At 60.5% G+C, this 67,846-nt stretch overlaps 3 protein-coding genes across 4 annotated transcripts in view; 1 reads left to right on the plus strand and 2 right to left on the minus strand.

The window, feature by feature from the left end:
* CPNE6 (copine 6) overlaps positions 1-9,956 on the minus strand; it is an 11,677-nt gene extending 1,721 nt beyond the window's left edge. The window contains exons 1-13 of the mRNA XM_065422893.1: positions 9,937-9,956; positions 6,092-6,251; positions 5,554-5,736; positions 4,447-4,521; positions 3,693-3,767; positions 3,305-3,388; positions 3,058-3,147; positions 2,808-2,906; positions 2,474-2,560; positions 1,101-1,160; positions 866-999; positions 252-306; positions 113-164 (exon numbers count right to left, since the gene is read on the minus strand). Coding sequence (XP_065278965.1) covers positions 113-164; positions 252-306; positions 866-999; positions 1,101-1,160; positions 2,474-2,560; positions 2,808-2,906; positions 3,058-3,147; positions 3,305-3,388; positions 3,693-3,767; positions 4,447-4,521; positions 5,554-5,736; positions 6,092-6,251; positions 9,937-9,956 — 1,174 coding nt within the window. The remainder of the gene's footprint in view (positions 1-112; positions 165-251; positions 307-865; positions 1,000-1,100; positions 1,161-2,473; positions 2,561-2,807; positions 2,907-3,057; positions 3,148-3,304; positions 3,389-3,692; positions 3,768-4,446; positions 4,522-5,553; positions 5,737-6,091; positions 6,252-9,936) is intronic.
* A 12,959-nt stretch (positions 9,957-22,915) lies between these two features.
* On the minus strand, positions 22,916-51,963 carry CARMIL3 (capping protein regulator and myosin 1 linker 3). The gene is made up of 42 exons (XM_065422906.1): positions 51,924-51,963; positions 48,119-48,213; positions 47,682-47,732; positions 47,406-47,465; positions 46,427-46,548; positions 46,168-46,247; positions 45,993-46,063; positions 45,297-45,370; positions 44,072-44,147; positions 42,412-42,500; positions 41,444-41,538; positions 40,133-40,219; positions 39,859-39,968; positions 39,147-39,224; positions 38,754-38,830; positions 38,377-38,481; positions 38,165-38,234; positions 37,754-37,835; positions 37,554-37,650; positions 36,585-36,639; positions 36,285-36,457; positions 35,579-35,647; positions 34,265-34,358; positions 33,218-33,316; positions 32,845-32,976; positions 31,612-31,725; positions 31,014-31,189; positions 30,724-30,811; positions 28,589-28,732; positions 28,407-28,470; positions 27,212-27,426; positions 25,860-25,972; positions 25,452-25,785; positions 25,236-25,370; positions 24,886-24,952; positions 24,712-24,801; positions 23,997-24,106; positions 23,851-23,925; positions 23,690-23,810; positions 23,279-23,389; positions 23,036-23,155; positions 22,916-22,941 (listed from the first exon to the last, which is right to left on the minus strand). Exons 1-42 carry the CDS (start codon positions 51,961-51,963, stop codon positions 22,916-22,918), a joined length of 4,284 nt encoding a protein of 1,427 aa, XP_065278978.1.
* Positions 51,964-63,171: 11,208 nt separating this feature from the next.
* The window catches only part of LOC135894803 (dehydrogenase/reductase SDR family member 4-like), a 5,256-nt gene continuing 581 nt past the window's right edge, over positions 63,172-67,846 (plus strand). Inside the window, exons 1-7 of one of the 2 annotated variants that reach the window (XM_065422898.1) lie at positions 63,172-63,242; positions 65,134-65,311; positions 65,871-65,972; positions 66,282-66,352; positions 66,593-66,644; positions 66,900-67,034; positions 67,213-67,268. In XM_065422898.1, the coding sequence (XP_065278970.1) occupies positions 63,172-63,242; positions 65,134-65,311; positions 65,871-65,972; positions 66,282-66,352; positions 66,593-66,644; positions 66,900-67,034; positions 67,213-67,268 (665 nt within the window). The remainder of the gene's footprint in view (positions 63,243-65,133; positions 65,312-65,870; positions 65,973-66,281; positions 66,353-66,592; positions 66,645-66,899; positions 67,035-67,212; positions 67,269-67,846) is intronic. The other variant, XM_065422899.1, reaches the window with a different exon arrangement.

Below are 67,846 nucleotides of genomic sequence, written 5' to 3' on the forward strand. Positions count from 1 at the left end.
CTGGGAGCCAGAACTCCAGGGTTCTCCTGGGCTCATCTCAGTCAGGGGTCTGTTGAGCATTGCCTAGGTTAACGAATGACACTCGCTAACGAAGAGAGAGAGATTCTCCTACATTCACACTCCGGGTTGTCTGGGTCGAAGTTGATGGCGAAATCATGGGAGACCTGGGAAAGGAGGAGATGCTGGCTCAGAGAGAGGGCAAACACTGCCCCCCCAACCTACTCCCCCACCCCCAGCTTCCCGAAATGTACCTCGTAGTTTGGGGGGATCCGTGCCCCAAATCCAAAGGCTGGAAACTTCTTGTCGCTGGAAGAGAGAGAGATGGCGGGGGTGTGTGTGTCAAGCCAATGAACCCTGAATAGCAAATGGGACCCAGGAGTCCAGGATGGCAGTGCAGGGCTCTCAGCCCAGGGCACTGGTACCTCCCAGCCCCTGGGGCATAACTTGAGATAGCCAGACCCTATTGTAAAGGACTGTGGGTAACTTGCTACCACGGGGCTCCAGGGCAAAGGACTGTGGGTAATTTGCTGCTGCAAAGGATGGTGGGTCGCTTGGGAGAGCAGGAATCTGATGCAAAAGATTGTGGGTAGTTTGCAAGAGCGGGACTCTTGCAAAGGACTGTGGGTCATTTGAGAGAGCAGAAATCTGGTGCAAAGGATTGTGGGTAGTTTCTGAGAGCAGAGACTCTTGTGGTAAACACAGGCTAGCTTTCTGTGGGTAGTCTGTAAGAGCGGGATTCTGGGGCAATGCATGGTGGGTAATTTGCTGTTGGGGGCGGGGGTGGGGGGAGAGCCCGGGATGGAACCCAGGATGGGATGGATCCGGGATGGCAGCGCAGGGTCTCTGCCCTAGGGGGCGCTGTTACCTGTCGTAGTCCTGGCAGATCTCGCCCACGGCTGACAGCGCTTTGAGGTATTCGTTGGGTTCCTTGGGGTTGATGAAATGCAGGGAGTGCTCGCTGCGCGGGTCGCCGTTGGAAGCTGTGAAGTCAATCGCCACCTGCAGGGGGACGGGGGCAGCGCCCCCCAGGGGTTAGATGGGGGGGTGCACGCCCCAATCTGAGCCTCTCCCCGCCCCGCCACTGGGTCCAGCCACCTCACCGTGAAGTAGATCTGCAGGCCGCCCATGATGTAATCCAGGAACGTGTGAACCTTCTCCACCTGCCCGGAGAGGATGAAATAATATTAGTGGCAATCAGTGAGGATTCCTAACGAGGCATTAACAATGAGCGATAACGAGCCGTTCATCGCAGAGCCGTGGCAATGTCGGATGGAAGGGACCTGACCGACTCCAGCCCCGCCGGTGCTGGGGCAGGACCATGTAACCTGAACCCAGCCCTGACGGGTCTTTGTCGAACCGGGTCTTCCAAACCGCCAACGTTGGGGCTTCCCCAACCTCCCTTGGATGCTCAACTCCCCCGCGAGTTCGGGAGTTTCTCCTAATGTCCAACCTCGCTCTCCCTTGCTGCGGGATAAGCCCCTGGATGTCTGGTCCCGCCGTCCACGGAGAACAATGGATCCCCGTCCTCCTCAGAATGGCCCTTCAGCCATTGGAAGACTGTCAGCGGGTTCCCACCTCAACCTTCTGTAGACAGACATGCCCAGTTGTTTTTAACCTTCCTTCCTAGGTCAGGTTTTTCTAAACCTTTGATCGCTGTTTGTTGCTCTCCTCTGGACTCTCTCCAATTAGTCTACATCTCCCCTGAAATGTGACGCCCAGAATTGGACACAACACCCTGCTGAGGCCTCATCAGCGCCAAGCAGAATGAGATAATTATCTCCCATGTCTGACGCACCACCCTCCTGTTAATACGCCTCTTTCTCGTAACTGCGACACATGGTTGGCTCATCTTCAATCTGTGAGCTGCTCGAACTGCCAGCGCCTTCCCCACTTTGCCTTCGGAGTTTTCCTTCCCAAGGGAAGTACTTTGCACTTGCCTTCATTGAATTTCATCCTGTTGGTTTCAGACCAATTCTCCACTTAGTCAAGGTCATTTCTGATTGCTAAGCCTGCCCTCCAAAGCGCTGGCATCCACACATTTCATAAGCCTCCTCTCGACTCCATTAGCCAAGTCGTTAACGACAATATTGACTAGGACCGGATCCAGGACTGACCCTTGCGGGACCCCACGAGATACATCCAGCAAGCCACTGATAACTACTCGTTGAGTCCAGGCTGTCGCCTGGTGCTCAGTGATAATTAATAATGCAAATTAATTAAGTAGAAAGGTAAAAACTCGCAACCTGTTAATCATACAGACAAATCATTAATGCAGAACAATAATTAGTTAAAATAATGAGGAGGGCCACAGTTATTAATAAAACAGAGTCAGTTATTTATTGACGAAGGTGTGCAAGTACTTAGTGGCTTGACAAGGTTGCCCAGCGAGTCTGCGGTAAAGCAATGAATTGGACCCTGGAGTCCTGCGCCCCAGGCACTGCCCGCAGAACCACCCTTTCGCCCCCTCACTCACCTTGCACTGGGTCAGAACCACCGTGCCAGAGTTGGTGTAGTGTTTCTTCTTCTCCTGGTACTTCGGGTTGATGCACTCAAACTCCATCTGCCCAGCGATAGGGAAAGTGTGTGTGTGGGGGGTCAGATTTGTATCTTCCAATTCTCACCTGCTCCAGTGCTGGGGAGAGAACCCAGGAGTCCCAGACCCACTCCCCATAACCCACTCAACCCCACTCCCTTACCAGAGCTGGGAGAGAACCCAGGAGTCCTGGCTCCCAGCCCCATCCCACACACCAGGCCCCACTCCCCTCTCAGAATCCAGGAGTCCTGGCTCCCAACCCCACCCTCCATACCTCTTTCCCTGAGGAAACCTCCTGCATTTCACGGAAGGTTGTCGTGAATTCACCAATGTAATCGTGTTTCCCACTGGAGTTATAGTCGTAAACGACACACTGGGAGAAAAGAGAGATGGAGTGATAGTGTGAGAGACCCCCCCCTCCCCGAGCCAGGATAGAACCCAGGAGTCCTGGCTCCCAGCTCTAACCACTGGATCCCGCTCCCCTCCCAGAGCCAGAGAGAGAACCCAGGTGTCCAGGCACTCACCCGTATGGTCTTGTCTGGGTCGCAGCTGCAGAGCGAGTGGAGGGAGACGCGGAAGGGTTCCCAGCTGGGGCTGAGGTTGTTATTTATCACCTGGGGGAGGCAGTGGGGTGAATATGGGTCACTACCGTCCACTCTGCCCTGCTGCCCCATCCCTCACCTGGCACCATCCCTGCCCCCTCCCTTCACCCCCTCTCCCACCCTAACCTCCCTGCCAGCCCCCCACCTTCCCCTCGCCCCAGCCCCTCACCTCCGTCCTCATCACCAGCTGCTCCGTGTTGTTACTGTTCACCTTGTAGATTTCCAGGAAAGGGTCAGACTTGCTGAAGAGATCCTACAGCAAGGGAGAGAGAGAATCCGCCCCAGGACGCCTGGGTTCCAGGCCGGCTCTGGGAGGGCAGTGGGGTCTGGTGGGTTGGAGCGGGGGGGCTGGGAGCCAGGACTCCTGGGTTCTCTCCCCAGCTCTGGGAGGGCAGTGGAGTCTGGTGGGTTGGAGCAGGGGGGGCTGGGAGCCAGGACTCCTGGGTTCTCTCCCCAGCTCTGGGAGAGCAGTGGGGTCTGGTGGGTTGGAGCAGGGGGGGCTGGGAGCCAGGACTCCTGGGTTCTCTGGGCAGGGGAAGGGAAACTCGCTCTCTTACCTTGTTGTCCAACTTCTGAGCCCGGAACTCAAGCTGCACAAAGTCATTGGTACTAGTGACCTTTTCTGCTTCGATCTGGGGGGGAGACACGGATGGACCCACCGAGAGACACAAGAGACCCATGGGCAGAGCCTGGAGAACCTTGTTATCCCGATACACAAGCCCCTGCTGGCCTAGTCCCACCTCTCACTAACCATACACTGACTCTGTTCTCCCTACCCACCAAACCCCACTCCCCTCCCAGAGCCCGGGAGAGAACCCAGGAGTCCTGGCTCCCAGCGCCCCCTGCTCTAGCCCACTAAACCCCACTCCCCTCCCAGAGCTGTGGATAGAATCCAGGAGTCCTGGCTCCCAGCCCCCCTTCTCTAACCACCAGACCCCACTCCCCTCCCAGAGCCTGGGAGAGAACCCAGGAGTCCTGGCTCCGAGCCCCCCCGCTCTAGCCCACTAGACCCCCTCCCCTTCCAGAGCCAGGGAGAGAACCCAGGAGTCCTGGCTCCCAGCCCCCCTGCTCTAGCCACTAAACCCCACTCCCCTCCCAGAGCCTGGGAGAGAACCCAGGAGTCCTGGCTCCCAGCCCCCCTGCTCTAGCCACTAAACCCCACTGCCCTCCCAGAGCCGGGGAGAGAATCCAGGAGTCCTGGCTCCCAACCCCCTCCCCCCCCCCCGCCCCACTCTAACCCACTAGTTCTCTTCTCTCCAGCTCTCTCTGGGGGTAAGTGTCTCTCTCATCTCCGCTCAGTAGCCCTCCTACCGTGATGGTGGATTTTCCCGCAGTTTCCCCAGTCTTGAGTAGCAGTGGTTTGGTGACCTTGGTCTGGGATACGATCTGCCATGGGGGAAAGAGGTCAGGCGGAGCTCAGGGGTACAGAGCAAGAGGAGTGGGGAGCAGGATAGAGGGGAGGCATAGAAGGGGCACTCATGGGCTTTGCATTCGGGCTGCAGCACCAGTTGGTTGGGGTTATTGGGGGGGGTTAGGGTTAGGTGAGATGTTAAGGTTGGGGGCACCATGCATAGGGGTTAGGGGCTAAGGTTCGATGTGTGGCAGACATCACCATGTATCCCAGGGTTCGGGGTTAGTGCTGGGTTATGGTGAGCAGGGGCATATCCCACCTCAACATGAGGCCCAGGGGTAGATCTAGAGGTTATGGTTATCAGGGTATCTCGCATCCCCTCCTGTCCCAGGGTGAGGGTTTTCAGGGGGTATAGCCCATGTCCCCACCTGTCCCAGGGCTAGGGTTAGGGTTACGTTATCTGGGGGTTTACCTCATGTCCCCAGGGTTAGGGTTATCTGGGGGTTTACCCCATGTCCCCAGGGTTAGGTTTAGGGTTATTGGGGGTATACCCCATGTCCCCAGGGTTAGGGTTAGGGTTATCTGGGAGTTTACCCCATGTCCCCAGGGTTAAGTTTAGGGTTAGGGTTATCTGGGGGTTTACCCCATGTCCCCAGGGTTAGGGTTATTGGGGGTATACCCCATGTCCGCAGGGTTAGGTGTAGGGTTAGGGTTATTGGGGGTTTACCCCATGTCCCCAGGGTTAGGTTTAGGGTTAGGGTTATTGCGGGTATACCCCATGTCCCCAGGGTTAGGGTTAGGGTTATCTGGGAGTTTACCCCATGTCCCCAGGGTTAGGTTTAGGGTTACAGTTATCTGGGGGTTTACCCCATGTCCCCAGGGTTAGGGTTAGGGTTATTGGGGGTATACCCCATGTCCCCAGGGTTAGGTGTAGGGTTAGGGTTATTGGGGGTATACTCCATGTCCCCAGGGTTAGGTTTAGGGTTAGGGTTATCTGGGGGTTTACCCCATGTCCCAAGGGTTAGGTGTAGGGTTAGGGTTATTGGGGGTATACCCCATGTCCCCACCTGGCCCAGGGAGCACTCGGCCTCCCCCAGGAAAGCATCATCCTGGAACCCCGCATCCTCAGCACCGTTGGCGTCGTAGACTTCGAAGCCCAGCGTCTGCATCTCCTCGAAGAAGTAGTCCAGCGGGAAGACGTGGGAGAAGACGGGGTTCAGGCTGCAGCACATGATCTCGGAGCGCCCCACCTGGAGGTGGGGGACAGGGTTCAGGAGGAGATTCAGTGTGGAGAGGGGGCTCTGAGGAACAGGGGACACCTCTTTGGGGGGATGATGGGACGGTGGCTTAAGGGGGCCACGTCTCCTATCTGGGGGAGAGAGTTTGGGGGGCCAAGAGGTGGAAGCCCAGAGCAGAGAGAAGTGGGGGAGAGGGACACACCTCAGAAACTGAGGGGCACTGTGGGGGTCCCCCAATTTCCCCTGAGTGAGAACGGGGGACTGTGGGGGCAGCCCAAGGGGGAGGCATGTGGGGAGGGTTCCTGGGACAGGGGATGATTGGGAGACTTGTGAAGGGGATCCCCATCCACCCCTGGCAACCCCATACCTCGCTCCACTGCCCCTCGCTTTGCTGCTTCAGCACCACGCAGGGGTTCGGGTTGGTCAGGGTGTCCCGGTCCAGGAGGTTCCAGCATGAGACCCGGAGCTCGACCCGCGAGGCCCCCAGGGCCACTGGCTGGGACTTGTCCACCTCCGACATGGTGGGTCTGGAAGGGAGAGATGGGACATGTGGCAGGAGAGATGGGTGGGAGATGTACATAGGGCTAGATCGATTGTGGTTGGATGGAAGGATGGACAGCGGCTGTGGATGAGTGTTTGGATGGGTAGATGGATGGACGGGGTTGTGAGTGGATGGATGGATGGAGGGGGGTTTTGAGGGGGATGGATGAAGTTGTGGGTGGCTGGCTGGGGGTTAGAGGTGGGTGGGTGGGTGGATGGGGTTGTGGGTGCAGGGCCACCGGGGGGGGGGGCAAGTGGGGCAATTTGCCCCGGGCCCCGCAGGGGCCCCCACAAGAATGTCGGAGGCTCTCCCCCGCCCCCGCCCCCGCCTCCGCCTTCCCCCAGCGCCTCAGCACTCCATGTCCAGGAGCGGCCCTGGACAGCGCTGCAGCGGCGGGACCTGAGCTCCTCCCGCTCGGAGCTGCGTGGTAAGGGGGCAGGGCCTGAGGTCCTCCCGCTCGGAGCTGCGTGGTAAGGGGGCGGGGCCTGAGGTCCTCCCGCTCGGAGCCGCAAGCTCCGGCGGGCCGAGCGGCAGGAGCTCCTGGACGCGGCTCGCTGAGGCTCTGGGAGAGGGGGGAGGTGGCATTGTAAAACCCTCTGAGCTGGGCATCCCCCGACTCCAGCCCCCCACAGCCCTGACCCCCAGCTCCGAGCCCAACCCCTCTAAGCCAGGCACCCCCCAACTCCAGCCCCCCACAGTCCTGACCCCCAGCTCCAAGCCCAGCCCCTGTGAGCCAGACACCCCCCGACCCCATCTCCCCACATCCCTGAGCCCAGCCCCTGTGAGCCGGGCACCCCCCGACCCAGAGCCCAGCTCCCCACCCAGCCCTGGGCAACAGCAGCGCCACCCCCAGGCAGCGACAGCCCATTGGCACCAACCATCACCATCACCCAGCGACAACCCATTATGTAATTGCAAATGTATACATACCATTAAAGCATTTAATGTTTTTAAATAATGTATTTAGTGTATTTTCAAATTATTACATATTAATTTTTGAATGTATTTCACTGGTTATTTTTTACATTTCCAAATACATGTTACTATAGTATTGCAACTTGTTTGTATGGAAGGGGCCCCCGGAATTGCTTTGCCCCAGGCCCCCTGAATCCTATGGGCCGCGCTGTGTGGGTGAATGGATGGATAAATGAAGGTGGTGGTTTGGGTTGATGGGTGGATGGATGGATGGATGCAGGGGGGTTTTCGGATGGGTGGATGGATGAAGTTGTGGGTGGCTGCTGGGGGTTTTCAGGTGGGTGGATGGATGGATGGATGGAGGGGTTTTTTCCGGTGGGTGGATGGATGGAGGGGGGTTTTCGGGTGGGTGGATGGATGAAGTTCTGGATGGCTGGCTGGGAGTTTTCATGTGGGTGGATGGATGGATGGATGGATGGAGGGAGGGAGGGAGGGAGGGGGGTTTTCGGGTGGGTGGATGGATGGATGGAGGGGGGTTTTCAGGTGGGTGGATGGATGGATGAAGTTGTGGGTGGCTTGCTGGGGATTTTCAGGTGGGTGGATGGATGAAGTTGTGGGTGGCTGGCTGGGGGTTTTCAGGTTGGTGGATGGATGGATGGATGGAGGGGGGGTTTTCGGGTGGGTGGATGGATGGATGGATGGATGGAGGGGGGTTTGCGGGTGGGTGGATGGATGGATGGAGGGTTTTTTTGGGGTGGGTGGATGGATGAAGTTGTGGATGGCTGGCTGGGAGTTTTCAGGTGGGTGAATGGATAGATGGATGGAAGGAGGGAGGGAGGGTTTTTTTCGGGTGGGTGGATGGATGAAGTTGTGGGTGGCTGGCTGGGGGTTTTCAGGTTGGTGGATGGATGGATGCAGGGTTTTTTTCCGGTGGGTGGATGGATGAAGTTGTGGGTGGCTGGCTGGCGGTTTTCAGGTAGGTGGATGGATAGAGGTGGGTTTTCGGGTGGGTGGATGGATGAAGTTGTGGGTGGCTGGCTGGGGGTTAGAGGTGGGTGGGTGGGTGGACGGGGTTGTGGGTGGCTGGGTGAGGAGATGAGTGGAGGGGGCGTTTCGGGTGGATAGCAAGACAGGAAGAGCATCCCCCTCGAGGAGAGAGATTTAAATCACAGCACAGAGTGTGACTGAGAGCGAGGGGGCAGGGATGGGGTGAGTGCGGTGGGGAACCCAGGGCTGGTCTAGCAGGGGCTGTGGGTTGGGAGTGAGGGGCACTGGCAGGGCTGTGGAGGGGGGGGCGGGGAGGGAAGCCCAGGTGATGCCCAGTTCCCGAGACGTTTCTGCCCCATCAGCACCAGTTCGATGATTTATGGCCCTGCGGTTCCTTGGCTCAGGGTTGGGACATGACTCAGGTTGGCTCAGACAATCCATGTGCCAATGGGGCGGGGGGGAGGGGAGCCCAGGGCTGGGCCAGCAGGGACTGCGGGTTGGGAGTGAGGGGCACTAGCTCTGTGTGTGTGTGTGTGTGTGTGTGTGTGTGCAGAGTGTTGGGTTGTGGGTGTGTGCGTACAGTGTTGGTGTGTGTGTGGGTGTGTGTAGAGTGTTGGGTTGTGTGTGTGTGTGTAGAGTGTTGGTGTGTGTGGGGGTGTGTGTAGAGTGTTGGGTTGTGGGTGTGTGCGTAGAGTGTTGGTGTGTGTGTGTGTGTGTGTATGTGTGTGTGTAGAGTGTTGGATTGTGGGTGTGTGCGTAGAGTGTTGGTGTGTGTGTGTGTATGTGTGTGTGTAGAGTGTTGGGTTGTGGGTGTGTGCGTAGAGTGTTGGTGTGTGTGGGGGTGTGTGTAGAGTGTTGGGTTGTGGGTGTGTGCGTAGAGTGTTGGGGTGTGTGTGTGTATGTGTGTGTGTAGATTGTTGGGTTGTGGGTGTGTGCGTAGAGTGTTGGTGTGTCTGTGTATGTGTGTGTAGAGTGTTGTGGTGTGTGTGTGTGAGTGTGTGTGTATCTGAGCAACATTGGTGTTGCGTTGCCTCCTCTCTCCTGTGTGTCAGGCGTGTGCGTTATGCAGCACTCCACAGACTCTTCCCCCACTGTTACTCAATGTTGTGTTGCTGCCCCGTGTGTACGTGTGTGTGTGTGTAAACTCCCCCCCATTGTGCGTCACCCCAACACAACAAACTTCTCAATTCGCCCAGCAGTGATTTGGGGTTCAGATCCACCAGCCTCACTTTTTCTGCCCCCGCAAAACCCAGAGCCTCCCCCAGGGCACACAAGTTGTGTTAAAATAACACAACGGGGGCAGAAAATCTGGGGCTGGGATCACCGTGGAAACGGAGAAGCATAATTCTCACTTTGATTATTTTTAACTTTTCCCTGGGTTGGGGGTGGGGGGTGAACCTGGGGGCAGGGGGGTCCCAGAGTGTTGGGAGGGGGCTTGGGGGAGAGGGTTTGGGGAGATGTAACACAACCGGGGCTAACCACAAAAAAGACAACAAACAGGGCATGCTTAGAGCGTGTAGAGACACAACAGGGACACACAACACCAACACAACACACGCAGACACAACACTGACACACAACCGGGACACACGATGTCGAGACGCAACACATCGGTACATCACTGACACACAACTGGGACACACAACATGAAGACACAACATGCAGACACAAAACTGACATACAACCAGGACACACAACACACCGGCGCAACACTGATACACAACACACAGGTACAGCAGGGCCACACAGCAGGGCCACACAACACGCACCCAGTGACACCCGGGCCCATCTCACCCAGGGCTGTGTCCGCTCCTCCATCCCCCAGCTGTGGGCCTGGAAGCAGGAATTAGACTTGAGTGGTGTCCTGTGGGTGTGTCCTTGTGCCTTGAAATCTACAACACTCAGGGCAGGGACACACACACACACTCACACAAAACACCACAACACCCAGCATAGGAATGGACACGCATACAACAAGGACACACACACAAATCTACGACCCCGTGTATGGATGTTGACAAAAAAGAAACAACACCCAGTGTAGGGACACACATACACACCAGGGACCCACATACACACACACACACACACACACACAACACCCAGTGTAGGATGGACATGCGCAGCATAGACACACGCACACAACACCCTAGGGACACACCCCCCACAAGGACACACGCATACGATCCTGTGTCCGGACACACACACACACACACACACACACACAGGGGGCTGCAGACGCGGGGTGGGGGTTAAGGTTTGGGGGGCGTCGGACCGGGGCGGAAGACGGGAACGCGGCACGTACCTGGGAGGAGGTGCGGACAGCTGCGGCCTCTCCCACCGGCTTCCCCTCTCCTCCTCTGCCTCTGCCACACTCCCTCCTTCCCCGCTCCTCCTCCTGCGTCCCTCGGTCCCCGCGGGTCTCTCTCCTCCTCTGCCTCTGCCACACTCCCTCCTTCCCCGTGTCCTCCTCTCTGGTGCAGCAATGTCTCCGTCCCTGACCCTGGCACACTCCGCCTCTCCGCCTGCCTCTCTGCTTCGCTCCCTCCTTCTCTGCCCTCCTCCTTCCCCTCTTCTACCCTCCCTCCTTCTCTGTCCTCCTCCTTCGCCTCTTCTACCCTCCTTCCTTCTCTGCCCTCCTCCTTCCCCTCTTCTACGCTCCCTCCTCCTTCCCCTCTTCTACCCTCCCTCCTTCTCTGTCCTCCTCCTTCCCCTCTTCTACCCTCCCTCCTTCTCTGTCCTCCTCCTTCGCCTCTTCTACCCTCCTTCCTTCTCTGCCCTCCTCCTTCCCCTCTTCTACGCTCCCTCCTCCTTCCCCTCTTCTACCCTCCCTCCTTCTCTGTCCTCCTCCTTCCCCTCTTCTACCCTCCCTCCTTCTCTGCTCTCCTCCTCTCCCTCTGCTAAGCTCCCTCCTTCTCTGCCCTCCTCCTCTCTCTCTGGTACGCTCCCTCCTTCTCTGACCCTCCTCCTCTCCCTCTTGTACCCTCCCTGCTTCCCTGCTTTCCTCCTTCCCCTCTTCTACTCTCCCTCCTTCTCTGCCCTCCTGTCACGGAGTAAGGGGGGACTCAGGGCCCTGCACCCCCGGCTTCCTGCGATTCACCATGACTCTCAGCCAGCCAGTAAAGCAGAAGGTTTATTTAGACGACGGGAATACAGTCCGAGACAGGTCGTGCAGGCACAGACAACAGGACCCCCCAATTAGGTGCATCTTGGGGTCCTCGGGCATCCCAGCCCCCCTCCAGAGGTCAGAGCCCTCCCTGCCTCCAGCCACCTCACCAGCCAGCTTCCCAGAGTCTCTGCCTTCAGCGACCCCTCCCACAGCCTTTGTTCAGTTTCCCGGGCAAAGGTGTCACCTCGCCCCAGCCCCCTCCTGGGTTCTCATGTTACAGGCTCAGGTATTTCCCTTCAGTCATTCTCCCATCCCCCAACGCAGACCATCCCAGCCACACTCCCCTGTCAGCACTTACAGATCACAGTAAGAACAGTCCCAGTTCGTCACATCTCCCCCCTTCGAGACCGACTGAGCGGGGTCACTTTAGCCAGTGACCCGGGGAAGTTCGAACCTACCCCCGTTCCCATGGATGCCCCAGCATCCCTCCCATTCCTGGGTGAGAATTACACCAGGCCCCTCCAGTTTCACTCCCCCCCTTAGGTCGGGGGTGCTCGAGGGCATTTGCAGCTCGCATGTGGGAAGGGTTATGCGGCCTGTGCCCTTTTCCCACCCCAATACCCCTGGGGTTCCAACTGGGCTGGGGTCTTCTCCCAGCGCTCCCGTCTGGAGGTCTGTGCTTCGGGCTCTCTTGGTTCAGAGCCCCCCTTTTAACCTTGGCCACCCTCTGGAAAGGCTCCTCTATGCTGGGCAAGGGTCCTAAAGCCGTTTTCCCCTTGTCCCGGGCCTTCCTCCCCCTCTGACAGGGGTCACAGGATCGGCAGTACTGCCGGACAGTAACAAAGACCCCAGGCCAGTAAAAGCTCCGTAGCAGCCTCTGCTGGGTACGCCAGGTTCCCTGGTGCCCTGAGAGGGGGGTGTCATGGGCCCGGTACAGCAGCTGGCGGCGATACTTCTGGGGTACCACCAGCTGCCTCCTGAACCCCCCTGACTCCATTTTCCCTGGGGGAGCCCATTCTCGGTACAGGAACCCCTTCTCCCACAGGAACCTTTTCCGGCCACCTCTCCCCATGGCCTGTACCGCACCGAGGTCGGCCAGGTCCCTTATCTTCCGTAAGGAGGGGTCTTTCTGCACCTCGGCCTGGAACTCAGCAGCTGGGACAGGGATGGCCACCTGCTCTCTCTTGCCGGCTGGGTCTGAGGCCGCAGCCTCCCTGAGCCGTGTCCCTGGGCGTTCCCTCCTCACCAGGTTAGGGTCCTGCGCCTCGGGCAAGGCACCCTCCCCAAGGCCAGGGCGCAGTGCCCCTCGCCGGCTCTGACTGCGGGTCACAACCAGTGCACTTGGTGGGTTGCTTGACCAGTCCTCCAGGTCCCCCCCCATCAACACCTCAGTGGGCAAATACGGGTGCACCCCCACATCCTTGGGGCCCTCCTTGGCCCCCCACTTCAGGTGTACCCTCGCCACGGGCACTTTGACTGGTGTCCCGCCCACCCCCGTCAGGGTCAGGTAGGTGTTGGGCACCACCTGATCTGGGGGCACCACCTCGGGCCGGGCCAGCGTCACCTCTGCGCCCGTATCCCAGTATCCCTCGACCTTCCTCCCATCCACCTCCAGGGGAACGAGGTACTCTTTCCGGAGGGACCGCCCCGCGCCCACCGTATAAACCAAAAACCCTGAGTCTGGAGCATCCCGCCCCGCAGAGAAGCAGGCCTGGAGCTCTCCTCCCTCCTTAGCAGGTGGTACTCTGCCAGCCCCCCTTCCCTGGGAGTGCTGCCTCTCGCCCGGCTGGGTCTCTACCCAGTCAACCCTCTGTGGGTTTGGTCTGCTCAGTCTGTCCCTGAGCCTGGGGCACTGGGCCCGTATGTGACCTCTTTGGTCACAGTGATAGCAGACCATGTCCCAGGGGTCCCCTCGAGTGGGTTGGATGGACCTGACGCTGGATCTTCCCCTTTGGTGGGGTTTCTCCGCATTTTCCCGCTGGGATGGCCCATGGTGACTCTCGCTCTGCGTTGAAGTGGGACTGTTCCTTTGGGACTCCTCCCTGCCAGCCCCTGACCGGCTCTTTACAAACTCATCGGCCAGCCGGCCTGCATGTCGCGGGTTCTCTGGCTTTTTGTCCACCAACCACAGCCTCAGGTTGGATGGGCACCGCTCATACAGTTGCTCCAGTACCAGCAGTTTAACCAGGTCCTCCTTTGTCCGGGCCCCAGCAGCCCACTTGCTGGCATATCCTTCCATGCGGACGGCTAGTTGCAGATATGAGATCTCCGGGGTTTTATCCTGACTCCGGAACCTTTCCCGGTACATCTCAGAAGTCAGCCCAAACTCACGTAGCAGGGCCTTTTTGAATAGTTCATAGTCCCCTTTTTCCGCCTCTTCTAGTTGGCGGTACAAGGCCAAGGCTTTGGGGTCCAGTAAGGGGGTGAGAGCCCGGAGTTTGTCTGCAGGATCAACCTGGTGCAGCTCGCAGGCCGTCTCAAAGGCATCCAGGAAGTCATCCATGTCCTCCCCCTCCTTACGTGGGGCCATGATGCACTTATCAAAGCTTCGTGCAGTCCTGGGTCCCCCCTCACTCACCGCAGCCGGGGGCTCGCGGCCCTTCAGCCTCGCCAGTTCCAGTTCATGATGCCTCAGCCTCTCTCTCTCTTCATGCTGCCTTTGTCTCTCATTCTCCTCCCGTTCATGCTGTCTCTGGTGTTCACGATCCTCCAGCTCTCTCAGTTTTAGCTTTATCTCCCATTCCAGCCCATTCCGCTCCACGGATGCTGCGCGTGGCCGGGAGGATCCCCTGCTGGCCGGCGAGCGTTGCCGGGAGGATCCCCTGCTGGCCGGGGGGGTCACTGCGCCCTCGGTATTCGCTGGGCTCCTCCCCACCCTTCCCCTAGGCGTAGGAAGGAGGGGTCTCGGGAAGCCCTCAGCAGCCGGCTGACCACTCCCAGCTGGGACAGACACTGGTGCCTGCGCTGCATCTGCCAGGCTGCTTCCCTCAGAGACAGGGATCGGTTCATTCGAGCGATCTCCCTTCTCCAGCTGGGCAATGAGCTGTTCTTTGGTGAGCTTCCCAGTGCGCACCCCCCCTCTGCTTGCACAGCTCCACCAGGTCGCTCTTAAGCCGCTTGGCATACATCTTCCTGCTGGCCACTCACAGGCCTGTGTGCTCACCGCTCCCCACCGTTTCCAGGGAGACCCCTAGTGTGCCAGCCCTTCTCGAGGTCACCACCTCTCTGCCAGGGTCGAGCTGCAGACTCCTCCGCCCCTGGGACCACTCGCTGCGATCCCCCGGGGGACCCTGTTACTGCAAAAGTCCTTCTCGCTGGTCACACACTCCCAGGGGTGATAACCGTCTCTCTCTCTGACTCCTCAGCACGCCTGGTCCCCGTCAATCCCCCTTCGTTTTACTGCTCCCCAGTCACTTACTGCAGGAAGCGCCGTCCACGGGGTGCAGTAGATCCCACCGCTGCCACCAGTTGTCACGGAGTAAGGGGGGACTCAGGGCCCTGCACCCCCGGCTTCCTGCGATTCACCATGACTCTCAGCCAGCCAGTAAAGCAGAAGGTTTATTTAGACGACGGGAATACAGTCCGAGACAGGTCGTGCAGGCACAGACAACAGGATACCCCTCAGTTAGGTCCATCTTGGGGTCCTCGGGCATCCCAGCCCCCCTCCAGAGGTCAGAGCCCTCCCTGCCTCCAGCCACCTCACCAGCCAGCTTCCCAGAGTCTGCCTTCAGCGACCCCTCCCACAGCCTTTGTTCAGTTTCCCGGGCAAAGGTGTCACCTCGCCCCAGCCCCCTCCTGGGTTCTCATGTTACAGGCTCAGGTATTTCCCTTCAGTCATTCTCCCATCCCCCAACGCAGACCATCCCAGCCACACTCCCCTGTCAGCACTTACAGATCACAGTAAGAACAGTCCCAGTTCGTCACACCTCCTCCTCTCTCTCTGGTACGCTCCCTCCTTCTCTGACCCTCCTCCTCTCCCTCTTGTACCCTCCCTGCTTCCCTGCTTTCCTCCTTCCCCTCTTCTACTCTCCCTCCTTCTCTGCCCTCCTCCTTCCCCTCTTCTACACTCTCTCCTTCTCTGTCCTCCTCCTTCCCCTCTTCTATACTCCCTCCTTCTCACCCTCCTCCTTCGCCTCTTCTACCCTCCCTCCTTCTCTGTCCTCCTCCTTCCCCCTTCTACTCTCCCTCCTTCTCTGCCCTCCTCTTTCCCCTCTTCTACCCTCCCTCCTTCTCTGCCCTCCTCCTTCCCCTCTTCTACCCTCCCTCCTTCTCTGTCCTCCTCCTTCCCCTCTTCTATACTCCCTCCTTCTCACCCTCCTCCTTCGCCTCTTCTACCCTCCCTCCTTCTCTGTCCTCCTCCTTCCCCCTTCTACTCTCCCTCCTTCTCTGCCCTCCTCCTTCCCCTCTTCTACACTCCCTCCTTCTCTGCCCTCCTCCTCACCCTCTTCTACCCTCCCTCCTTCTCTGCCCTCCTCCTTCCCCTCTTCTACCCTCCCTCCTTCTCTGCCCTCCTCCTTCCCCTCTTCTACCCTCCCTCCTTCTCTGTCCTCCTCCTTCCCCTCTTCTATACTCCCTCCTTCTCACCCTCCTCCTTCGCCTCTTCTACCCTCCCTCCTTCTCTGTCCTCCTCCTTCCCCCTTCTACTCTCCCTCCTTCTCTGCCCTCCTCCTTCCCCTCTTCTACACTCCCTCCTTCTCTGCCCTCCTCCTCACCCTCTTCTACCCTCCCTCCTTCTCTGCCCTCCTCCTTCCCCTCTTCTACCCTCCCTCCTTCTCTGCCCTCCTCCTTCCCCTCTTCTACGCTCCCTCCTTCTCTGTTCTCCTCCTCTCCCTCTTCTACGCTCCCTCCTTCTCAACCTCCTCCTTCCCCTCTTCTACACTCCCTCCTTCTCTGCCCTCCTTCTTCCCCTCTTCTACGCTCCCTCCTTCTCTGTTCTCCTCCTCTCCCTCTTCTACGCTCCCTCCTTCTCAACCTCCTCCTTCCCCTCTTCTACACTCCCTCCTTTTCTGCCCTCCTTCTTCCCCTCTTCTATGCTCCCTCCTTCTCTGTTCTCCTCCTCTCCCTCTTCTACGCTCCCTCCTTCTCTGCCCTCCTTCTTCCCCTCTTCTACGCTCCCTCCTTCTCTGTTCTCCTCCTCTCCCTCTTCTACGCTCCCTCCTTCTCAACCTCCTCCTTCCCCTCTTCTACACTCCCTCCTTCTCTGCCCTCCTTCTTCCCCTCTTCTACGCTCCCTCCTTCTCTGTTCTCCTCCTCTCCCTCTTCTACGCTCCCTCCTTCTCTGCCCTCCTCCTTCCCCTCTTCTACTCTCCCTCCTTCTCTGCCCTCCTTTTCCCTCTTCTACGCTCCCTCCTTCTCTGTTCTCCTCCTCTCCCTCTTGTACCCTCCCTGCTTCCCTGCTTTCCTCCTTCCCCTCTTCTATGCTGCTGTGACGTTATGAGTGTGATATAATATCTCACTGAAAGGTGACAGGGCCAGAAAGAGTTAATTACCTCCCAGACTGACCTGCTCCAGGGCCCAACTGTCTAGACTGGTTAGGAAGATCTGTGAGTACACAGAGCTTTGAAATGCAGCCGCATTGTTAGAGCTGGAGGGGAGATGTCTGATCAGGTCCTGATGTCAGCAAACAAGTCTTGTCGATTGCTATAGCTTTGATTCACAAAAGGAGTATTAGTATTTAGGAAGCCACTGGAGGGAAATAGTATTATTGTCTATGTGTCTCTTTGAAGGTTGTGGTGACCTGTATCTGAACTGTTTAATGGATAAATTACCCTGTGCTAATTGCCAGGATGTTAGGAGAAGGGAAGTGAAGCCTATTGTTTTCTCAGGCCAAAAGGCTGCTGGAAATGTATAAAAACCCCAGGACACGATCCTTCTTCATCAGAGATCTGCTTTGGGTTTCAAGAGGGGGAAACCCTGAGCCATAAGGCCTGAGATCCCCAGTCATTGACTGGAGTCACCCTGAATGTGGACATTGGACTATTTCTAAGAGGACATTTGGCAACTACAAGCTCATCTCTGCTATATGTAGCTAACCCTCAAGAACTGAAGGCAAGTCTGTCTGTATATTCATCTTTTAACCAACACTCTCTCTCTTTTCTTTTTTAATAAATTGTAGCTTAGTTAACAAGCATTGACTATAAGTGCGTATTTGGGGTAAGATCTACGTTCTAATTGGACCTGGGTGTGTGGTTGAGCCTTTGGGGTTAGAAGAACCTTTTTTTTATATGATGAGATAAAATTTTCAAATCATCATCATACCTGACATGTGTGTCTGGGTGGAGGCCTGAGGCTGGGCACTTTAAGGGAACTTCTGAGTCACCAGTGAGGTAATACAAAGGCTGTTTTGGGCTGGTTGGTAAATCTAAGGATTGGAAGATCCACCAGCTTTTGGGGTTTGTCTGCCTCGTTCTGTTTGCAGTTCACCCTGATTGAGTGACCTCAGCGGGCTCCCACGGGCAGCATTGTCACAGCTGCCTCCTTCTCTGCCTCCTCCTTCCCCTCTTCTACCCTCCTTCCTTCTCTGCCCTCCTCCTTCCCCTCTTCTACCCTCCCTCCTTCTCACCCTCCTCCTTCCCCTCTTCTACCCTCCTTCCTTCTCTGCCCTCCTCCTTCCCCTCTTCTACCCTCCCTCCTTCTCTGCCCTCCTCCTTCCCCTCTTCTACCCTCCTTCCTTCTCTGCCCTCCTCCTTCCCCTCTTCTACCCTCCCTCCTTCTCTGCCCTCCTTCTTCCCCTTCTACCCTCCTTCCTTCTCTGCCCTCCTCCTTCCCCTCTTCTACCCTCCCTCCTTCTCACCCTCCTCCTTCCCCTCTTCTACCCACCCTCCTTCTCTGCCCTCCTCCTTCCCCTCTTCTACCCTCCTTCCTTCTCTGCCCTCCTCCTTCCCCTCTTCTACCCTCCCTCCTTCTCTGCCCTCCTCCTTCCCCTCTTCTACCCTCCCTCCTTCTCTGCCCTCCTCCTCCTCCTCCTCCTCTTCTACCCTCCCTCCTTCTCTGCCCTCCTCCTTCCCCTCTTCTACCCTCCTTCCTTCTCTGCCCTCCTCCTTCCCCTCTTCTACCCTCCCTCCTTCTCACCCTCCTCCTTCCCCTCTTCTACCCTCCCTCCTTCTCTGCCCTCCTCCTTCCCCTCTTCTACCCTCCTTCCTTCTCTGCCCTCCTCCTTCCCCTCTTCTACCCTCCTTCCTTCTCTGCCCTCCTCCTTCCCCTCTTCTACCCTCCCTCCTTCTCTGCCCTCCTCCTTCCCCTCTTCTACCCTCCCTCCTTCTCTGCCCTCCTCCTTCCCCTCTTCTACCCTCCTTCCTTCTCTGCCCTCCTCCTTCCCCTCTTCTACCCTCCCTCCTTCTCTGCCCTCCTCCTTCCCCTCTTCTACCCTCCCTCCTTCTCTGCCCTCCTCCTCCTCCTCTTCTACCCTCCCTCCTTCTCTGCCCTCCTCATTCCCCTCTTCTACCCTCCTTCCTTCTCACCCTCCTCCTTCCCCTCTTCTACCCTCCCTCCTTCTCACCCTCCTCCTTCCCCTCTTCTACCCTCCCGCCTTCTCTGCCCTCCTCCTTCCCCTCTTCTACCCTCCTTCCTTCTCTGCCCTCCTCCTTCCCCTCTTCTACCCTCCCTCCTTCTCTGCCCTCCTCCTTCCCCTCTTCTACCCTCCCTCCTTCTCTGCCCTCCTCCTTCCCCTCTTCTACCCTCCTTCCTTCTCTGCCCTCCTCCTGCCCCTCTTCTACCCTCCCTCCTTCTCTGCCCACCTCCTGCTCCTCTTCTACCCTCCCTCCTTCTCTGCCCTCCTCCTTCCCCTCTTCTACCCTCCCTCCTTCTCTGCCCTCCTCCTTCCCCTCTTCCACCCTCCCTCCTTCTCTGCCCTCCTCCTCCTCCTCCTCTTCCACCCTCCCTCCTTCTCTGCCCTCCTCCTTCCCTTCTTCTACCCTCCCTCCTTCTCACCCTCCTCCTTCCCCTCTTCTACCCTCCTTCCTTCTCTGCCCTCCTCCTTCTCCTCTTCTACCCTCCCTCCTTCTCTGCCCTCCTCCTTCCCCTCTTCTACCCTCCTTCCTTCTCTGCCCTCCTCCTTCCCCTCTTCTACCCTCCCTCCTTCTCTGCCCTCCTCCTCCTCCTCCTCTTCCACCCTCCCTCCTTCTCTGCCCTCCTCCTTCCCCTCTTCTACCCTCCCTCCTTCTCACCCTCCTCCTTCCCTTCTTCTACCCTCCCTCCTTCTCACCCTCCTCCTTCCCCTCTTCTACCCTCCTTCCTTCTCTGCCCTCCTCCTTCTCCTCTTCTACCCTCCCTCCTTCTCTGCCCTCCTCCTTCCCCTCTTCTACCCTCCTTCCTTCTCTGCCCTCCTCCTTCCCCTCTTCTACCCTCCCTCCTTCTCTGCCCTCCTCCTTCCCTTCTTCTACCCTCCCTCCTTCTCACCCTCCTCCTTCCCCTCTTCTACCCTCCTTCCTTCTCTGCCCTCCTCCTTCTCCTCTTCTACCCTCCCTCCTTCTCTGCCCTCCTCCTTCCCCTCTTCTACCCTCCTTCCTTCTCTGCCCTCCTCCTTCCCCTCTTCTACCCTCCCTCCTTCTCTGCCCTCCTCCTTCCCCTCTTCTACCCTCCCTCCTTCTCTGCCCTCCTCCTTCCCCTCTTCTACCCTCCCTCCTTCTCTGCCCTCGTCCTGCTCCTCTTCTACCCTCCCTCCTTCTCTGCCCTCCTCCTTCCCCTCTTCTACCCTCCTTCCTTCTCTGCCCTCCTCCTTCCCCTCTTCTACCCTCCCTCCTACTCTGCCCTCCTCCTTCCCCTCTTCTACCCTCCCTCCTTCTCTGCCCTCTTCTACCCTCCCTCCTTCTCTGTCCTCCTCCTTCCCCTCTTCTACCCTCCTTCCTTCTCTGCCCTCCTCCTTCCCCTCTTCTACCCTCCCTAATTCTCTGCCCTTCTCCTTCACCTCTTCTACCCTCCCTAATTCTCTGCCCTTCTCCTTCCCCTCTTCTACCCTCCCTCCTTCTCCCCCTCTTCTACCCTCCCTCCTTCTCTGCCCTCCTCCTTCCCCTCTTCTACCCTCCTTCCTTCTCTGCCCTCCTCCTTCCCCTCTTCTACCCTCCCTAATTCTCTGCCCTTCTCCTTCCCCTCTTCTACCCTCCCTCCTTCTCCCCCTCTTCTACCCTCCCTCCTTCTCTGCCCTCCTCCTTCCCCTCTTCTACCCTCCTTCCTTCTCTGCCCTCCTCCTTCCCCTCTTCTACCCTCCTTCCTTCTCTGCCCTCCTCCTTCCCCTCTTCTACCCTCCCTCCTTCTCTGCCCTCTTCTACCCTCCCTCCTTCTCTGTCCTCCTCCTTCCCCTCTTCTACCCTCCTTCCTTCTCTGCCCTCCTCCTTCCCCTCTTCTACCCTCCTTCCTTCTCTGCCCTCCTCCTTCCCCTCTTCTACCCTCCTTCCTTCTCTGCCCTCCTCCTTCCCCTCTTCTACCCTCCTTCCTTCTCTGCCCTTCTCCTTCCCCTCTTCTACCCTCCCTCCTTCTCCCTCTCTTCTACCCTCCTTCCTTCTCTGCCCTCCTCCTTCCCCTCTTCTACCCTCCCTCCTTCTCTGCCCTCCTCCTTCCCCTCTTCTACGCTCCCTCCTTCTCTGCCTCCTCCTTCTCCTCTTCTACCCTCCCTCCTTCTCTGCCCTCCTCCTTCCCCTCTTCTACGCTCCCTCCTCCTTCCCCTCTTCTACCCTCTCTGCCCTCCTCCTTCCCCTCTTCTACCCTCCCTCCTTCTCTGCCCTCCTCCTTCCCCTCTTTTACCCTCCCTCCTTCTCACCCTCCTCCTTCCCCTCTTCTACCCTCCCTCCTTCTCTGCCCTCCTCCTTCCCCTCTTCTACGCTCCCTCCTCCTTCCCCTCTTCTACCCTCCTTCCTTCTCTGCCCTCCTCCTTCCCCTCTTCTACCCTCCCTCCTTCTCTGCTCTCCTCCTTTCCGGCTGTCTCACTCCCTCGCTCCCTGGGCGGATCGATCTCTCCTCCCCTGACCCGCATTTCTGCTCCGGTCCCTCGTTCCGCTCCAGATATCGCTGTGCAGGGGGCGGGGCTTGGCGGCTTGGCCCCGCCCTTCGCTCAGGCAGGCACCCGACGCTGCAGCTGGGCTGTGTGTGTTTGTGTGTGTGTGTGATTGGAACACACTCGGGGACACACGACGCAAGCAGCCATCACAAACAGGCACCTTAGAGACACAACGCATCACACAACAGGGACACACAACACCAGGACCTGATACACACCAAGAAATTGCTGCATGTGCACACACACACACACACACACACCCCGAGACGACATGAGCAAGGAGGCACCACAAATACACACCATGTCCCCAACACACAGACACAACAGGGGCACAACGCTCACAGCAAGGCAGCACCAGAAACACACAACACAATGCACACATGGGCAGAGACAACATATTGCACAACAGGGACACACAACACTGGGACACACAGGAAGGACCCACTATAACCACACAAAACAACAACAGACACACAGAACAGCACAGGGAGCCAACAAGCGCAAGGAGCTGCTGCAAACACCCCCCATAGGCACACAACATGGGGACACAACACAACAGGGACACAACACTTCATGCCAGCAAGGCACCACACCGACCACCACAACCTGCACAAGGAGACACAACACGGCGGGGACACACCACACAGTGACAGGACACTCAGCGCAAGGAGCGCCCTCCCCCCAAACACACACACACAAAATACCACTCGTACGAGCAGAAACAACACACAACTCAACAGGGACACACCCACCACAGGAGCGCCCTGCTCACGGCAAGCCAGCCCCACAACACACACCAAACTCACCCCCTTCCCCCAGCCACCCGCCCTAAGGCCCCACCACAAACGCACAGAGCAACACTCGCACACAAAGGGACAAGGGTGATGTCCCACCCACACCCCCACATAAGATTTGTGAAGGGCTTTGAGGGGGTACACAACAACACAACCTGTGTTGGAGCAGAATGTGTTGGGGGGGTGTCCTTGCTGCCCCCTGGTGGAGGGGCTGAGAACTGCCGCGTGTGTGTGTCCCTGCGCCCCCTGCTGGCCTCGCCTGAGAACTACAACCCAGTCTGTGACCCTCCCCCGACATTGGGACGGGGCCCCCCAGGAGAGGGGCCGCTCCTGCCCCCCGCCCCCCCGGAGGAACAAAGGAAACGCCCCTGTGCTCACTCCGGTCGCCATATAGAATTTATTTCTCTCTTTGTTCTGTACAAGCCGAAAATAGACAGTGACCCTGGAGGGGCGGAAAATGGGGGGTGGGTGGCTGGGGGGTGCAGGGGAGATGAGCCGCATTCAGAGTCCCATCACCTGTTTCCTCCCGGGGGAGCGATGCCTCCTCCCTCCGGGGGGCACCCCATGGAACAGGGGTCCGTCCCTCAAGGTATTGGGGGGGGGGCGGAAGTGAGGGAACAAGACAGGCCCGAACGGAGGAGTGGAAGCGAGGCAGGAGGGCGGGTGGGGGGGGGGCAGGTCAGGTCTGCAGCCCCATGGTCATGTGTGGGGGGTTGATCCTTGTTTTTTGGGGGTGCCCATGGCTGGACCTTGGGGAAGGCCCAGTCCTCCCCTCTCTCTCTCTGTTCTCGGGCTTCCACGTTCCCCATCTCCTCCCAGCTGGTGGCATGGCTGATACTCGGATAGCGGGTCCGTCAGTCTGTCCCGGACTCCTGGGTTCCTGCAGAGAGACAGACAAGGTGCCAGGGTGGAGGGGGGACGGCCGGGTGGGGGGTTGTTAACCCTTTGTGGCCCAGAGGGGCCGTTTTACTCACCCCCAGTCTGGTCCACGGAGAGGAAAGGCCGGGAGATGGGGAGACGGGGTTTCCGAAGGGGCTGATGCTGCTCTGAGGGTGGGGGCGGAGGGGGGTCCGGCAGGGGGGCGTTAGTGGCACCTGTTGGGGGTGGGAGAGGGGACGGGGTTAGATCCTGAGAGAGAGACAGCCCAGGTGGGGGCACTGCAGGGGAAGAAGCTCGCAACCCCGGGCTCCTGTTCCCCCCTCAGTTCAGGGTCTCACCTCTGGCTCCAGGATCTCGACCTCGATCTGACTCCAGCTTGTCACAGGACTGCGCCCGGCGCGTTCGCTGGGGTTTCAGGGGGGTCGCCTTCCGCCCCCCCTCAGAGCCCCCTGGAAAGAGAGAGAGGGTGAAAGGCTCCGTGTCTCATCCCCAACCCCCCAGAGCCAGCCAGTCCCCTGCCCTGGGGCCAGATGGGAGCTGGCGCCCCCTGGAGGGGACAGGCCCCGTGTCCCATTCCGGTCCCCTTGAACCAGTCCCTTCCCAGGGGCCGGATCGGGGCCGGCGCCCCCAGAGGGGACAGGCCCCGTGTCCCATTCCTGTCCCTTGAACCAGTCCCTTCCAAGGGGCCGGATCGGGGCCAGCGCCCCCGGAGGGGACAGGCCCCGCGCCCCAATCCCTGCTCCCGATACCTTCTGGTTCCAAGTGGTCTGGTCGGGGGCGGGCGACGGGGGGGGAGGTCCGAATCTCGGTGGGGCCGGCCCCACCTGCCCCCTCCTCGCTGTTCTGGCTCCTCTCCGGCTGAGTCGGGGGCTTTCGGAATGGGGTTGGGGGGGGGAGAGATAATCAGAGCAGTTAGCCCCCCCGGTAATGCCACAGAGCACACCAAACCCCACCCTGGGCTCCTGGGGGCACTGCTGTGGGGAAGCTCACAGCTTATACCCCCCTCTGCCCCCCAACTTCACCCCCTCAGCCTCCCGCCATTTCAGCCCCCCTCACCTTTCCAGATGCCGGGAAGCTGGGGCTTGGGGGCTTCTCCCCCATCTCCACTCTGGGGGCCCCGCTGGAGACATCCATCCCCTCCCGGTCCAGCTGGGAGCTCTCTTCCGCTGACGGGGAGAAACCGCATGAGCAATGGGAACACTGCTGTGGAGAAGCTTGCAACCCCAGAGCTCCTCCCCCGGCTGGGGACACTGCTCTAGGGAAGCTCATAGCCTTGGGGGCACTGCTGCCGGGAAGCTCTCAGCCCTGAGGGCACTGCTGCTGGGAAGTTCGCAGCTCTGGGGGCACTGCTCTAGGGAAGCTCATAGCCTTGGGGGCACTGCTGCCGGGAAGCTCTCAGCCCTGAGGGCACTGCTGCTGGGAAGCTTGCAGCCCTGGGGGCACTGCTGCTGGGAAGTTCGCAGCTCTGGGGGCACTGCTGTGGGGAAGCTCACAGCCCTGGATTGGCTGGCTGGGAGCATTGCCCTGGGGAAGCTCACAGCCCTGGGGGCACTGCTATGGGGAAGCTCGCAGCCCTGGGGGCACTGCTGTGGGGAAGCTCACAGCCCTGGGGGCACTGCTGTGGGGACATTCACAGCCCTGGGGGCCCTGCTGCAAGGAAGCTCGCAGCCCTGGGGGCCCTGCTGCAAGGAAGCTCACAGCCCTGGGGGCACTGCTGCAGGGAAGTTCGCAGCCCCGAGGGCACTGCTGTGAGGAAGCTCGCAGCCCTTACCAATATCCCAGCTGGCCTCAGCCCTTCGAATGGTGGCAAATGTCGGCTTGGAGCTCTGAGGGGGAGGCTGAGGTCTCCAGCTCCCTTTCTCTGTGGGGGAGAGAGAAAAGGGGGTATCAGGTTGGGGGGAGCTAGGAGAGGGGCAGGGGCAGAATTTGGGGTATGCCCCCCTACCTGAGTCGTCTGAGGACCTCCTCCTCTCTCGATCCCGTAGGCTGCCCGCCCTTTGCAGCTCTGCCCCCTGAAACAAGAGTGAGGGGAAAGGGGAGTCGGGACCACACCATCAGGGGTTAAGTGGGTGTGGCTGCCACCCTCAGGCCACGCCCCTGGAGAGCCCCTCCCTCCCCAACTTCTGTCCAGACCATGAGGGGTTCGGAGGCCGTGGCCTCCATCCTCTGGCCCCATTCCCCGAGAATCCCCCTCCTTCCGCTAATGTAGTTGCAGACCTTGAGGCATTGAGTGGGCGAGGCCTGTCCTCAGGCCCCGCCCCTGCAGGTATGCACCTCCTCTCACACCCCACATACCTCTTTCTTCCCATCCAGGCTCCGCCCCATTCCGGGCAGGGCGATGCCGTGGACTCGGGAGGGCTGCAGTAGCTCCGCCTCCGAAGAATCTGACTCCGCCCTCACAGGGTTGGGGGAATGATCCGCAGTGGGACCCTACAAAAACAGAGGCAGTTGAACACAGCGACCCCTGCTGGCCCCTCCTGCCTCACTCCCTGCAGCCCAGCGCCTCCTTACCTGCTTCCCTCTGGGGGGCAGCCCCTTCACCCCTCTTCCTCCGCTGCCCCCCATCCCGGGGAGGGGAATTCCCATTCCACGGGGTTCCTGCCCCTCCCCCTCATCCAGGCTGGCTGAACTCTGCATTGGTGCCTTGGGCTCATCTGCTGTCCCCTGGGGGGTGCCGGGGGAGCTGTGGGGGGCCCCCCGCACGGTGTCTTCAACCTCCCTCTCCCCCTTGAGGCTCCGATGCCTCCGAAAATGGAAAAGCCCCTTTCGCCTCTTCTTCTGCATGGGGGGCAGCGCGTCTGAGGGGCCTGGTCTCACCCCGTAGCCTCTGGGGGTCCGTGGATAGCTGTGGGGGGCAGAGGAGAATCAGACTGGGGTGATCCCCACCCTTTCCCGCACCCCTGGGGTATATTGTCCCACCTGGTGTTATCCGTGAGGACTCGCCTGCTAAAAAATTCCTCCAGCCCCTCATCCAGTCGCGGCACCGTCCCATTCTCCTGCCGCTGGGGCTCAATGGACCCCGGTGTCCGAGCCTGCCGAGGCGAGGTGGAAGAAGCAAGGAATTAGCTACTGTCACTTTAAGACTTGCTCCCCCCCCTCCCCCTGTCCCCTCAGGTAAAATGGGAAGTCCCGCCTCCAGTGACTTGGACTTCCTGCTTCGGAGTCTTGAGATACAGCTTTTAACTCCTCCCACTTTAAGAATGGCTCTTTCTCCTTTCCATGGGGAAACAGGAAGTAGCGTCTCCAGTGGGCAGGACTTCCTGTTTCGGAGTATTAGAAAGATTAATGCTCAGCTGGCCATTCCTACTTAAGGCTGGCTCATCCCCCTTCCCAGTTGAAGTGGTAAGTCCCGCCTCTTGGCAACCAGGACTTCCTGTTTTGATGGGGGATAATTTCCACCTGCATGTGTCTGCTTCAGCTCATTACCCATCAGGCTCTAGGGCTGGAGCAAGAGTCAGTCCAAAAGGATGCAATTGAGGAAAGACAGAGAGAGAAAGAAGGAAAAGAATGAGTGAACAAAGGAGAGGATGGACGACAGACTGAACAAAGGAACAAATAAGAGAACAGAGGGGAAGATGAAAAAACGAATGAATGAGGAAAGGAACAATGGAATGAAAAAATAAATGAGTGAAAGAATGGAAGAAGGAACAAATGAATGAGAAAAAAAATGAATGAATGAAAGTAGGAACACATGAATAAGGAAACGAATGAGAGAAGGAACAAATGAATGAGAAAACCAATGAATGAAAGAAGGGACACAAAATTGAGAGACTAAATGAATAAACTGTGGTTAGATGTTGATAGATGTTTGGCTGCACGTGTGTGTTCTCTCTGTGTGCCGCCCCAGCTCTGGGCAGACAGCCGGCAGGGCAGCACTCGAGCGAACTGCCCAATGACCATAAGATCTGTTAAGGGACGAAGGCACGCAGCCAAGTTTATTGTCAATGAAGCACAGTACTTGTATCCCACAGACTCTCTTTCTACTACATAAGCAAATAAGCAAATGAAAAACAAAGGACAAAACAAATGAACAAGAAATGAACGAGAAAACAAAGGAATGAGAAAATGAACGAATGAAGGAGAAACTGACTGCGGAAAGGAGAAAACGAAGGACTAGGAAAAGGAACAAAGGTGAACGAATGAAGGAGAAACTGACTGCGGAAAGGAGAAAACGAAGGACTAGGAAAAGGAACAAAGGTGAGAAACCGGCAGAGGAGTGAGGAGAAATCGAAGGCGTGGCTGAGCAAGGTGGCGGAGTTGGTCTGACTCACGTTCTGGCGGGGCCCCAGGGAGACGCAGCGGGGGGGCCGGGGACGGCCGCGGGTGTGGTGTTCCAGTCGGGAGCCCTCGGTGGGGAGCTCGGCCAGTCCCTCGAAGGAGGGGCTGCGGGAATGCGAGTACTGGCTGCTGGTCGACGAGGAGAGCCAGCCTGACGGAGAGTCAGTGCCCCAGGGGTGTGCGCCGTCAGTGTCTGGGTCAGCCCCGCCTGTGGGGGGAGGCAGAGAGAGAGAGAGAGTGGGAGAGAGGAGAGGGCGAGCGACAGAGGAAGGGTTGTTGGATGGATGGAGGGGTGGATGGATAGATGGAGGGTGGATGCATGGGTGGATGAAGCAGTGGATAAAGGGTGGATGGACAGAGGATGGATGGATGGATAGAGAGGTGTATAGGGGATGGGTGTATGAAGCAGTGGGGGGATGGATGGATAGATAAGAGGTAGATGGACAGATGGATGGATGGATAGAGGGGTGTGTATGGGGATGGGTGGATGAAGCAGTGGATAAGGGGTGGGGGGATGGATGGATGAAGCAGTGGATAAGGGATGGATGGACAGGAGGATGGATAGAGGGGTGTTTATGGGGATGGATGGATGGATGGATAGAGGGGTGTTTATGGGATGGATGGATGGATGGATGGATGGATGGATGGATAGAGGGGTGTTTATGGGGATGGATGGAGGGATGGAGGGAGGAGTGTGTATGGGGATGGGTGGATGAAGCGGTGGATAAGGGGGGGATGGGTGGATGGAGGTGTGGATGGATGGATGGATAGAGGGGTGTGTATGGGGATGGATGGATGGATGGATAGAGAGGTGTATAGGGGGATGGGTGGATGAAGCAATGGGTGGATGGATGGATAGATAAGAGGTGGATGGACGGATGGATGGATAGAGGGGTGTGTATGGGGATGGGTGGATGAAGCAGTGGATAAGGGGTGGGGGGATGGATGGATGGATGGATGAAGCAGTGGATAAGGGGTGGATGGACAGGAGGATGGATGGATGGATAAGGGGTGGGGGGATGGATGGATGGATGGAGGTGTGGATGGACAGATGGATGGATGGATAGAGGGGTGTGTATGGGGATGGGTGGATGAAGCGGTGGATAAGGGGTTGGGGGATGGATGGATGGATGGATGGATAAGGGGTGGATTGAGAAAGAGGAGATCTGATGCGCGATCGTCACTCACCGATAAAAGCTGAGACAGGTCGGATTTTCCTGCCATGTTTCTGCCTCTTGATAGCGATGGTATCCTGCAGAGGGGAGAGCAGGGTGACCCCAGAGTCAGGTATGGGGGGTCCCCGCCCTGCCCTGGGGAGTGGGGGGCTGGGAGAGGGGCCAACAGGGCTGTGCCCCATCCCCATTGCTTACAATGCTGGTTCCCAGCTCATCGTCCGTGATTTCCTCCTGATCTCTCAGCTGGTTCCTGGGGGGCTGGTCCAGTGGGGTCCCCCCAGAGCTCCCGGCCCCGCCCTGCCCCTCGGAGAGCTGCTGGAGGTGGGTGATGTGCCGGGTCTGTGTGTGTGGGGGGGAGAGATATTATTGGGATGACCCAGGGGTCAGAGGGGACTGAGGAGGGTTTGGGGGGCTGAGGGAAAAGGTAGGGGTGGGGTACAGCTTCTGCATTTGGGAGGAGAGAGGGGGAAGTGGGGGTCCTGGGGACATGTGGGGTTGGGGAGATGGGGGTCTAGGGGTAATGCAGTGGGAGCAGGGGGGTGGGGCTGTGGGGTGTATGAGGGCTGGTGGGTGGCTGAGAGTGTCAGGGGGCGGGAAGGGTCAGTGCTGGGGGTGACTGTGGGGGCCTGGGGTGACTGTGGGGGGTGGGGATATCTGTGGGAGACTGGGGGTCTCTGTGGGGGGCTGGGGTCACTGTGGGAGGCTGGGTGTGACTGTGAGGGGCTGTGGGGGGCTGGGTGTGACTTTGGGGGGCTGGGGGGTCTCTGTGGGGGGCTGGCAGTCAGTGTGGGGGTCTGGGGGGTGGCTGGGGGGCCTGGGGGGTCATTGGTGGGCTGTGGGAGGCTTGGGGGGGCTGGGGGGTCACTGTGGGGTCTGGAGGGTCTTTGGGGGGCTGGGGTCACTGTGGGGTCTGGAGGGTCTTTGGGGGGCCGGGGTCACTGTGGGGGGTCGGGGTCACTGTGAGGGTCTGGGGGTGACTGGGGAGTCTGGGGGGGTCACTGTGGGGTCTGGAGGGTCTTTGGGGTGCTGGGGTCACTGTAGGGGGCTGGGGGTGACTGGGGGGGCTGGGGGTCAGTGTGGGCGGCTGGGGGCTCTTTGGGGGGCCGGGGTCACTGTGGGGGGCCAGGGTCACTGTGGAGGGCTGGGGGTGACTGGGGGGGCTGGGGGGTCACTGTGGGGTCTGGAGGGTCTTTGGGGGGCTGGGGTCACTGTAGGGGGCTGGGGGTGACTGGGGGGGCCGGGATCACTGTAGGGGGCTGGGGGTGACTGGGGGATCAGTGTGGGGGGCTGGGGGGCCATTGGGGGGCTGGGGTCACTGTACGGGGCTGGGGGTGACTGGGGGGGCTGGGGGGCCATTGGGGGGCTGGGGTCACTGTAGGGGGCTGGGGGTGACTGGGGGGGCTGGGGGATCAGTGTGGGGGGCTGGGGGGCCATTGGGGGGCTGGGGTCACTGTAGGAGGGCTGGGGGGTCATTGGGGGGCCAGGGTCACTGTAGGGGGCTGGGGGTGACTGGGGGGGCCGGGGGATCAGTGTGGGGGGCTGGGGGGCCATTGGGGGGCCAGGGTCACTGTAGGGGGCTGGGGGTGACTGGGGGGGCTGGGGGATCAGTGTGGGGGGCTGGGGGGCCATTGGGGGGCTGGGGTCACTGTAGGGGGCTGGGGGGTCATTGGGGGGCCAGGGTCACTGTAGGGGGCTGGGGGTGACTGGGGGGGCCGGGGGATCAGTGTGGGGGGCTGGGGGGCCATTGGGGGGCCAGGGTCACTGTAGGGGGCTGGGGGTGACTGGGCGGGCCGGGGGATCAGTGTGGGGGGCTGGGGGGCCATTGGGGGGCCAGGGTCACTGTAGGGGGCTGGGGGTGACTGGGGGGGCCGGGGGATCAGTGTGGGGGGCTGGGGGGCCATTGGGGGGCCAGGGTCACTGTGGGGGGCTGGGGGTGACTGGGGGGCTGGGGGATCAGTGTGGGGGGCTGGGGGGTCACTGTGGGGTCTGGAGGGTCTTTGGGGGGCTGGGGTCACTGTAGGGGGCTGGGGGTGACTGGGGGGGCCGGGGGATCAGTGTGGGGGGCTGGGGGGCCATTGGGGGGCCAGGGTCACTGTGGGGGGCTGGGGGTGACTGGGGGGCTGGGGGATCAGTGTGGGGGGCTGGGGGGTCACTGTGGGGTCTGGAGGGTCTTTGGGGGGCCAGGGTCACTGTAGGGGGCTGGGGGTGACTGGGGGATCAGTGGGGGGGGCTGGGGGGCCATTGGGGGGGCAGGGTCACTGTAGGGGGCTGGGGGTGACTGGGGGGGCTGGGGGGCCATTGGGGGGCCAGGGTCACTGTGGGGGGCTCACCAGGATCTTGTGGGTGCTGTACAGCTCCTCCAGCAGCTCCTCCACAATGGAGTTGGTGAGATACGTCACCACAGACAACTTCACCTCGCTGGGGACAAACGGGGGAGGGGGGTCAGAGACTGGGCAGCCCCCCCACAGCCCCCCGGGCACCCCAACCTGCTAGATCCACAGTGCTCCCCATCCCCCTAAAACCCCCCACCCAGCCCTCCTTGGGGACCCCCCCATACACACACTGCCCCCTCCCCCCACAGCTCCCACTCCTGCCCCCCCGTCCCTGCTCCCCGACTCACTTCAGCTTGTTCTGGATGTCCTGCCCGGCCTGCTCCAGCAGCGCCCCCCGGATGAAGTTGCGGGGGACGGTCACCCGCTCTGACACGGCCCCTAGCATCTTGTTGTGGCCCTCGGCGGCCTGCATGGCCCTGGGGCAGAGCTCCTGGGTCAGCGTCACCATGGACTCCAGGATCACCTGGGAGGGACCCCACCGGTCAGAGAGGGGGGCCCCCAAAACACTGAGACACCCCCAAGTGCCCCAGAGCTGGGCCCCCCACACTGAGCTCCCTTAGTAACACAGCAGACCCGGGGTCCCCCCAAACTGAGTCCCCCAACTCCTCAGTGAGACTTGGGGTCCCCCAAAACTGAACCCCCCAATTGCTCTAATGCAACTCAGGGTCCCCCCAAACTGAGTCCCCCAAGACCACAGTGAGACCTGGGGTCCCCCCAAACTGAGCCCCCCAACCCTCCTAATGAGACTCAGGGTCCCCCAAGCCTCCCAGTGAGACCCAGGGTCCCCCCAAACTGAGCCCCTCAATCCCACCAGTGAGACCTGGGGTCCCCCCACACTGAGTCTCCCAACCCCCCCAGGGAGACCCAGGGTCCCCAGCTCATCACCTGCAGCTCCTTGTCGACGGCCTTGGATACCTCATTGGCCACGGACTCCAGTCGCTGGCGGACGGGCCCGTCGCTCGCCAGGATGTGGCCCAGTTCGTAGAGGCTGGGGAACAGCTGGGGGGAGAGCAAGCGTACAGAGAGGGGCGGGGTGAACAGGGACAGATCTGCACGGGGAGAGGGGTGACAGCAGCCGGGGCGGGGCTACGGTGTGCAGCTGTGGCAGTAGCATAGCTAGGGGGGTGCAAGGGAAGCAGCCGCTTCCCCCGCCTTTCCAAAAGCGGCCGGAGGAGCGAGGGGGGGGGGGGGGTGGCACGGCAGGGCCGGAGGGGAGGGGCGGTGCGGCCAGAGGAGGAGCCAAGGGGAGCGTGGTCAGAGGAGGAGCCAAGGGGGGCGTGGCCAGAGGAGGAGCCATGGGGGGCGTGGCCAGAGGAGGAGCCAAGGGGGCGCCTTTTTTATGTTTGCTCCCCCTGCTCTTAGAAGCTGGCTACGCCACTGAGCTGTGGCAACATCTGGGGAGTTTGTTCCTAGGCCAGGGATGGAGGATCCAGCTATGTACAGCTGTGGCAACACTTGGGGTGACTGTGTCCCACGAGGGATAGAGGATACAGCTGTGGCAACATCTGGAGAGCTAGTGTCTGCCTGGGAATAGAGGATCCAGACCTGGCAACATCTGGGGAGTTTATTCCTGGGCCAGGGATAGAGGCTACAGCTGTGGCAACATCTGGGGTGGTAGTGGTCTAGTTTCTGGCTGAGGATAGACGGTCCAGATGTGTCAACATCTGCAGAAACAGTGTTTAGCCAGGGATATGGAATACAGCTGTGGCAACATCTGGTGACTTAGTGACTGGGCCAGAGATGGAGGATCCAGCTGTGCAGACAGTGGCCACCATCTTTGGGGAGGTAGTTTGTATCTGGCAATAGAAGAGCCAGATGTGTGAACATCTGCAGACGCAGTGTCAGGGACACGGGATACAGCTGTGGTAACATCTGGAGAGCTACCGTCTGGGCCAGTAGGACTGAATGTGGCCTCAGCTAGGGGAGCCAGTGTTCAGACAGGGGTGCTGTGTACAGATGTGGGGAACATCTGGGGAGAGGAGAGAGAGAGAGAGAGAAGAAAGGCAGGCGGAAAGTGAGACCAAGGGGAAGGGGATGGGAGGGAGGAACAGGGGCCGGACCGAGAGGGGTGGGGATGGAGGGAATGGGGCAGGGCCCGGACGGAGGGGTCTGTCTCACCGCCCGCGAGTTCTTGGCCTCCTTCATGAGCTCCCGCGCGTAGAGCACCTCCTCCTGGACGGTATCAGCAGGGCAGCTGTGCAGAGCCCTCACCTCTTCCTGGACCCGCAGGCACAGCCGTCTGATCATCTGCTGGGGGACAGGGCTATTAGCAAAAACCCCGGAGCCAGCCGGGACCCCCGCCCTGGGGCTGGATCAGAACCAGCGCCCCCTAGAGGGGAAAGGCCCCCATTCCCGGCCTCCCTGAGCCAGCCAGTCCCACCCTGGAGCTGGCGCCCCCTAGAGGGGAAAGGCCCTGTGTCCCATTCCCACCCCCCAGAGCCAGCCAGCCCCCTGCCCGTGGGGGATGGTATGGGGAGATGGGAACGTTTACTTGCTCGGCGCTGCTGGTGCCGATCCCCTGCTGGAGTCGGAACGCCTGCTCCTGGGAGAACTTCTGGGAATGGCCATTTCGGAGGAGGCACCATTGGATCTGGGGGGGAGGGAAGGGAGAGAAGCAGATGAGAGTCCCCTTGGGATCCTTCCTGTCACGGAGTGTGGGGGAGACAGGGCCCGGCACCCCCCACTTCCTGCAATTCACCGGGACTCTCAGCCAGCCAGTGACACCGAAGGTTTATTAGCCGACAGGAACACAGCGTAGAACAGAGCTCGTAGGTACCGACAACAGGACCCCTCAGTCAGGTCCAGCTTGGTGGGTAGGGAGTCAGACCCCGGTTCTGGGCCTCCCTCCGTTTCCCCAGCCAGCTCCAAACTGAAACTCCCCCCAGCCCCTTCTCTGGCCTTTGTCTCTTTCCCGGGCCAGGTCACCTGATCTCTTTGTTCTCCAACACCTTCAGTTGGCACCTTGCAGGGGAGGGGCCCAGGCCATCAGTTGCCAGGAGACAGGGCGTCGGCCATTCTCTGGGCAGATACCATCACACCTGCCCTCTAGGGGTCTGCAACAATCACACACCCTTATCCCACCACCTAGATACTTAAGAAATGCATAGGGGAAACTGAGGCACCCACACAGTATTCAGAAAAAACATTAAGAACATTCCCACTTTGGGCTGGTCTACACTAACCCCCCCACTTCGGACTAAGGTACGCAAATTCAGCTACGTTAATAACGTAGCTGAATTCGAAGTACCTTAGTCCGAAGTTACCGCGGTCCAGACGCGGCAGGAAGGCTCCCCCGTCGATGCTGCGTACTCCGCTCGCCGAGCTGGAGTACCAGCGTCGAAGGCGAGCACTTCCGGGATCGATCCGGGGCACTTCCGGGATCGATCCGGGATCGATTTATCGCGTCTTAACCAGACGCGATAAATCGAACTCAGAAAATCGATTGCTTACATCCGGACCCGGATGTAAGTGAAGACGTACCCTTTGTCACACCCCCACCCCCTCCAACCGAGCCCCGAGGGCTCCGGGCTCTACTCACCTTCTGCCACACCTCGTCCGTCCTCTCTGGGGCACTGCGGTAAGCAGCTGTGATGTCGCTCATGGGGAAGGACATGTACTTCAGGGTGTAGTTGCTGTAGGGAGGGGTATGAGGTTAAATGGGTGGGGGTGTTGGGAAAGGGCCCCCCAGATACCCAGGGACTTACCCTTCATATCTGTCAGAGTTATGGTCTCACTTCCTCCCAGTTATCTAACCTCCCCCTCCCACTGTTATCACACACCCCATCTCCCCATTATCACCCCCTGTTCCTCCTCCAGTCACCCTCCAACCAACTTCTTGTCTGCCCATTATCCCAGGCATTGTCCACCTCCCTCTTAACATCCAGCCATCCCAACAACCCAACCCAAACAACCCACCACTCCAATGACCCTTCCAATAACCCAAGCCAACTCCACCCAACCAAGGACCCAACCCAATTCCACACAACCAAAAACCCAACCCAACTCTACCCAGCCAAGAACCCAACCAAACTCCACCCAACCAAGGACCCAACCCAACTGCACCCAACCAAGAACCCAACCCAACCAAGGACCCAACCAAGACCCCAACCCATCTCCACGCAACCAAAAACCCAAGCCAACTCCACCCAACCAAGGACCCAACCCAACTCCACCTAACCAAGAACCCAACCCAACTCCACCCAACCAAGGACCCAACCCAACTCCACCCAACCAAGAACCCAACCCAACTCCACCCAACCAAGACCCCAACCCAACTCCACCCAACCAAGAACTCAATCCAACCCAACATACTTAACCACTAATTCAATCCAACTCAACCAACGTAACCCAACCAAGAACCCAAACCAACTCAGCCCAACCTAACCCAACTCTATGCAAGTAATAATCCAATCCAACTCAAGCTAACCCGACTCTATTCAACCAATAACCCAAGCCAACTGAACCAAACCAATAACCCAACCCAACCCAGGCCCATTCAGTAACCCACCCACCCACCCACCCAATAATACCAACCAACCCGACAAATGCACCAGTAATCCACTCCAACAACCCAATCACCTACTCAACAACCTAACTGCCTCAACTCAACACAACCAATCCACCCCCCAACTCAACTCAAAACCATCCAGACAACTCTGCCAGTCCACACACGTCCCCAGTAAAAATGAATTACAAACAATTGAGCAGCAAGCAGGCATTAAACACATGAGAAATGACACCTGTTATCAATGCTAACACTAAGCATGCAGACTGAGGATGAGGTGCAGGTTGGGGGGCACCCCTGGGATGTCAGGGGCTGACTCTCAACCAGGAAGTCCCCCTCCAGACTCACTTCTCCAGGGCTCGGGCGACATCATGGAAGCCAAGTGCCGTCGTGTTGTTCCGGTCCCAGGCGATGCTCCTGCAAAGGGGAGATCCAGGCAGGGTCACCCAACATTGGGGTCCTTCTTGCCCCCCACTGTGATGACACACCAGATGAGACCCTGTTCGCTGCCTTGGCTAATACAATCTGTCCACCCTCCTCCGCTCCAGTGGAACCCCCTTCCCCACATTCTCCAATAGGGACCCCTCTTCTGCTGTCCCCACCAATGGCTCTCTCCTCCCCTCCTCCCTCCAACAGGGCCCCCCTTCCATATCCCCTCCTGTGCTTCCTAGTCCCATGGGATCCTTCCCCTCAGTTCTCCCCTCCCCACCCCAATCCCTGCTCCTCCCCAGTGGCAGCCCCTCTCCCAACCCCCAAATCCCCCCACTTCCCCTGACAGGACCCCACAAGTCCCAACCCCCCTGCAAATCTCCCAATGGGACTCCCTCCCCTGGCCCACCCAGTGAGACCCCCTCACGCCAGCCCCAATCCCCCCCACTCTCCTGCCATTGAGAGCCCCGCTACCCCACCCCCTCAATCTGCACCCACTTCCTCTGCTCGGACCTTACTTCCTCCCCCAACCCCAATCCCCCCCATGAGACCCCCTCCCCCACCCAGCCCCCTGATGGGACCTCCTGCTGCACCCCAGTGTCCCCTTCCTTCCAGGAGCCCCCACCGGAGAGTGCTGTTGATCTGCAAGGCCTTGGACAGCATCTTGGCCCCCAGGTCCTCCATGCCGTTCCCGCTCAGGTCCACCTTGCTCAAGCAGGTATTACTGCCAAGGGCATTGATGAGGATGCTGGTCCGGGACTTCAGCCGTGAGTCGGCCACGGAGAGAGACTGCAGGGACTGGGGGGAGAGAAGGGAGTCAGCCCTGGTATCCCTTGCCCCCCACAACTCTGCTGGTTCCCCTGAATCCCGATCCACAGCCCCCTGCCTTAGAGCAAATTTCACTTTTCATGAGGGACAGACTCACACAATCTTCCTCCTGAATCAGCTGTACGATCTTGTGAAGTATCTCCTCCAGCGTCCTGGAGAGAGAGAACACAGAGGCCGGGCATAAGCACCCAGAGGGGTGAGACGAGGCTGGGAGGTAAATTCACCAGCCCAACCACTGACTTGGCTGTAAGCTAAACAGGAACATGCTAATTTTTCTAGGACACTTATTCTAGAGCCCTTCCCTTCATGTTCTAAGTTGGGTTGGTTCTGGATTGCTGGACTCTACAGCATCCACCTCAGCAGAGTTGCAACATTGCTTGGCTAGTGTTCTAGGTGACCTGTTCTAGACCCTTTCCCCATGTTCTAGACTGGGCATGTTCTGGATAATTGGGTTCTATAGATTCAAACTCAGTAGACTCATAACATTGCTTGGCTAGTCTTCTAGGTCATCCATGCTGTATCACTTCCTTCCATGCTCTAGGCTTGGTGGGTTTCTGTATAACTGGACTTCATAACGTCAACCTAATCAAAGATGCAAAACCTCTTGGCCAGCTTTCTAGGTCACCCAGCTGGGGAGGTTCTAGATAGCTTTTCTACTTCCACTATTCTCCATTTCTTTCAGATGTTTGCAGCATAGTCTAATTGCTCTAGAATGGTTCCCATTGGGCACCGATGCTCATCCAGTGGGTCTAGAAGGTTCTAATGGAGCCCAGCACCCATCCAATGAGTCTAGAATGGGTCCCATGGAGCCCAATGCCCATCTAAAGGGTGTAGAATGGGCCCCATGGGTCCATTGCCCATCCACTGGGTCTAGAAAGGGTCCCATGGAACCCAGCATCCATCCAATGAGTCTAGACTGGGTCCCATGGAGCACAACCTCCTCACAAGAGAAGGTGAGCTCGGAGGAAAATAGGTTTAGAAGAGGCTCCTCAAGGACCTCTCTCTCCCGGGGAGGAGGGGGCAAATGAGACGGGACAGAAGGTGGACGACAGAAGTGTTCACCCACCGGGACTTGACGCTGAAGTTCTTGCCCAGCCAGAGGTGTTTGAGGGATTTGTTCTTGCCCAGAGCAGGGACCAGCGTCAGCAAATCGGAGTCGAAACCTGTAGCGAGCGGTGGGAGAAGAGGAACGTCAGGGGAGCTGAGATACTGTCCCCTCCCCCAGGGCAGGGATACAGGGACTCGAGGGCAGGCGGACAGACTCACCGTTGTCGGAGATGTCTAGGCTCCCCACGGCAGTGACCCCCAGGAGCTGCTGCTGCAGGACCTGAGCCCCCGGCGAGCGCAGCTGGGAGAGAGAGAGTGAGTGAATGAGAGAGTGGAGGAGGGAAAGAAGGAAAGATTGAAAGAACAAGGGAACAACACTGGGAGGGAAAGAACGAGGGAATGAGAGAACGAGACGGGGAGAGGAAGAATGCGAAAACGAGACAGGTGAGAAAGAACGAGAGAATGAGGGACTGAGATGGGGAGGGAAAGAACGAGGGAATGAGAAATAACAACAGAACGAGATGGGGAAGTAAACAAAGAATTAACAGACGGCCCCCTCCCCCACCAACCGTAACAAGGCCCCCAGCAGCCTCCCCCCCCAATGCACAGCCCTCTCCCGGCCCCCCTCACCTCGCAGCCGCTCAAGTCCAGGTGAACGTCACTCAGGTGGGTGTTGGCCGAGAGACCCTGGAACAGAGACCTGGGGAACGTGGGGTTAATGGGGGCAGAGGGGGTGACTCCCACTAGCCCCGTCCACCTCCCCCACTAGCCTCCCCAACACACAGCGAGAAGGGGCGCAGGGAAACACACACGCCCACACACACGCACACACACACACTCACCTCAAGGCGTCCAGGGGCATTCTCGTGCCCGACAGGCTCACGTAGTTCAGCGCGTAGGCGCTAGAGAAGAATTGCTTGAAGGACAGCTGGGAGTCCTTGGCTTTCCTAGAGACAGAGACAGGCTGGGAGCCCCCAGAATTAAGGGGGGGCCTGTCCCAGAGGGACCCTGATCCCTGTGGAAAGGGTGCGCACGGAGGCACAAAGGGGGGGTCAGTCTAATTGGGATCCCCCTCGCTGGGAAATTGGGGTGCAGGGGGCAGAGGAGGGGTCTATATAATGGGGACCCTCCCGCTGGGAAGTTGGGGTGCAGGGGAGGAGTATACCTGATGGGGACTCCACAGCTAGGAAATGGGGGGCGGGGGGACCCCAACACTTACCTGTGCGAGAAGGTGTTCCGGGAGAGGTTGAGGTAGCTAAGCCGAGTGCAGCAGCCATGCAGCAGCGCCCCGAATAACTGGGGGGGCAGAGAGAGAAAGAGATCGAACCCCCAGCTCCCCACCACGCCCCCGGCAGGGCGAGGCCGGGCTATCTGGGAGGCCCCTCCCCCGGCGCCCCCGGCTGGTCGCTCCCCACCACGCCCCCGGCAGGGCGAGGCCGGGCTATCTGGGAGGCCCCTCCCCCGGCGCCCCCGGCTGGTCGCTCCCCACCACGCCCCCGGCAGGGCGAGGCCGGGCTATCTGGGAGGCCCCTCCCCCGGCGCCCCCGGCAGGGCGAGGCCGGGGTATCTGGGAGGCCCCTCCCCCCGGCGCCCCCGGCTGGTCGCCCCTCACCACGTCGACGGCGCAGTCTGTGCCTGACAGCTCGAGGCGGACGAGGGCGTTGGGCTGGGCCAGGAAGGAATAAAAACCCTGCGGGGGGAGAGAGGGAACGAAACGGAGCGATGGATGGAGCTGGGGGGGCTGTCTGTGCCCCACAGAGCCCCCGCTCCCTGCCCCCCGGCGCCCCCTGCCCAGCCCCCCCGGTGCCCCCTGCCTCGCTCCCTGCCCCACGGCGCCCCCTGCCCAGCTCCCATCTCCCTGCCCCACGGCGCCCCCTGCCCAGCCCCCACCTCCCTGCTCCACAGCGCTCCCTGCCCAGCCCCCCAGTGCCCCCTGCCTCGCTCCCTGCCCCACGACGCCCGCTGCCCAGCTCCCACCTCCCTGCCCCACGGCGCCCCCTGCCCAGCCCCCACCTCCCTGCCCCACGGTACCCCCTGCCTCGCTCCCTGCCCCATGGCGCCCCCTGCCCAGCCCCCACCTCCCTGCCCCACGGCGCCCCCTGCTCCGCTCTCTTCCCCACGGCACCCCCTGCCCAACCTTCCACCTCCCTGCCCCATGGCGCCCCCTGTCCCGTTCCCTGCCCCACGGCGCCCCCTGTCCCGCTCCCTGCCCCATGGCGCCCCCTGTCCCGCTCCCTGCCCCACGGCGCCCCCTGTCCCGCTCCCTGCCCCATGGCGCCCCCTGTCCCGCTCCCTGCCCCACGGCGCCCCCTGCTGTCACTCACGTTGGCCTCCTCGCCGCCCAGCAGCCCGGGGTTTTTGCTGAGGTCCAGGTGCTGCAGGGAGCTGCTGAAGGCTGGGTTGGCCCCCAGGGTCTGACAGAGCCCAGCCAGCCCTGGGAGGAGACGGGGGGGGGTAAGTGGGGGGGCTGGGACCCCCTGCCCATCCCCCACCCTGCCCCCCAGGCCGGAGAGCTTCTCCCTCCCCCACTGTGCCCACAGATCTCCCCTACCACCAACCACCTGCCCTTCCCCACCCCTCCCCCCAGCCCCTCGGTACCTTTCGGGGTGACCCCGGCCTTGCAGAGCCCGAGATGCTGCAGCCCCTTGGGGAAGTAGAGGAATTGCTGGCTCAGGGAGATGAGACCTGTGCGGGGGAGGGGGCGGGAAGAGATTAGCGGGGCCTGGGGGGGTGAGAGCAGAGATGGGGGCAGTACAGGGGGAGAACACAGGGGGGTGCTGGGGCCTGGGGGGATATTGGGGGTGCTGAAAGTTGTCAGGAGCTGGGGGGACATTGGGGGGTGCTGGGGGGTGTCTGGGGACAGTGGGGGGCTGGGGGAATGCTGGGGGGTGCTGGGGGGTGTTTGGCGCTGGGTGACACTGGGGGCAGTAGGGGTCTGGGGGAACATTGGTGAGAGCTGGGGGGTGTCAGGTGCTGGGGGACACTGGGGCAGTGGGGGGCTGGGGGATACTGGGGGGACATTGGAGGTGCTGGGGGGACACTGGGGGGGCTGGGGTGCATTGGGGAGAGCTAGGGAGTGTCCAGCGCTGGGTGACACTGGGGGCAGTGGGGGCCTGGGGGACACTGGGGGGACACACTGGGTGGTGTTGGGAGGACATTGGGGGATGCTGGGGGTGTTAGGTGATGGGGACATTGGAGGTGCTGGGGGACACTGGGGCAGTGGGGGGTAGGGGGATACGGGGGACATTGGAGGTGCTGGGGGAACGCTGGGGGGTGCTGGGGGTGTCAGGTGCTGGGGGACACTGGGGCAGTGGGGGGCTGGGGGATACTTGGGGGGACATTGGAGGTGCTGGGGGGTGTCAGGTGCTGGAGGACACTGCGGGGATATTGGATGGTGCTGGGGAAATGCTGGGGGGACATTGGAGGTGCTGGGGGACACTGGGGCAGTGGGGGTAGGGGGATACTGGGGGGACATTGGAGGTGCTGGGGGATACTGGGGGGTGCTGAGGGGTGTGAGGTGCTGGGGGACACGGGGGCAGTGGGGGTCTGGGGGATACTGGGGGGACATTGGAGGTGCTGGGGGAATGCTGGGGGCAGGGCTTAACAAGCAGGTGCTTGGGGCGGCCAAGGGAGAGGGGCGGCACCTGCGGCAATTCGGGGGCGGCAGGTCCCTCACTCCCTCTAGGAGCGAAGGACCTGCCGCCGAACTGCCGCCGCCGATCGCGGCTTTTTTTTTTTTTTTGCTTGGGGAGGCAGAAATGCGGAGCCGGTCCTGGCTGGGGGGTGCGGGGGGTGTCAGGTGCTGGAGGACACTGCAGGGACATTGGATGGTGCTGGGGGAGACTGCAGGCTACTGGGGGACACTGGGTGGTGCTGGGGGCCAGCTGGGGGGCACTGGGGGGTCCCCACCTTTGTCCTCGATCTGGTTGTGTGACAGCACCAGGCTGTGCAGGGCCGAGCTGGGGTTGTCTCCCAGAGCGTAGGTCAGTTTGAGCGCGAAGTCCCTGCGCCAGAGAGAGACGGGGGGTGACGCCCTGAACCCCGAACCCCAGCCCCTCCCCCCAACCCAGCCAGTCGGATCAGAGCCGGCGCCCCCTAGAGGGGACAGGCCCCATGCCCCATTCCCTGCCCTGGGGTCGGATCAGAGCCGGCGCCCCCTAGAGGGGACAGGCCCCGTGCCCCAGTCCCTGCCCTGGGGTCGGATCAGAGCCGGCGCCCCCTAGAGGGGACAGGCCCCGTGCCCCAGTCCCTGCCCTGGAGTCGGATCAGAGCCGGCGCCCCCTAGAGGGGACAGGCCCCGTGCCCCATTCCCTGCCCTGGGGTCGGATCAGAGCCGGCGCCCCCTAGAGGGGACAGGCCCCGTGCCCCAGTCCCTGCCCTGGGGTCGGATCAGAGCCGGCGCCCCCTAGAGGGGACAGGCCCCGTGCCCCAGTCCCTGCCCTGGGGTCGGATCAGAGCCGGCGCCCCCTAGAGGGGACAGGCCCCGTGCCCCAGTCCCTGCCCTGGGGTCGGATCAGAGCCGGCGCCCCCTAGAGGGGACAGGCCCCGTGCCCCAGTCCCTGCCCTGGGGTCGGATCAGAGCCGGCGCCCCCTAGAGGGGACAGGCCCCATGCCCCATTCCCTGCCCTCGGGCCGGGTGGGAGCCGGCGCCCCCTAGAGGGGACAGGCCCCGTGCCCTAGTCCCTGCCCTGGAGTCGGATCAGAGCCGGCGCCCCCTAGAGGGGACAGGCCCCGTGCCCCAGTCCCTGCCCTGGGGTCGGATCAGAGCCGGCGCCCCCTAGAGGGGACCGGCCCCGTGCCCCAGTCCCTGCCCTAGGGCCGGGTGGGAGCCGGTGCCCCCTAGAGGGGAGCGGGGTTTTTGGGGGGGACTCACTCACGTTTTTAACCCCGCGTTGTCCAGCACCAGCTCCTCCAGGTGATGGGACTTGCTGAGCGTGTGCAGAACCTGCTCGGAGACCTCGGAGCCCTGGGGAGAGGGAAGGAGACAGAGAGCGCAGGGGAGAGACGCGCCGACCCCCGGGCCGAGGTAGGGGGGGTGCTGGGGAGGCATATCCCCCTGACGTGCCTAGGGGGGCAATTCTGGGGGTGCAGGGGATGGTTTGGGTGGCAGGGTGATTTGGGGGCACAGAGGGTGGTTTGGGGGTTTCGTGTGGTTTTGGGGCTGCAGGGGATGAATTGGGGGCTGAGGCAGTTTGGGGGTACAGGGCAGTTTGTGGGCATAGAGGAGGAGGGATTTGGGGGTACAGAGAATTTTCACGGGTAGAGAAGAGGTTTGGGATTGACGCTGGGTTGTGAGGTGCAGGGGAATGTTTCAGGGCACAGACAAGCGCTCTGGAGTTCAGGGGACGTTGGGGTACAGAGAGATGACACAGAAAAGTTTCAGGGTATAGAGGAGGGTTTGGGCTACAGAGGGATGGGATTTGGGGTGCAGAAGGGAATTTTGGGGTACAGATGGAGGTTGGGGGTGTAGAGGAGGGTTTCTAGGCACAGGGTGGCTTTTGGGGCACAGACCAGGATTTTGGGATGCAGGCGGTTTGGGGCATGGGATTTTGGGGCAGGGTTTTGGGGTGCCAGGGTGGGATATGGGGCATAGAGGAGGAAGGGGTTGGGGACCAGGAGATGCTTTGGGGTGCAGGGGAATGTTTCAGGGCATAGAGAGGATTATGGGGGCAGAGGGGCAGGATTTGGGGTTCAGAGGAATTTGGGGGTTCAGTGGAGATTGTGTCCAGGGAACTTTGAGTCAAGGGTGGGTTTGGGGGCCATGGGGAAGGTTTTGGGGTACAGGGGCGGGTTTGGGGGCACAGGGATGGGGTTTGGGGGCCCAGGGCAGATTTTTCTGGCACAGGGGTGTGTTTGGGGGCCCAGGCAGATTTTGGGGCACAGGGGTGTGTTTGGGGTCCAGGGGCGGGTTTGGGGGCACAGGGGTGGGTTTTGGGGCCATGGGGCAGGTTTGGGGGCACAGGGTGGGTTTTGGGGGCCCAGGGCAGATTTTGGGGCACAGGGGTGTGTTTGGAGGCACAGGGGCAGGTTTGGGGCACAGGGCAGATTTTGGGGCACAGGGGCGGGTTTTGGGGGCCCAGGATGGGTTTTGGGGTCCAGGGGCAGGTTTGGGGTACAGGGGAGGGTTTGAGGGCACAGGGGTGGGTTTTGGGGACCCAGGGCAGATGTTGGGGTACAGGGGTGTGTTTGGGGGCCCAGGGCAGATTTTGGGGCCCAGGGGTGGGTTTTGGGGGCACAGGGCAGATGTTGGGGCACAGGGGTGTGTTTGGGGGCACAGGGGCAGGTTTGGGGCCCAGGGCAGATTTTGGGGCACAGGGGCGGGTTTTGGGGGCCCAGGGCATATTTTGGGGCACAGGGGTGTGTTTGGGGGCCCAGGGGTGGGTTTTGGGGTCCAGGGGCAGGTTTGGGGTACAGGGGAGGGTTTGAGGGCACAGGGGTGGGTTTTGGGGACCCAGGGCAGATGTTGGGGCACAGGGGTGTGTTTGGGGGCCCAGGGCAGATTTTGGGGCCCAGGGGTGGGTTTTGGGAGGTACCTACCAGCCTCAGGTCCTTGCAGTGCAGTCGTGTGAACCAAGGGTTGTACGCGAGGGCGGCGACGATCAAGGCCAGGTCCCTGTGGGGAGAGTCACAGGGAAGGGGGTGAGCACCCCCACATCTGCCAGCACCCCCACTGCGCTGATGGGGGAAGGGTGCCCCAGGAGGGTCCGATAGGGAGAAGAGGGGCTGGGGTGTCTATGGGGATGCAGGGTATCGGGGTACTGCCAGGTGGGTTTGGGGGTATAGGTGGGTTTCAGAGGTCTATGGAGTATTGGGGTGTTGGGTTGGGGTACAGGGGTATTGGGGTGCTGGCAGTGGGTATTGAGAGCACAGGTGGGTTGGAGCACTGGATTTTTGTGGGTACAGGGGGTATTGGGGTACAGTGCTATCAGGGTGTGGCAAGGGGTATTGGGGTACAGGCAGGTCGGGGTGCCATTTTTGTGGGTCTGGGGGTATCGAGGTACAGGTGGGTTGCAGTACCATTTTTGGGGACCGGGGTAAAGGGGAAGTCAGGGTATCAGAGAAGGGGGTATCGAGGTACAGGCAGGTTGGAATACCAGTTTTTGGGGATGCAGGGTGTCAGAGAGCAGGGATATCAGGGTGCAGCAGTATTGGGGTATGGGGTATCAGGGTATGTGGGCATCTGGTACTGGGTATCGGGGTGAAGATGGGTTGGGGTACTGTTTTTTGGGGTACAGGCTATTGGGGTATCAGGGTACAGGGAATCTGGGTGCAGGGTCCTGGGTCACAGGTATTGGGGTACAGGGTACCAGGGCATGGGGTATCGGGGTAAAGGTGGGTTGGGGTACTGGGTTTTGGGGCCCAGGGGTATCAGGGTACAGGGGGCATTGGGGCACAGCGTATCAGGGAAGGGGCTATTGGGGTACAGGTGGGTTGTGGTACTGGTTTTAGGGGTGCTGGGGTAGGGGTGCAGTGTATTGGGGTGCATGTGGGTTGGGGTACTAGTTTTGGGGGGGTATAAGGTACCAGGGTACAGGTGAGTCGGGGTACAGGTGGGTTGGGGTTCCAGGTTTTGGGGGTGCAGGGGTATCGGGGCATGGGATATTGGGGCACAGGGGGAATTGGGCTATGGGGGAATTGGGGTGAAGGGTTATTGGGGTACAGGTGGGTTGGGGTTCCAGGTATTGAGGGTGAAGGGGTATTGGGGCATGGGGAATTGGGGTGCAGGGTTATCGGGGTACAGGGGACATTGGGGGTCCCTCACCGGCTTTCCAGGTGGCTGAAGTCCAACAGGTTGAATTCCCGATTGTCAGCCGAGTGGTAGATAGTGTCGACATCCTGGAAAGGGGGGAGGGAGGGTGAGAGAAATGGGGGGACCCCATTTCCCCCCCCCCCAAGAGCCCTGGGGAAGAGGACCCACCCCTTCCCCCCACTGCCTCCTCCAGCCCCTCCTCTGCCTTCCCCCTCCCCTCTCCCCATGCCCCCAGCCCCCCATGCCTACCCACTGCACCTCCTCTGCCTTCCCCAGCCCCCCATACCTACCCACTGCACCTCCTCCGCCTTCCCCTGCCCTCCCACACCCCCCAGCCCCCCCATACCTATCCACTGCACCTCCTCCGCCTTCCCCTGCCCTCCCACACCCCCCAGCCCCCCCATACCTACCCACTGCACCTCCTCCGCCTTCCCCTGCCCTCCCACACCCCCCAGCCCCCCCCATACCTACCCACTGCACCTCCTCCGCCTTCTCCACCTCCCCACCCCCCATACCCTCCGGCCCCCCCATAGCTACCCACTGCACCTTCTCCGCCTTCCCCTCCCCCCTGCCCTCCCCAGCCCCCCCATACCTACCCACTGCACCTCCTCTGCCTTCCCCTCCCCCTGCCCCCCCAGCCCCCCATACCTACCCACTGCACCTCCTCCACCTTCCCCTCCCCCTGCCCCCCAGCCCCCCCATACCTACCCACTGCACCTCCTCCCGGCAGCACAGCCCGTTGTAGTCGCACAGGGCGGCGTAGGTCTCGGAGAACCCCCCTGCCAGGGAGACAGACAGAGCCACGGACATCAGTGTGTGGGGGCTCCCTGGCCCCCTCCCTGCCCTCCAGTCCCTTCCCCTCCGTTCTCTCCCCCCCACTCACCGCAGATGCTGTGGCTGGTGGAAGTCGAACTCTCGGAGTTGGGGGACGTGTCCCGGGGGGTCTCGGGGGTCCTCAGACAGCTGGGGGGAGGCACAGTGTCAGGATGCCTGGGTTCTATCCCCTCCTCCGCTCCGTGCAGCCCAGCGCCCCCTGCCCAGCCCCCCGCTCCCTGCAGCCCAGCGCCCCCTAGTGCCCCCCCGCTCCCTGCAGCCCAGCGCTCCCTGCTGCCCCCCACCCAGCCCCCTGGGGCTGCACTCACCCCGCCGTGGGGCTGGGGAAGATCTTGCTGAGAGCTCTGTTGACGTGCTGGGTGACCTGGTCGGCGCTGGCCGGGCTGGGGAATTTGAAGCTGTAGGTGGCTTTCTCCGTGTCTACCAGGATCTGAGAGACAGGGAGGGGGGCGCCGGGGGGGAGATGGGGGTCCGGGGGTCCGGGGGGGAATCGGGGGGGTGGAGGGAAGACAGTGGGAACATTTCTCACCAAACACAAATTATTCCCACTACCAAGACCCTTGACCCAGATTAAGCCAATTAATTAATAGACTCCCCACCACTACCCGAGAGGGTGTGTGAGGGGAGGGGTGGGGGGCCAGCAGGGGGCACTGTCCCTAGGCCGGGGGGGGCAGTAACAGCACGGGGGGGACACAGGGTGGGGGGCCAGCAGGGGGTGCTGTCCCTGGGCCGGGGGGGCAGTAACAGCACGGGCGGGGACACAGGGCGGGGGGCCAGCAGGGGGCGCTGTCCCTGGGCTGGGGGGGCAGTAACAGAACGGGGGGGACACAGGGTGGGGGGCCAGCAGGGGGAGCTGTCCCTGGGCCGGGGGAGGCAGTAACAGCACGGGGGGGACACAGGGCGGGGGGCCAGCAGGGGGCGCTGTCCCTGGGCCGGGGGGGGGGCAGTAACAGCACGGGGGGGACACAGGGCGGGGGGCCAGCAGGGGGCGCTGTCCCTGTGCCAGGGGGGCAGTAACAGAACGGGGGGAGACAGGGCGGGGGGCCAGCAGGGGGTGCTGTCCCTGGGCCGGTGGGGGCAGTAACAGAACGGGAGGGGGACACAGGGCGGGGGGCCAGCAGGGGGCGCTGTCCCTGTGCCAGGGGGGCAGTAACAGAACGGGGGGAGACAGGGCGGGGGGCAGCAGGGGGTGCTGTCCCTGGGCCGGGGGGGGCAGTAACAGAACGGGGGGGACACAGGGCGGGGGGCCAGCAGGGGGCGTTGTCCCTGGGCCGGGGGGGCACTTACCTGGCAGTGGTTTATTGTGTTTAACGTTCGAATTTCCAAGACATTGAAGGAGCTTTCGACCTGGGGAGAGACGGGAGAAATGAGTGTGAGTGTGTCCGTGTGTGAGTGTGTCCTTGTGCGTGTGTGTGGTCCGCGTGTGTGTCCGTGTTTGTCTGAGTGTGTCCGTGTGTGTGTGTGTGTGTGTGTGTGTGTGTGTGTGTGTGTGTGTGTGTGTGTGTGAGTGTGTGTGTCCCTGCGCCCCCTTCTGGCTGGGCCCCAGGTATGTCTCACACTCACCTTGGCCGGCACTTTCAGCCCGAAGAGGTGGAGCCGCCAGGCCGTCAGCACCTGTGGGGAACAAGCAGCTCCCGTGAAACGAGTGCGGGGAGACGCCACAATCCCCCCCCCCCCCCCCGCCACTGGGCTCAGAGCGCAGTCAGCCCTGGGGAGAACGACATCAGAGCTTCTGGGGTGACCCATGGAAAGAGGATCCTGAGGGGCACTGCCAGGGCGGGAGTGAGGGGCACCGGCAGGGCTGGGGAGGGGCACCGGCAGGGCTGGGGGGGGGGGCAGGGCTGGGCTAGCAGGGGCTGCGGTCGGGAGTGAGGGGCACCGGCAGGGCTGGGGGGGGGCAGGGCTGGGCTAGCAGGGGCTTCGGGTTGGGAGTGAGGGGCAGTGGCAGGACTGGGGGAGGAGGAATGGAGGGAGAGACACCCCCGCCCCCAGTAACTCACCAACACACGATCCTCAAACTTCTTGGGCTTGGTTTCAAGCTTCACCTTCAGCAGCAGAGGGTTGGGCGGGCGGCTCAGGACCTTGCGAATGCTGTCTGCAAAGGGAGGAGAAGATCAATGCCGGGTGCCCCCCCAGCCCCATCCCCAGCAGCGTGGGACCCCGGGATTCACCTCCCAGCCCCCACAACAGGGTCTGTGGCAGGGGGCACCAGGCCACAGGGAGTGCAGGCAGCAGGGGGCGCTGGGCTGCAGGGAGCGGGGGCTGAGTAGGGGGCACGGGGCTGTAGGGAGCGGGGGGCAGCAGGGGGCGCTGAGCTGTAGGGAGTGGGGGCAGCAGAGGGCGCTGGGCTGTAGGGAGCGGGGGCAGCGGGGGGCGCTGGGCTGCAGGGAGAAGGGGGCAGTAGGGGGCGCTGGGCTGCAGGGAGCGGGGGGCTGAGTAGGGGGCACTGGGCTGTAGGGAGCGGGGGCAGCAGGGGGCGCTGGGCTGCAGGGAGCGAGGGCTGAGTAGGGGGCACGGGGCTGTAGGGAGCGGGGGCAGCAGGGGGCGCTGGGCTGTAGGGAGCGGGGGCAGCGGGGGGCGCTGGGCTGCAGGGAGCGGGGGGCTGAGTAGGGGGCACTGGGCTGTAGGGAGCGGGGGCAGCAGGGGGCGCTGGGCTGCAGGGAGAAGGGGGCAGCAGGGGGCACCGGGCTGCAGGGAGAAGGGGGTAGCAGGGGGCGCAGGGCTGGAGGGAGCGGGGGGCTGAGTACGGGGCACTGGGCTGTAGGGAGTGGGGTGCAGGGGCAGCAGGGGGCACTGGGCTGCAGGGAGCGGGGGGCTGAGTAGGGGGCACTGGGCTGTAGGGAGAAGGGGGCAGCAGGGGGCGCCGGGCTGCAGGGAGAAGGGGGTAGCAGGGGGCGCTGGGCTGTAGGGAGTGGGGGCAGCAGGGGGCGCTGGGCTGTAGGGAGCGGGGGCAGCAGGGGGCGCTGGGCTGTAGGGAGTGGGGGCAGCAGGGGGCGCTGGGCTGTAGGGAGCGGGGGCAGCAGGGGGCGCTGGGCTGCAGGGAGCGGGGGCAGCAGAGGGCGCTGTGCCATGGGGTGTCTCGCCCAGCAGGGAGAAGCCAGTGGGGGGCAGGGACAGGAAGTGAAACACTTCTGCCGGGTGCCGCTACCCGACGCACTTAAAAAAGGAAACCCACACACACCGGAAAACAGGCTGGGGCCCACGGGGTGGCTGATGGAACTGCCCTGCCCCCCAGGTGCCCCTCACTCCCCACCCGCAGCCCCTGCTAGCCCAGCCCATGTTAGGATTATGGGTACTGTTTTTGGGGTCCCCTTTCGGGGGACACGGTGACCCCAGTGGTATGAGGGATTCCCAGGGTCATTCCAACCCCAATGTGGCTGGAGCCGAGGCGGCGCTGGGGTGGGAGGTGAATTATGTCGGTGTGTCTGGAACAAGGGGACCAGACAGCAAGTGTGAATCATGGCGGGGGAGGGGTAGGTAAGACAAAGCCCCTGATATCGGGGCGCTGGACACCCTAGTTTGTAACAGTGTCTGTGACTGGTGTGTGCACTACAGGGGCTGTGTGGGCATGGAGGGAGAGAGAGGGTGTGTGTGGGAATAGATAGATAGATAGATAGATAGATAGATAGATAGATAGATAGATAGATAGATAGATAGATAGGGGGTGTACAGGGATAGATAGATAGATAGATAGAGGGTGTGTGTGGAGATAGATAGATAGATAGAGGGTGTGTGTGGAGATAGATAGATAGATAGATAGATAGATAGATAGATAGATAGATAGATAGAGGGTGTACAGGGATAGATAGATGGATAGATGGATGGATGGGGATAGATGGATGGATGGATGGATGGATGGGGTTAGATGTATCAGACTCTGGGTGCATCTGGTTTATTTCACTGTCAGGCCCCCAGTGTGGGATTTGTTTGTCAGTTGTTGTGTTGCCGGCTGTGGGTGTCAGCGTGTGGCAGAGCTGGAGCTGGGGTGCGGGTGTATGTTTCACTAGAGCTAGGCTGAATTATCACTACAGAGCCGGCCCAGCTGGGCTCTGGGTGCATGCGTGTGTGTGCGGCTCTGTGTCGTGTGCGTGTCCGTGTGTGTCTAGCTGTGTTTAGATTGCTGGCAGGCAGCCTGACATCCCCCACTCTCTGCCTGTCACAACCTGAGATGTCACAACTCTTCCGCCAAAGCCACAGCGAAGGCCCGAATCCGGCAGGGCAGGTGGGGAGCTGGGGCCGCGTCGGGCAGAGAGGAACCAGCCCTCGCACGGACCCAGGCCGCAGGTTGCTACCGACAGCAGCCACACTGCCAGATCTTCACCCCAGCCATGAGAGAATCCAGGAGTCCTGGCTGCTCCAACCACTAGACCCCACTGCCCTCCCACAGCTGGGGAGAGAACCCAGGAGTCCTGGCTCCCAGCCCCCCCTGCTCCAACCACTAGACCCCACAGACCTCCCACAGCTGGTGAGAGAACCCAGGAGTCCTGGCTCCCAGCCCCCCCCCCCACTCTAACCACTAGACTCCACAGACCTCCCACAGCTGGGGAGAGAACCCAGGAGTCCTGGCTCCCCGCCCCCGTGCTCTAACCACTAGACCGCACAGACCTCCCACAGCTGGTGAGAGAACCCAGGAGTCCTGGCTCCCAACCCCCCTGCTCTGACTCACCAGACCCCACTGCCCAGAGTCCAGGGCACCATTCACCCGGGAAGGGGGGACGCACAGGGGATGGGAGGATTGGTGGTGGTGGGGGGGATGGAGGGATGGATGTGGGGGGGGTGTCTGTGGCGATGGCCAGGAGATGGACGGGGGGGGGGAATGGGAGGGGCGAGGTGGGCTGCTGGGATGGCCAGAGGATGGGGAGAGATGGGGCAGGGAGTGGGGGACTGGGGGGGCGAGGGTGGGGGACGGACAGGGGGCTGGGGAATGGGGGGGCTGGAGAATGGGGGCTGGGGAATGGGGGCTGGGGCAGATGGGGTAGGGGGTGGGGAATGGAGGGGGTGGGGGGCTGGGGCATATGGGGCTGGGGGTGGGGGGCTGGAGAATGGGGGCTGGGGCAGATGGGGGTGGGGGGCTGGGGAATGGGGGCTGGGGCAGATGGGGCAGGGGGCGGGGGAATGGGGGCTGGGGCAGATGGGGGTGGGGGGCTGGGGAATGGGGGCTGGGGCAGATGGGGCAGGAGGCGGGGGAATGGAGGGGGTGGGGGGCTGGGGCATATGGGGCTGGGGGTGGGGGGCTGGAGAATGGGGGCTGGGGCAGATGGGGGTGGGGGCTGGGGAATGGGGGCTGGGGCAGATGGGGTAGGGGTGGGGAATGGAGGGGGTGGGGGGCTGGGGAATATGGGGCTGGGGGTGGGGGGCTGGAGAATGGGGGCTGGGGCAGATGGGGCTGGGGGCTGGGGCAGATGGGGGTGGGGGGCTGGGGAATGGGGGCTGGGGCAGATGGGGCTGGGGCAGATGGGGCAGGGGAATGGGGGCTGGGGCAGATGGGGCAGGGGGCGGGGGAATGGGGGCTGGGGCAGATGGGGCAGGGGGCTGGGGAATGGGGGCTGGGGCAGATGGGGCAGGGGGCGGGGGAATGGGGGCTGGGGCAGATGGGGCAGGGGGCGGGGGAATGGGAGGCTGGGGCAGATGGGGCAGGGGGCGGGGGAATGGGGGCTGGGGCAGATGGGGCAGGGGGCGGGGGAATGGGAGGCTGGGGCAGATGGGGCAGGGGGCGGGGGAATGGGGGCTGGGGCAGATGGGGCAGGGGGCGGGGGAATGGGAGGCTGGAGGGGGCAGGAGAAGGCGCCCCCCCCCCCGCGGTACCTTGCAGGTCCCGGGCGAGGTCCCCCGCCGGCCGGGCCATGGCAGCTGCGGGGCCGGAGCCACATGCCGGGGCCGGGCGCAGGCAGCAGCGGAGTCTGCGCAACCCCCCCCCCCCCCCCGCGGTATCAGCTGGGCAGGCGCTGAGCTCCCCCCCCCCCCCCGCATCTTCCTCCTCCCCCGCGCGTCCCCCCCCGCATCTTCCTGCTGCCCTGAGCCCCCCCCCGCATCTTCCTCCCCCCCCCTTGCCCCGGCATCTTTCGCGTCCCCCCTCCCGCCCCGGGCATCCTCCTCCCCCACCCCAGGTACCAGCTGGGCAGGCGCTGAGCTCCCCCCCCTCCGGCATCTCCCCCCCGCCGCGTGTCCTCCCCCCGCCCTGAACCCCCCCGCATCTTCCCCCCCCCCGCGCGTCCCCCCCGTCCTGAGCATCCTCCCCTTGTGAGCTCCCCCTACACCATGATAGCGTAGACGGGGGTGTCTATAGGAAATTATAGGGGGTGTCTATATGGGTACATAGGGGTGTCTGTAGGGATAGATAGGGGGTGTCTATGGGGGTAGATTGGGAGTATCTATAGGGGTTAATAGGGGTGTCTGTAGGAATAGATGGGGTGTCTGTAGGGGTAGATCAGGGTGTCTGCAGGGGTAGACTGGGAGTGTCTATAGGCATTGATAGGGATGTCTTTAGGGGTAGACAGGGGTATCTATAGGGGTACATGGGGGTGTCTATGGGAGTAGATCGGGGTGTCTATAGGGGTGGATGGGGGAGTACATAGGAGTAAATGAGGTGTCTATAGGGGTAGAGAGGGGGTGTCTATGGGGTAGATGGGGTGTCTATAGGGGTAGACAGGGGGTGTCTACAGGGGTAGATGGGGTGTCTACAGGGGTAGATGGGGATGTCTATAGGGGAAGACAGGGGGTGTCTATGGGGTAGATAGGGGGTATGTGGGAGTAGCTCCTGTTTGCTGTGCTTTGGTGCCCTCTAGTGGCTGTTGGCAGCAAAGCGTCCATGTCTCCCGGAGCTGGGGAGTTTCACCCTCGGAGCCAGGGCGATCGCAATGACGGCAGCTCCACCGCGCCGCTTTCTTCTTCGGCGGCAATTCGGCGGCAGGTCCTTCCCTCCGAGAGGGACCGAGGGACCCGCCGCTGAATTGCCGCCGAAGAGCTGGACGTGCGGCCCCTTCCCCTTGGCCACCCCAAGCACCTGCTTGCTCAGCTGGTGCCTGGAGCCGGCCCCGCTCGGAGCCCGCCCTGCCCCTCCCTGTCCCGGGCTGGGGGGGTGGGGGTCTCCCTCAGAAGCAGGGAGCCCTCCAGCAGGCAGCCCCCGAGGCCTGTCCCAGAGCTGGGGGAACCTGAGCCCCTCTATGGTAGTCTTGGGGTCCCCTCCCCAGTCTGGGGCAGTGGGAGGGGGGGACACACATAGGTTTTGGGCTCCCACCCTTCCCATTTCCTGGGGTGGGATCCCAGGGCTCCTCCCTCCTGCCCGGCGTGGCTGCCTGTCCCCCCCTCCTGGGGTCATTACCCCCTCCAGGGCAGGGGGAGCACGAAGGAGCCGGGATCCAGAGCAAAGCCACTCACAACAGACAGAGCTCCAGAACAACCAACAGCTTCTGTGTAGGCCTGGCTGATCTATCCCCCTATTCCCCTCTCCATCCATCCATCCACCCCTCTCTCCATCCATCCAGCCATCCATCCAGCCATCTACCCCTCTCTCCAGCCGTCCATCCCCATACACACCTCTCCCTCCATCCGTTCCTCCATCCATCCATCACCTCTCCATCCATCCATCCATCCATCCCTCTCTCCAGCCATCACCTCTCCATCCATCCATCCCCATACACGCCTCTCCCCCCATCCATTCCTCCATCCATCCATCACCTCTCCATCCATCCATCCCCATACACGCCTCTCCCTCCATCCATCCATCACCTCTCCATCCATCCATCCATCCCGATACACACCTCTCCCTCCATCCATTCATCACCTCTCCATCCATTCATCCATCCATCCCCATACACACCTCTCCCTCCCTCCATTCCTCCATCCATCCATCACCTCTCCATCCATCCATCCACCCGTCTCTCCAGCCATCCATCCCCATACACACCTCTCCCTCCATCCATTCCTCCATCACCTCTCCCTCCCTCCCTCCATCCATCCCCATACACACCTCTCCCTCCCTCCATCCATCCCCAAACACAGCTATCCATCCATCCATCCATCAACCCCTCTCTCCATCCATTCATCCCCATACACACCTCTCCCTCCATCCATCCATCCCCGACCACCCCATCTCTCTCTCTCTCTCTCTCTCTCTCTCTCTCTCTCTCTCTCTCGCTATCCCGAGAGGCGGTAGCTGCCTACACGGGGGCTCAGGTCGGCTGAACTACGTCACTCAAAGGTGTGGATTGTTCACGCCCCCATGGGACCCAGCTGGGCCACTCTCCTTTTCTAGTGTCGACCAGTCCTACAAGTTCTGCTTGAGGAATCATTGGGGGGAACTTCTCTAGGAGATCAGACTAGATTGGTGGTTTCCACCCTGTGCTCTGCAGGCCCCTGGGGGTCCGCAGACTATGTCTGAGATTTCCAAAGGCGGCTGCACCACCATAGGACATTTGTTAGGGGTCTGCAAATGAAGAAAGGTTGAAACCCCCTGGCCTAGATGATCTCAGTGCTTCTGTCGACCTTTGAGTCTCTGGCTGCTGAAGGAGACGTTTATTGCCTTCTGGCATGTTTACACAGACTGTGATGCAGCTTTCCAACTTCTATGCCCCAGCAACGTTCTGTACTGCTTTCCGTCACGCGGGGCTCTGAGAACTGTCTGGATGGGTCACATTATTGGGATAATCTACCGCTGATGCTTTTCTGTCTCCTCCTGTACCCTTGGGCTGGGCTCTTCAGGCTCTTCAGTGTCGTGTTAATGGATTTGGCTTGTTTATCGTTTGTGTTTTCCTTTTCCCAAGTGGTCTCCACATTGTCACATTATCTGCACATGATGGAGAAGTCGTTTTGGTGGCATCCCAAACACACGTCCATCGTCTTTGGACCCGGCTTCAGGTTGGCTTGTTGTACTTAGACTTTTGGATGTTGCAAGAAACTCTTTCCCCTGGACTCTGAAGGTCTCCCACAGACCTTTACTTTGGAATGAGTTGACCTTCTTATTCATTTGTTGTAGATTTCCATGACTCTACATGGAAAGGAGGACAGACGTGATGCTGGTGTCAAAGAAATCATATTGCAGTGCCAGGGCCAATCATGCTACTTTTCCCCATCTTTTCAAGTGAATGAAAGTTCCTTGCCACTTTAGATCTTCGTTTTTCAACGTCTAGCACGGTTTCACCATCATTAAAAGGACTTTCTTCTGTGAGTGTGTCTCCGTCTACTCTGCTGGTTGTTTGCGGGAGATTGAGGGCCGTATATTTTGTCTTCCACTTCTTGATAAACAAACCAACGTGTTTTGCTGGGTCTGCCAAGAGTTGGCTCTTTCCTTCCTTTAAGCGGTCGGTGTGTTGAACTAAGCAGCACGATGACATCCGCAAAAATGAGGTCAGCCAACTGTGCTTTCTCATTTGTCCATAAAATTCCTCCGTTGCGTCCTGCGGGTCCTTCATTTACGATGGAGTCAGTGACCAATGTGAACAAGGCACACTCGTCTGGCTCCTGTTGTCAAGACAAACCATTGCCTGACGTCGCCACCGTCTCTGGCTGCATATTCAGCATAGTCATACAGATCCCTGACGAGTCCAATTCTTTTTTCTGGTATTCCAGGGAATGCCATAATTTTCCAAATGCACCACAAACCCAATGATTTACCTGAGATACCTCGGTGGTATTTTCATCCTCCGGACAGACGACCTAAACTCCCTCAGTGATTTCCACCACAACTTCAACAACCACCACCCCTCCAGTAAACTCTCTCTAAAACACTCCTGCACTGGCATCCACTTCATGGACACCACAATTAGCTTCAGCAATGGGACCCTACAGACAACAATACACAAGAGACCCACAGCTCACCACACCTACCTTCATAGATCCTGTAACCAGCCCAAACACACCCAGAAATCTGTTATCTACAGGCAGGCACTCAGATACCACAGAATGCGCTCCGAGGAGAACTGGATGCACACTCTAACAGATTCAATTCAAAACCACCTTCACCAAACCAAAGGACACTCCACCAGAGAAGTAGATCACATCATGGGACAGGTCACCCAAATGTCCCAAGAGAATCTGCTTCAATACAGAAATAAAACCTCCCCCCCCCCCCCCCACTGGAACCCATCCAGGGTATCATCAACCAATTACAACCCATATTCAGTGGGAACCCCAATCTGAAATAAATCTTTCCCAGACCCCATCTTCTGGCCTTCAAACAACCCCCAACTGCTCCAAGCCCATCATCAGAAGCTCCCCACAGACCAGGACCCACCAACTCAAAGTGGCACCAGACCCTGCCAGAACAACAGATGCAAAACCTGCAGACACATTTCCACTGCTACAATGATCAACCCTTTCAAGATCCATGGGTCCTACACCTGCGTATCACATGTGGTGTACCTCCGCCAGTGCACTAAATGCCCCAATGTGACGAAGTTGGGGATTATTGTAGTGTTTTACATGAATAGCATGTGCGTGCCTCAGTTTCCCTGTGTGCTGCACATTTAACAAGGTGGTGGGAGAGGGTTTGTTGTTGCAGAGGACCAGGTGTGACCTCACCTGGCAGCCGGGACCCCCAGACAACGGCCTGGAGAGGGGGATCCCTAACAACTGGTGACCTGGTGACTGGGAGGCTCAGCTTGGAAGTCACAGCTGGTTCTGGCCAGTGGGAGGACAAAGGGCTGAGGAGAGAGGACCCCGGTGACCTGACCAACCAATTCCAGCCAGAGGGGAACAAAGGACGGAAGAGAGAGGGCCCCAGCGACCTGTTTACCTGGGCCGGAAGACAAAGGACAGGGGAGGAGCTGTTGGGGCTGGTGATATATGATGCCTCGGCAGGAAGGAGGGGGTCTCTGGGCTGGGGAGAGAGAGCAGCCAGAGCCCCCCTGGATGCAGGGGAGAACTAGATGTGCTGACGGTTTCTAGGCCCGAGGGCCCAGAGAGTTTCCTGTGCTGGGTTCAGACGTTCACTAAACCTCCTGTTTTACGCTGGCTGAGAGTCGCTCTGGTCTAGAGATCAGGGTTGCATTATTCCCTCTGGCCATGGAGGCCCCGGGGGGCCAGAGCGAGTGGACTCCCTGGGGGGGCCCAGGCGAGCGACAGGCGTGCTGAAAGCTCGGAGGGGTGCGGTTCCAGGAGGCGGAGGGGCCAACGGCTTAACCCCCAAGAGAGTGGGCCCCTGAGAAGGGCTGTGGCTCTGAAGGGGGCTCCCCAGGGACCGTACGGAGCCGAGAGAGCACGAGTCCTGTGAGTCCGTCACACCTGACAACAACTATGTGGGTGAAACCTGACAATCACTCCACTCTCAAATGAACTCACACAGGAAAATGATCAAAGACAAAAACACGCCCTCACCTGTGGGTGAACATGTTTCACAAAGTGATCGCTCCATACCTGACCTCTCAGTCCTCAGCCTCACAGGAAACTTGCAGAAAACTTTCAAAAGATGAACCTGGGAGCTTAAATCCATAACTCTGCTGGACACCGAAACCATGGACTGACCAGAGACACTGGATTTATGGCTTATTACAATGATCTGTAAGCCTCTTCTTTCACCCCTCCCCCCTACAACTGGAGGGGTGTTAACTGGCCACTTCCCTTGAACGGTCCCTTGAAAGATGTGTTAACTACTTACCCTAAGCAGTCTGTTCCACCTTGTATTTAGCTGACCCAAAGAGCTCTGTGGAAGCTCGGAAGCTTGTCTCTCTCACCAACAGAAGTTGGCCCACTAAAAGATCTCACCTCCCCCAGCTTGTCTCTATACGTTTCCAGACACTGTCTCTGTGTACGCTGTCAAAAGTCTTCTGGAAAGCTATAAAATGTATCAGGAGGGGTGGGCTTCCCCCTCCCACTTTGTTCTACAGCATCCCTGAGAACAGCAATACAGCCTGAATAGGATCTCAGAGGTCTGAAACCTGCGTGGTCCTCTCTACGTTGCAGGTCTGTCTGTTTGCTGACATGGCCCAGGATGCGGTTGTACGCAATTTCCCCAGGCTCTGATCATAATGTCGTCCCTCTCCAACCACGGCAGCGGGTAAGGTTCTTTGACAATTTTACGAGAAGGCCTCTCTTCTGCTGGGTTGGGTTCTTCGTTCTGGGGTGGGGAAGCCGCCTCTCACAATGGCACATTCTGGCCCGAGAATCTAGGAACCTTCTACCCAAAACCACAAGGAAAATCTGGAGGGCTGTTTCGTTACATGCCTCTCTCCAGAGATGTTACCCTTTCCCGCTGCTCTCCCATTTCCAAGTGTACTGATTGCTTTTCTAATTTCTTCCATTGTAATATCTCCTAAATCAGTATCAACCTCTCACAGTAGGTCTTCCTCGTGTGTTTCTGGTGGTTTGCTTTGTCTTGGTCTATTTCAAACAGCCAAAAAATGTTCCGCCTATCTTCTCCTTTGTTCTTCTTTCCTGCAAAGGGTCAGTTGCAAATCTAAACCACACTGGGTCAAAGAGCAAGCCAATCAATCGCTGGGTCTTATCAAATAATAGGACACATTCCGCACAAATAAGATGGTAAAGATATTCTCTTTATCTCAAGAAGACAGATTTTGCCAGAAGCTGGGAATTGGCGACAGGGGATGGATCACTGGATGATTCCCTGTTCTGTTCATTCCCTCTGAAGCACCTGGCATTGGCCACTGTCCGAAGACAGGACACTGGGCTAGATGGACCTTTGCTCTGACCCAGTCTGGCCGTTCTTATGTTCTAAGACACTGATGTTTGCCAAAGAGTCCTGGTTTTGTAAAAGAATGCAAGGACATTTGAGTCAGAACATTTAAAAAACTAATAATGCTCCGTGTGAGTTCTCAGAGCTATAAACCAAGTAATAAAAGTGGGCATCTTACCCCCACCTCTTTGCAAAGAAAAATCTTCATTCAAACCCATTTCAATTCTAGAAATCTCCCGATTGAAACTGATTTCCTCTGCAACTGCACTCAAGTCTTCATTCTTTAAACGCAGCGAATGTTTATGGTGAGAAAAGCCTCGCAGAACACATTGGTTACTTTCAGCTCACGTTTCGGTCTTCTTTCTCAAATGCTTTAAGGTGGCACCAAATGCCTTTTAAAATGTAGATTTGTTTATATTGTATAGTTGTGTATGTTGTATCCAAATGCAAGCCTTTGTATCATAACTGCCCCTTATTGTTGTTATATGAAAAGGAAAATGTTTTGTATACAAATATAGGAAGTTTTTTTTCAATGCTATCAACAAATTACTAACCACAGAATCATAGAAAATGTGGGGCTAGAAGGAACCCTCAAGAGGTCACCTAGTCAAACCAAGTAAACTGAGACCATCCCAGATGGGTGTTTGTCTGACCTGTTCTTAAAAACCTCCCTCGGAAGCTGATTCTGGAGCTCAACTACCCTGATAGTCAGAAAGTTGTTGCTATTATGTAACCCAAATCTCCCTCGTAAGAAGCCATTTAAGTACAGAATATTTATATTAACAGGGAATGAACTAACTACTGGCAGTGCGCAAGCAAACCCTCAGCCAACCCCAGAAGACGAGCTTGTCTCCAAAACCTGGTACAAGAATCAAGAACTTTTTAGTTGTTTAAGCTCATGGCTTCAGGAGAGGGATTGAATGTGAAAAGACTGTTTTGAGAACTGAAAAGGACAGAGGCACTTGGGCTCTCTGAAAGCAGGATTTCATTTCCCGATGAGATGGAAGGAACCGCTCAGGCAAGGAACCGAACAAAAAGAAGAAGGTGAACTCCAACTTGAAAAGGTTATCTGGGATCTTCCTGCTGCACAAAGGCCAACGAATGTCTGTTAGTGAACAAACTGCATTATTCAGGAGCTGAAGGTGTCAACCTCGCTGGCATGGAGCCTAGGGAAGAGCGACAACCGACAACTCTGAATCTCCACAAGCCTGAAATTCCCAGCTCCCTAGACTCCAAGGCCAGAAGAAAACCCTGCGATTACATAGTCTGACCTCCTGCAGAGGTCAGGCCAGAGACCTGCCCTGCAATAATTCCTACAGCAGATCTCTGAGAAAAACATCCAATTTTGAGTTAAACATTATCAATGTTGGAGAATCCACCGTGACCCTCGCCTGGTGGTTAGTTACCCTCGCCGTTAAAAATTTACACCATATTTCCAATGTGACTTTGTCCAGCCATTGGATGGGGTTACACCTTCCTCTGCTAGACTGAAGAGCCCATTATTAAATCTTTGTTCCCCATGTAGGTACTGACAGACTGGGATCAGGTCACCCCGAACATTCTCTTGGTTAAGCTGAATAGATCGAGCTCCTGGAGTATCGCACGACAAGGCAGGTTTTCTAATCCTTGAATCGTTCTTGAAGCTCTTCTCTGACCCCTCTCCAATTTATCACCATCCTTCCTGCAGTGTGGGCATCAGAACTGGACCCAGGATTCCCACAGTGGTCGCACCAGTGCCCAATATAGAGGTAAAATCACCTCTCTGCCCCGCTCCACATTCCCGTTTATACAGCCCAGGATCGCATTAGGCCTTTTGGCCACAGCGTCCCACTGGGAGCTCAGGTTCAGCTGGTTTTCCACCGTGACCCCCAAATCTCTTTCAGAGTCACTGCCCCCCAGGAGAGAGTCCCCCATCCTGTAAGTGCGGCCGACACGCTTTGTCCCGAGATGGGAACGTACATTTACACGTTTGTGCTCCTAATTTCATGGAAATAGAAAGGAAAAGAGCATTTAAAAACTCGGAAGTGTGTAACCCACGCATGCCCGTCGTCCACGCATCGGCGGGTCCTGTTTACAAGCAAACTACAACCGACAGGAAAGAAGAACACGAAAGAATCAAGAAGAAGCCAACACAAGGAACAACCCTTCCCCACCAAGACTTTAACATTGGAGAGAGGACGATCACCGCCATTGCATCCGATTTTGTGCCATGCTCTGTTAGCCTGGGCTACACATGCCTGTTGTTCTGTGTGTGAGCGTGTGTGTGTACATGTACTGTGTATGCCTTGTGCGTGTACTGCATTATTTCTGTCTGTGTGTTTAGGTATTTTGTGTACTGTGAATGTTTTGTACGTATTGTAGATGTTTGTTTAGTTGTTGTGTGTGCACGTTGTGTGTCTGTGCGTATATTGTGTTATTTTCTGTGTGTTTAGCTTTTTGTGTACAGTGAATTTTTTTTGTGTTATTTTCTGTTTCTGCATATTGGGAGATGAAAACACTGTCGTATCTGAAATAACTAAGCCGTTGTCCTGTTAATCATCAGCTGGTTAGAACCTGGAAAGAAGCATGGGCTAAAAATTGGTTCACAAATAAATAGTGGGTTTAATTGGATTTCTGATTCTTAATATTTGTAATTGGCCTGTCTCAAAACACCTCCTTCCACGGCTTCTCACTCTGCCCAATTATCAACTCTCTAGGTTATTTAGTAATAACCTGCAGGCTCCAGAATTTGGTAAACACAATTCTTTTGCTCAGTCGGAAACAGTTGTTAGGTATCTAAGCAGCAGCCTTGGCGGAACTCAATTCCTGGTGACAGATAATATCGCTGATTAGTTTGAAGCCTTTTATTCGAGTTTTATCACGTTACGTTTTCACAGGTCCACGAAATGACGGGGCTTGAAGCCTTTTTTCCGATGTTTATCAATTTTAACGTTCACAGTTGTGCAAAATAATGGGCCACCAGACGATAATTATTGACGCTGAGATTCAAAAAGTGAAAGCTGTGGAGCCGCTGAAGCACAAACGGTCTCACCATCGCACGGCCAAAGGCGCGTAGCGTGGAATCAGCCGCTGCTCAGTCCTCAAGCAGCTGTTTTGTGCATTGCCCACCTGTAAGTGTCGATTGTCACAGGTGGAGATCTTTGTCCGTGGCGACATGGACCTTTACCAACGTTGGCCGATAAAATCGGATCCTTCCAGGCCGGCAGGCGAGAGGCTCCGAATGGAGTCTCAAGAATTTGGGGAAATAACAGACTTTGGTCTCAGCGTCCCAAGAGAAAAAGGCGTCACCTGCCCAGGCACAATCTGTGCTCGATGTGCCCCACCGAAAGTCAACCAGAAGAGACTGTGACCGAGCTCACCCAACGCCTCCCTTTGGGTCCGGCCACTCGTCTTTGTTTTATTGTTCTTCCTTTAATAATAAAAGAGCTGTGGTTTCTAACTGGGCGGATTTGACAGGGGGGCCCCGAAGAGAAGGAAAAGACGCCCTGGACTTGTCAGGCAGTGAAACAAACAGTCACCGCTGGAAAATCATTTTGACTTCCCCTAAACTAAAGATTGTTCATCATTTAGAAAATACAATTCCTCGACGTCCAACAATTTAAAATGACTCATTTTAACCCCACCTACGTATCTACCTGCCTGTCTGCCCACCTATCCCCATCCACCCGCTCTAGCTATCCATCCCATCTATCCCCATTCACCCCCTGGCTTTATTTATGTGTCGGTCTGACACCCCAGCCCGCCTGGACGCTCAGCCGCCCCCCGCAGTGACCGAGTCCGCCCCCCCCCCCCCTCGTTCAAGGCCGCCCCGTGTCGCCCCGCCCGGGCCCCGGCTCCCCGCCAGGGGGCGCCCCGGACCCGTCCCGGACTCGGCTCGATCCGCTTTCGCTTTCGGTGGCCCGTGGCCGCCTCCCCGCCCCGCCCGACGCCCCGCACCCCCGCCGGGCCGGGGCTGCGCGCAGCCCGCAGGTGCCAGCGGAACTCGGGGGGCAGCGGAAGTGGGGGGCAGGGGCAGCCCCGGGGGGCGAAGGGGGGTGCCGGGGTGTGGGGGGAGGGGCGCGGGGGGGCCGGGAGGAGTGGGGGGCAGCCCCGGGGGGGTGTCCGCGATGTGGGGGGAGGGACGTGGGGAGAGTTGGGGGCAGCCCCGAGGGGGGGGGGGGCTGCAGGAAGCGACCCAGGGGGGCTCAGCCCCGCCTGGCAGCGAAGGGGAAAAGTTTTGTGGGAGCGACATTTTGTGGGGGCGGGGCGAGGCTGGGGGAGGGGCGCGGAGGGGGGAAGCTCCATGGGGCGGGGGAGGGTCAGCACAGGTTGGCCCCCGCCCCGACGCTCTCTCCTTGCCAGGGGGTAGAGTCCGCAGGCGGCATGTGGGGCAGGCTCAGGCCGGGCGCCGGGATCTGCCGCTCCGTGCGCGGGTCGCTGCGGGCGATGGGCACCGCCGGGGCGAGCCGGGGAGGCCTGGCCGACAAGGTGGCTCTTGTGACGGCTTCTACGGAGGGGTGAGTGACCCCCCAGCCCCACTGGTGCCCCCCACTCCCGATCCACAGCCCCTGGGATCCCCCCCCCCCAGCCCCACCGGTGCCCCCCACTCCCGACCCACAACCCCCCGGATCCCCCCCCAGCCCCACCGGTGCCCCCTACTCCCGACCCACAGCCCCCGGGATCCCCCCACAGCCCCACTGGTGTCCCCCACTCCCGACCCACAGCCCCTGGGATCCCCCCACAGCCCCACTGGTGTCCCCCACTCCCGACCCACAACCCCCCGGATCCCCCCCAGCCCCACTGGTGCCCCCCACTCCCGACCCACAGCCCCTGGGATCCCCCCCCAGCCCCACTGGTGTCCCCCACTCCCGACCCACCCCCCGGATTCCCCCCCCCAGCCCCACTGGTGTCCCCCACTCCCGACCCACAACCCCCCGGATCCCCCCCAGCCCCACCGGTGCCCCTCACTCCTGACCCGCAGCACCCTGGGTCCCCCCCGCCCCACCGGTGCCCCCACTCCCGAACCACAACCCCCTGGGCCCCCCCCCCAGTCCCTTCGGTGCCCCCCACTCCCGGCCCACAACCCCCTGGGTCCCTCTCAGCCCCACCGGTGCCCCCACTCCTGACCCACAACCCCCTGGGTCCCTCCCAGCCCCACCGGTGCCCCCACTCCCGACCCACAACCCCCTGGGTCCCTCCCAGCCCCACCGGTGCCCCCACTCCCGTCCCACAACCCCCTGGGTCCCCCCTCAGCCCCACCGGTGCCCCCACTCCCGTCCCACAACCCCCTGGGTCCCCCCTCAGCCCCACCGGTGCCCCCACTCCTGACCCACAACCCCCCGGATCCCCCCCAGCCCCACCGGTGCCCTCACTCCCGACCCACAACCCCCTTGGTCCCCCCCAGCCCCACCGGTGCCCCCACTCCCGAACCACAACCCCCTGGGCCCCCCCCCAGTCCCTTCGGTGCACCCCACTCCCGGCCCACAACCCCCTAGGTCCCTCTCAGCTCCACCGGTGCCCCCACTCCTGACCCACAACCCCCTGGGTCCCTCCCAGCCCCACCGGTGCCCCCACTCCCGTCCCACAACCCCCTGGGTCCCCCCTCAGCCCCACCGGTGCCCCCACTCCTGACCCACAACCCCCCGGATCCCCCCCAGCCCCACCGGTGCCCTCACTCCCGACCCACAACCCCCTTGGTCCCCCCCCAGCCCCACCGGTGCCCCCACTCCTGACCCACAACCCCCTGGATCCCCCCCAGCCCCACCGGTGCCCCCCACTCTCGACCCACAGCCCCCTTGGTCCCCCCCAGCCCCACCGGTGCCCCTCACTCCCGACCCACAACCCCCTGGGCCCCCCCCAGTCCCTTCGGTGCCCCCCACTCCCGGCCCACAACCCCCTGGGTCCCTCTCAGCCCCACCGGTGCCCCCACTCCCGACCCACAACCCCCCGGATCCCCCCCAGCCCCACGGTGCCCCCACTCCTGACCCACAACCCCCCGGATCCCCCCCAGCCCCACCGGTGCCCCCCACTCCCGACCCACAGCCCCCTTGTTCCCCCCCAGCCCCACCGGTGCCCCTCACTCCTGACCTGCAGCACCCTGGGTCCCCCCCAGCCCCACCGGTGCCCCCACTCCCGAACCACAACCCCCTGGGTCCCCCCTCAGCCCCACCGGTGCCCCCACTCCTGACCCACAACCCCCCGGATCCCCCCCAGCCCCACCGGTGCCCTCACTCCCGACCCACAACCCCCTTGGTCCCCCCCAGCCCCACCGGTGCCCCCACTCCTGACCCACAACCCCCCGGATCCCCCCCAGCCCCACCGGTGCCCCCCACTCCCGACCCACAGCCCCCTTGGTCCCCCCCCAGCCCCACCGGTGCCCCTCACTCCTGACCCCGCTCTCCCCGTCAGGATCGGGTTCGCTGTCGCCCAGCGCCTAGCGCAGGATGGGGCCCACGTGGTGCTGAGCAGCAGGAAGCAGAGTAACGTGGACCGAGCCGTGGCCGAGCTCCGCGCCCAGAGCCTCAGTGTGTCCGGCACCGTGTGTCACGTGGGCAGAGCCGCGGATCGGGAGCGCCTGGTCGCCACGGTGAGCCCGGACTCCTAGGTTCTCTCCTGGCTCTGGAAGGGGAGTGGGGTCTAGTGGTTAGAGCAGGGGGGCTGGGAGCCAGGACTCCTGGGTTCTTTCCCCGGCTCTGGGAGGGGAGTGGGCTCCAGTGGTTACAGCAGGGGGGCTCAGCACCAGGACTCCTGGGTTCTCTCTTGGCTCTGGGAGGGGAGTGGGCACTAATGGTTAGGGCAGGAGGGGCTGGGAGCCAGGACTCCTGGGTTCTGTCCCCGGCTCTGGGAGGGGAGTGGGCTCCAGTGGTTACAGCGGGGGGGCTCAGCGCCAGGACTCCTGGGTTCTCTCTTGGCTCTGGGAGGGGAGTGGGCACTAATGGTTAGGGCAGGAGGGGCTGGGAGCCAGGACTCCTGGGTTCTGTCCCCGGCTCTGGGAGGGGAGTGGACTCCAGTGGTTATAGCGGGGGGACTGGGAGCCAGGACTCCTGGGTTCTCTGCTTGGCTCTGGGAGGGGAGCACCTGGCCCAGGGGGCGCCGATCACGGTCAGTAACCGACCCCCCCCCCCCGTCCCGTCTCATCTCTCCAGGCCCTAGAGCGTCACGGGGGTATCGACATCCTGGTCTCCAATGCGGCCGTGAACCCGTTCTTCGGCAGCACGCTCGAGGCCAGCGAGGACGTGTGGAACAAGGTGGGGGAGGGGGGCAGAGCAGAGAGCGGGGGTTGGGGGGGAGGGGGGCTGGGCTCAGAGGGGGGTTGGGAGACTAGGGGATGTAGTGGGAGCTAGGGGCAGCTGGGGGTCGGGGGGAGGGGGAGAGAAGCTGGGGGTCAGAGGGGTGGGAGGAGGGGCATTGGATGAGAGGGGGCAGCTGGGGGGCACAGACGACGGGGTGGGGAGGGGAAAGGGCCCTGGGTGCAGCTTGGGGGGCAGACTGTGGGGCGGAAGGCCATGGGGCATGGGGGGGGCAGAACCCGGACTCCCCCTGATCCCCCCCTTCAGATCCTGCAGATCAATGTGACAGCAACAGCATTGCTGGTCGGCCTGGTCGTGCCCCACATGGAGAAACGGGGGTGAGTGCGGGGGGGGGACCTGGGAGGAGGGGGAACGAGGGGGGAGATCCCGGGGGGGGCGATGAGGGAGAATGGATGAGGGGGGAGGGGACGGGGACACACGGGGAGGGGACCGGGGGGGGGGGGGGGATGAGGGGACCCAGGGGGGAGGGGCGATGAGGGGACACACGGGGGAGGGGGGACAAGGAAGGGGGGAGCCCGGGGGGCAGCAGGTCTCTGGCTCATTCCCTTTCTCTGCAGGGGCGGCTCCATCGTCCTCGTCTCCTCCATCGCCGGGTTCTCCCCCTTCCCGGTGAGACGCCCCCAGGCCTGGCGCGGGGGAGCGGGGGGTGGCTGGCGGGGACCAGGGGCGGTTGCTGTGGGGCAGCCAGGGCAGGGGGGTGGTAGGGAGGAGCGGGGCTGGCTATTGGGTCAGAGGGGCAGGGGCTGGCGGGGGAGCAGGCAGGAGACGGGGTGGCTGGCGGAGGGGCAGGGGGGGCAGGGCAGCAGGGGGCTGGCGGGGGCGGGGCAGGGACTGGCCGTGCTGATCCCTCCCCTCCCTACCCAGGCGCTGGGCCCGTACAGCGTCAGTAAAACGGCCCTGCTGGGGCTCACCAAGGCCCTGGCGCCCGAGCTCGGCGCCCTCAACATCCGCATCAACTGCCTGGCGCCGGGGATCATACAGACCAACTTCAGCTCGGCCGTGAGTGCCGGGGGGGGAGGGCTGCTGGCGGTGGGGCCTCTTGGGGGGGGGCGTTGCTGGGGGCGGGGCCTCACCGGGGGGGGCGTTGCTGGGGGCGGGGCCTGATGGGGGCACTGCTGGGGCGGGAGCCTCACCTGGGGGGCAGGGCAGTGATCCCCAACTCTGTTTTTTCTTCCAGCTGTGGAAGGACGAGGCCGTAAAGGAGAAAATGATGAAGAACCTGAGACTGCAAAGGTACCAACGTCCTCCAGTCCTCCACGCAGCCCTCCCCTCATCCCCCCATCCCCATACACACCCCTCCCTCCATCCATCCATCCACCTCTCCATCCATCCATCCCTCCATCCATCCATCCCCATATGCACCCCTCCATCCATCCATCCACCCCTCCCTCCCTCCCTCCATCCATCCACCCCTCCCTCCCCTCATCCCCCCATCCCCATACACACCCCTCCCTCCATCCATCCATCCACCTCTCCATCCATCCCTCCATCCATCTATCCCCATATGCACCCCTCCATCCATCCATCCATCCACCCCTCCCTCCCTCCATCCATCCATCCCCATACACACACACCCATCCATCCATCCCCATACACCTTCCTCCATCTATCCATCCATCCCCGTACACATCCCTCCATCCATCCCCATACACACCCCTCCCTCCATTCATCTACCCCCCCTCCATCCATCCCTCCATCCCCCCATCCCCCTCCCTCCCTCCATCCATCCATCCCCATACGCACCCGTCCATCCATCCATCCACCTCTCCCTCCCTCCATCCATCCATCCCCGTACACACCCCTCTGTCCAT

Source organism: Emys orbicularis (genome assembly GCF_028017835.1).
Source record: "Emys orbicularis isolate rEmyOrb1 chromosome 12 unlocalized genomic scaffold, rEmyOrb1.hap1 SUPER_12_unloc_1, whole genome shotgun sequence".
NCBI classification, from domain to species: domain Eukaryota; kingdom Metazoa; phylum Chordata; order Testudines; family Emydidae; genus Emys; species Emys orbicularis.

Bases quoted from the DNA above. Each gene is read 5' to 3' on its own strand.
- CARMIL3 (XM_065422906.1), bottom strand. From the start codon at position 51,963: ATGGCCCGGCCGGCGGGGGACCTCGCCCGGGACCTGCAAG. The intron at 46,549-47,405 runs GTAAGTGCCCCC...CCTGTCTCTCAG, and splicing joins ACACAATAAACCACTGCCAG to ATCCTGGTAGACACGGAGAA. The intron at 46,064-46,167 runs GTGAGTGGGGGG...TCTCCCTGGCAG, and splicing joins CACCAGCCACAGCATCTGCG to GGGGGTTCTCCGAGACCTAC.